General features: G+C 38.6%; 4 protein-coding genes across 11 annotated transcripts in view; 2 read left to right on the forward strand and 2 right to left on the reverse strand.

Moving 5' to 3' along the window:
- Positions 1–5,621: 5,621 nt before the first annotated feature.
- Positions 5,622–26,647, reverse strand: atp6v0a1b (ATPase H+ transporting V0 subunit a1b). Of its 3 annotated transcripts, XM_036560653.1 has the most exons (23): positions 26,585–26,647; positions 25,481–25,673; positions 25,124–25,202; positions 24,684–24,781; positions 24,364–24,492; positions 24,195–24,277; positions 23,935–24,061; positions 23,626–23,708; positions 23,119–23,212; positions 20,544–20,756; positions 20,086–20,236; positions 18,259–18,398; positions 17,698–17,861; positions 17,167–17,257; positions 16,805–16,923; positions 15,728–15,944; positions 14,845–14,952; positions 13,277–13,291; positions 13,097–13,240; positions 11,447–11,464; positions 8,692–8,809; positions 8,371–8,542; positions 6,748–6,930 (listed from the first exon to the last, which is right to left on the reverse strand). In XM_036560653.1, exons 2-23 carry the CDS (start codon positions 25,595–25,597, stop codon positions 6,837–6,839), a joined length of 2,574 nt encoding a protein of 857 aa, XP_036416546.1. In that variant the 5' UTR covers positions 25,598–25,673; positions 26,585–26,647; the 3' UTR covers positions 6,748–6,836. The 3 variants fall into 3 exon arrangements, with proteins under 3 accessions (XP_036416545.1, XP_036416546.1, XP_036416547.1); XM_036560652.1 differs by having other exon boundaries at positions 5,622–6,930; positions 13,097–13,291; XM_036560654.1 differs by lacking the exon at positions 13,277–13,291 and having other exon boundaries at positions 13,097–13,204.
- A 3,124-nt stretch (positions 26,648–29,771) lies between these two features.
- cavin1b (caveolae associated protein 1b) lies at positions 29,772–49,448 on the forward strand. Its single transcript, XM_036560635.1, has 2 exons — positions 29,772–30,719; positions 46,705–49,448. The coding sequence occupies exons 1-2, from the start codon at positions 30,198–30,200 to the stop codon at positions 47,551–47,553; spliced, it is 1,371 nt and encodes a 456-aa protein (XP_036416528.1). The 5' UTR covers positions 29,772–30,197; the 3' UTR covers positions 47,554–49,448.
- A 5,247-nt stretch (positions 49,449–54,695) lies between these two features.
- On the reverse strand, positions 54,696–64,452 carry syt5b (synaptotagmin Vb). 4 transcript variants are annotated; one of them, XM_036560698.1, is made up of 9 exons: positions 64,375–64,452; positions 61,065–61,256; positions 59,407–59,588; positions 59,120–59,221; positions 58,745–58,912; positions 57,856–58,023; positions 56,630–56,747; positions 56,385–56,518; positions 54,696–55,416 (listed from the first exon to the last, which is right to left on the reverse strand). In XM_036560698.1, exons 2-9 carry the CDS (start codon positions 61,246–61,248, stop codon positions 55,207–55,209), a joined length of 1,266 nt encoding a protein of 421 aa, XP_036416591.1. In that variant the 5' UTR covers positions 61,249–61,256; positions 64,375–64,452; the 3' UTR covers positions 54,696–55,206. The 4 variants fall into 4 exon arrangements, with proteins under 4 accessions (XP_036416591.1, XP_036416590.1, XP_036416589.1 ...); XM_036560697.1 differs by having other exon boundaries at positions 61,065–61,253; positions 64,375–64,446; XM_036560696.1 differs by lacking the exon at positions 64,375–64,452 and adding an exon at positions 63,887–64,074 and having other exon boundaries at positions 61,065–61,253.
- A 1,617-nt stretch (positions 64,453–66,069) lies between these two features.
- The window catches only part of btr33 (bloodthirsty-related gene family, member 33), an 8,764-nt gene continuing 2,744 nt past the window's right edge, over positions 66,070–72,089 (forward strand). Inside the window, exons 1-6 of one of the 3 annotated variants that reach the window (XM_036560690.1) lie at positions 66,070–66,156; positions 68,277–68,860; positions 69,943–70,038; positions 70,258–70,491; positions 70,806–70,953; positions 71,751–71,777. In XM_036560690.1, the coding sequence (XP_036416583.1) occupies positions 68,291–68,860; positions 69,943–70,038; positions 70,258–70,491; positions 70,806–70,953; positions 71,751–71,777 (1,075 nt within the window). In that variant the 5' untranslated portion in view covers positions 66,070–66,156; positions 68,277–68,290. The remainder of the gene's footprint in view (positions 66,157–68,276; positions 68,861–69,942; positions 70,039–70,257; positions 70,492–70,805; positions 70,954–71,750; positions 71,778–72,089) is intronic. The other 2 variants (XM_036560691.1, XM_036560692.1) reach the window with 2 other exon arrangements.

A 72,089-nucleotide genomic window follows, 5' to 3' on the forward strand; every position in this document is an offset into this window, starting at 1 on the left:
CTTGTTAATACACACTGTGCAATATATCATAACCGCTACTGTAATGATACTTTCAATATGCACTTCAGACTGTAAATACTATTGCTAATCCTAGTTATGTTTATACTCATAGTGTTGTAACTACCTCATACCATTTGCAATACCTGCTACCTAAATACAACAAGTCTGTCTTATATGCTATGTAAATATGCATATAGATATACTTTAATTCCTACTCTAGTAGATATACTTTTATTCCTTTTCCTTTATCTGTCTACCTTATTAGCATTTCATACAACTTTTTTCAATTAGGGTAATAAAACACTTGATAAATGCAAACTTAAACCCCTATATAAAATTCCACTTTTGGTTTAAACAAAGGGGCTGACAATGTATACTATGTTTATGATTATATGATGAAAAACTAAAACGTTGACAAAATGACTGAAATAATGATGGACTACTGAATGTTCTATGCACACGTGTGATTTCCTCACACCAGCCAGAGAGCATGAACAAAATAGTTATCTGTCTTACAGTCAGGTCCATAAATACATGGAGTTATTGCTAATTTAGCTGCCTACCACAACATACTGTTGAAATTAAATGATGAATATGATTTCAAAGTGCAGCTTTAATTTGAGGGTACTTATATCCAAATCGGACAAAGAGTATAGAAATTACAACCATTTTCATATCATTTTCATAGCCTCTTTTGAGTTCTTAGAAGCTCAAAAGTAACTAGACAAACTAATCATAAGTTAAATAGTCATTTTTAATACTTGGTTACAAATCATTTGCTAAAACGAGACTAAAGGCTATCATTATGCCAAATTCTGGCGGTTCCTTCTGCTCTCTCAATAACATTAACTCAGACTGTATGTGTGACCACACGGCAGATGAGTGATTGCTGAAAGAAGCAGCTCAGCCGTTCAAGTAAGCGGCTCCATTAGCATGTTCTTAACACCAAAAACTGCTGTTACAGATTCTGCCATGAGCATTTTTACTGCTGCTTGACATTCCACACCCCCGACATGTTGTTAAGTTCTGTCTACTGGTGCGCATGCCAGAAATTGCTTCGTGGAGTCATTTGTAGGCATCGGTATCCACATCACCAATACTGATACTGCATTTAAGTACCAGTATCAGCGCTGATACAGATACAATACGATTTTCAGTGAAGCAGGGCCAATGCCTCTTGAAAAAACCCATAGAAGCCATTAAGTGTTTCTGTTGGTTCCTGATGGTTTTGTAATGTATTTTGGCTTTTTTGATGGGTTGATATCACAATGTAAAGGATCAAGGTGGTTTAACAGGTGACCAATGATTCTAAATGCAATTTTGGTTTCCTAATGGGATCTAAAGGTGTTCTACAGGAATATACTTGGTCTCTATAGGAAACCATTAATTCAATTCCCATTAGAAAGCAAAACCATTAGGTTTTAATACTAATTTTTTCTAATGGTCCTTCTTCTACAGAGATGGCTGGTGTTGGCATTAAAAAAGAGTTGAGATGAAAAGCTTTGATTTGACAGCAAAACATGAACTAAACTCATGGCAGCACGTAGGTTATCTCTATTTGATGGCTCACATCGTCAATATCGACTGAGATGTCTGAATGACTTGTTCAGCTATAAAATCAACATTATTCATGTGAATGCAGAAAAAATGTTACCCTGCAGAAAAACAAATAAAATAAAGTTTAAATTCCAGAACAGATAACACAAAGCTAGGGAGCACATCTGTTCACTCTTGTGGCTCCAGGCCTGGTGCCCGTAGCTGCCCCTTGTGGACAATCTTGGTAAACGTGAGTGAGTGAGTAAGTTGAGTGCGTGAGTGAATATGTGAATGAGTTACACACCAGGTCCATGAGGTACTTTGCATCTAAAAAAATAAATAAGTAAAAAAACCCAAACTAAAGGCAACCCACAGCAGTTTAGTATACACAGAATTCAATTCTAAAATTCTTGCCATTACCAAAGGAATTAATGTTCCACTTCCTACACTTAATCTCAATCCTTTGATAGAATAGGGGTGAAGATGATGATGAATATGATGATATTTTATTGCCATTCTGGTAAATTTTTTCACAATATGGTTTTATAAGCATATTGTGGAAACCATCAGTACCTAAAGAACACAGACCAAGTGCATGTTTCATTACAAAGAATAATTAGTCCTGTTTCACTGGATTTAGTGTAGCTCAGTATGTGAAATGTTCATTCAGAAAAACTAAATATATAAATACGTATTGTCAAAATGTTTTCAAATATTATGATATTTTAAGCTAAAAGAGCAAAAGTGTATTAGACATCATGGGAGCATGTTAAACTATCGAACAACAGGATATGATATGAGGCTGGCATACCATGGTATGACAAGTTTGATAAATCATCTCAAATATGTATGTATAGTGACACTTATCTGAGTAGACAGTATCCTTGGCAGATAAGTCTGGCACTTGCTTTCACCATTACTACACTTTATGCGATGTACCAAAAGCTACATTCCACAGAGTGGAAGTGACCAAAGTTTAAGCGGCGATTGTTTTTTATGGTGCACTGTGGGATTTTTCAGGGAACAGAAGTTCCAGCATACTGGAGCAATTTGAACAATGTGACATCCTAGAAAATGACTGATTCCCTGGGCAATACCCTACCTTACTGAACTTGGGAGCTCCTTGAGACATACCTATACAGTCATAAACATAAAAGAGAAAAATATATAGCCTAAATCCAAAGATATATATAACTGTTTGCCATTGTAGAGGCCAGTTAAATGCTACTCAGTGAATGCTAATCAGTTACCCCTATAGGCAAAGAAGGATATAACACTGATAACTGGAGCATAACCGTGATTCAGGAGATATTTGTTTTCCTTGTCTTGTTCAACATCATGCTGAGTGTAGCTTATATGTTACATGGTATGCACAGTTTTTATTATCTGTGCTAGTCAGAATACACTTGATTTTGTGGTCCCCAGTTCTGCTCTTGCTCTTGTAAAAGTCAACTTATGAACTCTTTTTTTGAAGAGTTTAGTTCTAAGACACATGATACAACTAATCAAGAGCATATGACTAATGAAGGCCATATGAAATATTAAAGACAGGTGCACTCTTAAATATAAAGGTGCCATAAAGGTTTCTTTGGAGCAGTGCTACAGAATAAGCTTAAATAACTTTTCAATGGATTATTCTTCAAATAACATTTTTTCTTAAATTGCATGTTGATTGTGAGAAAACTGTTTAAAGTTTAAGTGAAAGAATTTCCAGAAATGGTTCCATAACTATTGAAGATTAAATGTCCTAGCCCAGAAACACTCTGGAACATTTTTGAAATATGTACATGAGATTAGAACTGACACTAATATCTGCATGGCAAGCTAATTGGTGATCCCTGCTCTAAGGGGAGTTTTTTTTTCTGCAGTTTCCTTGTATTTGGAGTATTCTGGGAATGAGCACATATATTCACACACATGAATCATACCACCTATTCAAGATATCCACAATGCTCAGCACAAAATTAAAATGATGTAAGCCAGTCTGTCTGCAAAACAAACCTTAGTCATAAGTGTTCTTTTGAAGTTCCAAGTGCAACCCTAAAAGAGTTAATGTGACTGAATTATGAATTCTACCTGTCTGTGTGAAAATGTAAATCGTAAAGTTAATTTATTTAAATTTGATTTCTTAATTCGGTATGCATAATAAACGTTTCTATGTGTCTCGTGTATGATGCAGTTAACTACTGTTCCAGTGTAACCTGTATTACTGGCTTTTGTCCAATAGGGGGCACTCTATGAATTTATACCAGGGATGTTTAATTCCAGACTTGGGAGGACCAGTGTCCAGCACAGTTCGGTCATTTCCCTACTAATACACAACGAGTAAACCTAATAATTAACAGATTAACCACATATGTTTGAGCAGGAAATCACTAAAGAGTGCTGGACATTGGCCTTCAAGGACTGGAGTTGAACATCCCTGATCTATACCTTTATTTGACAGGGACAATTTATTCCGAGAGCTGAATTTCATCTCTGTACACAGGCCTCAACAGTGTAGATGTTTCCTGACAAGTGTAAAAATAAAACTGTAAATAGAATATTGTGGCGTCAGGTTAAGACACGAAGAAGTACTCTACCACGAGAAATGCTTTTTACTAAACTGCATGCAGAAAGGCACATACAAATGAGTGATGTGTCGTTCGCGAACGAGTCGGCTCTTTGTGCCGGTGTTCAGAACTGAATTTACCGTCACACCGACTCGTAAACGTTAGGAACCGTTTTTTAGATTAAGACAAAACAAGTAGTTTGTTCCGCCCCTTCATTATTCCCAACACTGAAAACAGCAAATGATAGGCAATATTGTTAACTAGGCTTATCGAAAAAAATACCAGTGCTGCTAAATGAAGAGCAGTTTGGGTGCCAAAAAATTCAGCTCTTATTGGTGAGCTGAGGTGACTGATTTGACCTACCGAAACTCTAATACCCGTCACGCGCCACTCACCATTACGGTGACCAACCCCGTACACAAAATGCCCATACCCATGAAAAGATTCATATATTAACACTGCACAAACGCAACACTTGTAATGAAGCTCCAGTATAGGCTGAATGTTATATTAAAGCATTGAAGCTTTACGTTATATATACACACAGAATTAGAGAATAATTTCAGGATTGTAGTGAATGCATTTTCAAGTTATTTGCTCTGACTTTTTCCATTATACTTTGTAGAAGCGTAATGTTGCCATAGGTCTGGTGGTTTATTATTTAATTACTTCGTATAGTCGTATGTATTGAGTATTTATCAAGAATTATTATAGAGTATACAGTTTTATTAAGAAGTATTATTATATTACAATATAGGTGCACAGGATGAGAATTATTCCAAACACTCGTGTAATCTACTCACATTAAACAAGCATTTAAGAAGTCACAGACCCAGATGAGCTCTTTATTTCACCCTCAGACTACTGTTAGGTTCTGGAGTGAAATCTTAAAGAAACTTGATGATTTATTTCATCAGGATGACTGCAATTTCCATGTTAAAGATACATGGAGAATGGAGACAAGCACTGACCTGCACAGGAATCTGAATGGTGTTTACTGTAGGAACAGAACTCTCCTCCCTTCTGGTGCCAGGCTATGAAGTGTGCATGTGTCTGTGTGCTTTAAAGGATTCCCTCTGTGTACACTTCTATTTATGTACTGAAAAGAATATATGATGTCTTTAAGTTGCACAGCAGAATCTCTTTTTATCCCGGATGGCTTTTCCCTTAGAGAGGTATGGTAAATATATGTCTAAATCAAACTTTATTTGCTGTTTTCAGCTTCACAGGTTTGTATATCCATGCTTCTGTATTTTGGATGTACTTGGTGCAACTATGGTGAAGGCTCAGCCCTCCTCTTACTCACTCTGCTTGGATAGAATGCTAGGAACAAACAATGAGAAAGTCAAATTGTGGAACCACAAGGATTAACAAAATCTGCTAGTAAATTACTGCCATCTCAGAAATCTGTGCATCTCCTTACACTCACACACTTGACAGAAGTCAGGTCACTTATTTCTACAGTATGAAGACTGAACCTAACTACAATGTTTTGTCACTGGATTAGTTAAAACAAAAGAATGGACACTCCCAAGGCTTTCTCCCAGCAGGTTCTCTTTAATAGTGACAGAGATGTGCTCCACCTTATCACAAACATCAACAAACACACATCTGAAGTGTTATCACTTGTGGTACATGCATACACTCATACATCAACATCACATCTAGATACAGAACAACATTTCCATCAACAGCATAGGGCACAACATCTCTTATTAGTTGTTTTGGACCAGAGCCACTGCAAAGGAACTGTATAGTATTTCTGCTACTATAACCAGAAGCCATACAACATGAACAACCTTGTACAGATATATGCAATGACTGAAGAGTGCACTCTCACACACTTTACAAACTAATACATGAGTACATGTGAAATGTTTCTCCTGTTGTCTCTCAAAAATCTAGAGATATGTCACTGTTGTTTATTATAGCTGCCATCAACCTTTTGAAACAGTGATGGTTACCTGTAACATGACACCATGAAGAGCAAGAACAGATTAGGAAAATATAGTTTGGCAAATGTCAAGTCAAATTTAAAGAATCCTGAACTTGATCAACTCACAGCATTTAGAGGAAACATCTGCTCCTGCTTCCTTTGCTCAAACAGTTGTTCCAATGACAAAACGAGTGCAGATGAGAGAGAGCGATCAGAGAGGGCCATTAAAAGATGTGATGAGCATTTTCCACATGAGGATGGGGATCCCCTATGCTTTGTTATTGTGGGAATTCCTTTACCAGTCTAGTGAGGTTTCCGTAATGACAAACTGTTTAGGAATTACGTTTATGGAGGCTTTTATGGCCCCCGATAAAGTTTAACCCTTAATGTTTCATATTTCAACACTGTGTTTGGACCCTAAACTGGTTACTGTTTCTGACAATCATGAATTATTGACTGGCTTTGTGATCATAGTTAAGCATAAACATATCATCTTACATAAGTCACATGATAACAGTGATGTGTAGCACAAAGTACAATGTTACAATTTATAAAGCACTCAGGTAAAATCTAATCTCTGAGGTTTTAGGGGTCCTGTATTTGTTCTGCAGAGGAGGAGAGACAGCACTCAGGTACATCATCTAACAAAATGGCTTCCAGAAGGGCATTTTGAAGGTCAAATGTTACAGCTTTTGGACACTTCATAACAGCAACTTTACTTTTACACAAGAAGAGAGGATATACGTGAGTTCCATGCAAAGAGGAGAATACTGGGAAGTCCTGCTGTGCGCTGGGAGAAGCAGAGGGCAGTTTTACTCGTCGAAGCGGCCCTCCAGGATACTGTCAAAGGAAAATGGCACAAACTTGAAGCCCTGGCCTGTGTAGAACTTGTTCTGGAACTCCACCCTGGATAGTTGACAGAGGTCATACAGAGGTTACACCAAGTATACAGGGCAAAACACCTGTAGCTTCCATAACAACTTTTCAAAAGCTCTATGCATTATGCTAAATTAAACGAACTGCTAAATGCTAAGTACTCACTACTAGGAATCTCATTCAAACTTCATACCCCTGTATTGAGTTCAAAAATATTTCCAAAGCCATGTTCAAAAAATGTCCATAAAGTGCAGTGTATAGTGTATAGTCTTACTATGGAAAACTCTGATGTACTTATTCACAAATTATGTTGGCTCTGGCTTTTACAATCGGCATGACCTGCAGTTTAAAGAGCAGGTGCCTGGCCATAAACATGCACTAATTCTTTGTGTGCACACACCAACAAAGACACTAAAAATCATAATTCATTCATCTAGCACACTAATAATAGAAACAAATGCTAATTATTTTTAAGCTGTATGACAAGTAGGGAAGCAGCACCACTTCAAAAGACTGGAGGTTTGGCTTAGTGCCATGGAAGATTTGAAGTGAAGAAAAAGGATAAACAAAAGTTGCTATTCATAAAATGAAGTCAGTGTCCACTGCTCTGTGCACTTTTCCATAGGTTTCCTTTTAACATGGCTGTGCAAGTTTCAAGCCCATAATTTGAGTCATGGAAAGTACTGTCACCGGGATGCTGTCTATTTCAAACAGATGCTTCAGAATGAGAGGAAAGTTTAGTAATACTTTTCTGAAAACACGCTTTCAGTTACTGTCATAATGTTGCCTGCAGAAAAAAGACTACATCAGGTTTCTGCCTCTCTGTGTAATACTGATAAATGAGGGCCTTGTCTACTGAGGAATCTATGCACCTCAGCACATTATTCTGTTCGATTCATGTGGATACTTGTTTTAATGTTAATAGCTATATTAGCATATAGAGTGCTCTTTGCTTGATAAGATAAACAGGGCTGCCCAAAAAAGACACTCAGATCCAAGCAATCCAATGCCAATTAACACTAACAAACAGTGGATGTGAGATTATAACAGGCTCTTCTTATGCTTTTGTATTTTTATCTGTTTAATTCACCAGCTCTTCAGACTTCAGCAAACTAAATCTAAAGACAATTTGCAGCATTGTTATGTTAATTCTAGTTTACCCAGGAGGTTAATTAGTTTACCAACTTTTGCACTCTTATATGGAGTTAATTTTGTGCCAAAAGTTACAAAGATATACAATAATAAAATCCACAAGCAAATATTAAGTATCAGAATGTCCAAAATATGTTGCAAATACAAATAATGAGAGTTTTGACAGTCTTTGCTTTAATTTTTCCTGTTTGCTGATTTTGCTGACTGTTAAAAAGTGCCAAAGTTAGAAGCAAAAGAAATTTAAAAATTAACTTCATACTCTTACACCCCAAGAGCACACCACAGATCCCTCATGAAGTATATGTAGGTGTGACTTGCCAGTGCAGCCGCAGAGCATGCAGGAATGCAGACAGCCCCTCCATGACGAGCAAAATACACACTGTCAGCGTGGCAAAGGCTGGGAAAATAATAGATAGGCTGAAGAATCCACCACCACTCCTGGATGCCAGGCCCAGGTGCATCACCATTCCCCACAAAACCTCAGACAGCTCTGAGAAAAAGAAAGAAATTTAAAATTATTCCTATTTAGCACAAAGTAGAGATATATGTAAGCATATTAATGTTAACTGCATGTGTGTACATGTACTTAAATTTGTGAGTCATTAATATGTGCACGCATACGAGCGCGTGAAAACTCACGTGCATGAGCCAGACTGAGAGCCCAGAGACGTAAGTAGGAGGCAGTGTTGGAGATGCAGCCAAGGCAATACTCTATTGTGTGGATGGCCTGGTGGACTGCTACATCTCCAAAGTTAAACTGTACACATATTGAGAAAAAGGATAGGATATCGGGCAGGGTAGTGAGTTGGACAGGTTGCGTAAAATAGCGTGTAGTGGGACAGAGTATGACAAGGAGGGAGACGAAAAAGGGCAAAAAAGGAGACAATCAGTGAATATATACAATATACAGTGTATAGTGACAGCTTCTGGCTTTTTTTAAGCCAGGATCTGTACTCCAGCACACTAAATTTGAAATGAAACAATGATTATGAAGTGCAAAATGTCAGTTTTAATGTAAGGACACTGTCCTATATACTGTGAGTATCATACAGAAATCACAGCATTCTTGACACAGTCCTCCTATGTCAGGAGATAACAAATTGGGCTCAGTTGTTTGCTGGACAGATGTGTCTCTCTGCTTCTATAGCTTCTGCACCAGCTGTCTTGCCACAGGGGGACCACAGACGTATTAGAAGTCAGAATAAATCGAACAGAGACAAAGGCAAAACATTACCTGTAGTATACTGTCAAGAAGCAGGAATGCACTGATTAGCTCAGCAATAGCATGCAACCTATCAGACTCCATGAAACCACAACAGTGAATCATCAAGTAAAACCTTCAATTATGAAGAAAAACAGGTCAAGAATACTGTTCAAGATGTAGATACAAGATGTAGATACAAAGACTGCACTAGCATGAAATGAGGAATTATCACAATATGCAAATCAGTGGTAAGCCTAATGAACAGGAAGGTGAGGTTACAGCTTTCTAAAGTACAAAACTTCCAAAAAAGTTGGGATGCTGTGCAAAATTTAACAGAATGCAATGTTATGCAAATCATTTAAACTCTATATGTAATTTTAAATAATACAAAGACAGCATATCAAATGTAAAAACTGTTTTTTGTTGTTTTTTCTTTAACATATATGCCCATTTTGAATTTGATGCCAGCAACACATTTCATGAAAGTTGGGACAGGGGCATCAAAAGACTGGTAAAGTCTTGGTGGAACATCTCACTACTAAGTATTATAATTGGCAACAGGTAAGTAACATGATTGGGTATAAAAAGAGCATCCCAGAGAGTCTTTCAGAAGTAAAGATGTGGAGGGGTTCACCACTCTGTGGAAGACTGCTGTGGTTTCATAGTGCAACAATTCAAGAACAGCATTTCGTAATGTAAAATAGCAAAGAACTTAGGGATTTCATTATCTGCAGAATATAAAACCCTGAACTGCTGAGCAGCTGAAATCCTGTATCAAGTAAGAATGGGAAAACACTTCACTTTCAAAACTAAAGCAATTGATCTCCTCAGTACCCAAAGATTAATCTGTCCAAGAGTAATGGAAAGAGGAAAAATTAACCATTATAGATATACATACTCTCACAGGTAATCTGATAGTCATTGCTTCATTTCAAATTTAATGTGTATTTCTAGATGATGACAATGGTAAGAGCTTTTTGTCAACGTAACAGTATTGTGCATGCTGCGAAACATTCCTTTCACTCCCCCTGCATGACAAGAACATTTGAAAATAAAAAAATACTGTTCCTTCAAGGAGTAGGCATGCTGGACCTCTAATCATTATTTTCCATCATAATATCCTCTCATTCAGTATGCTACACTGAGTCATTTCTGTTGAAAACAATGGTTGGTGGCTGTGACAGCAGGCTAGCTTTTTTTTCCCAACCTTCAACTGACCCATGAAACAAGCTCTCAAACCAAGTAGTCTTCCTTCTCGGCTAATACCTTCAAAGTCAACTTTGTGTTCTACTGAGCCATTCAGATAGTGGCACATGTGGATATTATGCGTGGTATGTCATAAGAACAGAGGTTAAAGTGTGCTTTTCTCTGTTATCATATAGGAAACCCACCAGAAGTGCTTCTCTCTATGTTAGTCTGGTAAGGTTTAGCTTGGCAAAGACCTGCTTCCCTTTTCCCCACCTGATCCTTTTGTTCAGAGTCCTCTGTGGCTCCATCAGACCCATGGAAAAAGAGTGAGCTAATGCACTCATTGTTCTACAGCAGAGGCATGGGCTACTGGGGAACTCTGCAAACTGAGTACTGCTGACTCATTCTATGGCCTGACTCTAAGCTTGTCAAAACACATGCAGCTCACACCTTGTGAGGGCAAACCTCATCGCTCATTAAACTGGATATAGAATAAATTTAATAGTATGTAGTTTAATTGGTTTTATTGTCATGTACAAATTGCATACAATGTCATTGTACACATTGCATTGCTTGCCCACCAATTTGTGTCCTTTTCAGTTAATTGCATCCTTAAATGAAAATAAAGTATAGGTGTCCAGTATGTTTCATTTAGGTAAACACAAGTGCATTTAAATACATACAGTCATATTCAAAAATTTGGGCATCCCTGATCAAATTACATGTTTTGCTGATTTTCTATCTGCAGAGAAGATTAAACATAAAAGATGGCCTATGCAAAGGTTATGCCACTTTTGATACTTAATGTTTTATTTTATAAAACTTGATTGAAAAAAAACATTTACTTATGCACTAAAATTGCTAAAATTATTTAAGTTTATTCCCTGTAGAGAAAGTGCCAACTTATTTTCACTTAGAAAAAACTCAACTGTACACACTCTCACACATACATTCTCTCTCACACACTCCCCCTATACACACAAGTACACACATCTGTCTTACCGGCTCTTCCTCTGAGTGCTTGAACAGAAGCAGAAATGGGAGTTAGTCAGGTGGTTCAGAAACCAAACTTCACCACTATGGGGAACATACAAATGTTACTGTGACACACAAAACGGAATGGAAACCCTAGTATTTGCAAGAGGTGCATTAATATAAATACATATTAGACACAGGCAATTCAATTCTTCTTCCCAGTGGAATTTTTAAATTGAGATTAGGAGTACAGGATTATTTAGGAGTACAGGAAAAACAGCTGTGGCATTCAGAGCTGATGATGAAAATATTTTCCATGTTGCTGGAATGCATGGAGCTGGTGATGCAGGGTGTTCACTGTGTCCTTGGGAGAAGATATCCCCCTGTTTACGTTTCTCAAATGACTGTGAAGCTACTCTCATTCTTTCTCATTCTCCTAATCTATGCCTCCTTCGTACCTTTCTCTCGCTAGCTATAGTGCCATTAGATTTTTAGATTTTTATTAAAAATCATTATTTTAACCCTCATAATTAAAAGTGTTTATTTAACAATTTAGAGGAAGAATTATGATTAACAAATAAAATATTAATGTGGTGGGGTGTGGGGATGACAGTCTCAAAGTTAGACATCCTGGCAGGCAGGAATCACTTAAGCTGTGCAGGAGAGTCTGTTGCAATTGTCTGAGAGAGCAGACACCCCCTTACTAAAACAAACTCTGATTTGTTTATGACCATACATAAATGAACAGAGCAAAATGCTTTGAAATATCTGCATGAGAAACCACATGACAAAGTGCAGTTTGATCTGTGTTTTAAACATCTAATTCTGTATGAAATGAAACAGAAATATAAACAGAAGTATGCATGCATACATGCTGCTGCACTGGCATCCTAGGCCACCTGAGAAAGTATATAACTATTTATCTGGGCAGTGTGTTTATTTTGCTTGTAAAAACCCTATAACAAATTAATAAAAACAAATAAACATTAACAACAAGAATTTCTTGTTTTACTGAGATCTTGTGAGGTGGTTGGAAAAACGCAATTTTGGTTTTGCACTGTGATGGTCACAATTATTACATAATCACCTGATCACAATTATTTTAGCTGATTGCAAATATTTTCTACATTTTTTTGCTTGCACCACCATTGTTCACATTGCAACAAAGCGAATGTGATGTGTATGCATTTTCATCAGTTGAGGCAAATACCTGCAAATAAAAAAAGGACGAAAATACATTAATTAAAACACATCAACAAAAGTTCTAACTACTGATGGGCGCTGTAACAGGTTAAAAGTAAATAATTTTTACTTGAGTTTGAGCTGTGTCTGTCGTCAGTTGGGAGCTATTAAATATCAACAGAGAGATCACATCTAAATCACAATTAATAACTGCATTACCATTCTCATGTTAGTGTTTTTCTGAGCAACAGCTATAAAAATAAACATCAAATAGCTGTAACTATAATTTTCTCAGGTGTCCTAAGACTTAGGCTTAAATAAGAATCGCTACTTCACTCTATTATATCATTTCCATAAACAAATTCATAAATAAATACTTCTTGTAATATACAAAAACAGCATTTTTCCCAAAAAATCTTCTTTCTCCAGAACTCCTACTACTAGATTGTTTACATCACCATATCTTCACCTCATTCAGCCTCTAGACACACCCACCTCATCTCCATCCTCAGAATGCTGGGATAACTGGTCATGCTCGATGATCTCTGCCTCATCCTCGGTGGGACCATTTCCAACCCGGACGCCCCCAAACTTCTGCGTGCCCTGTTGGGTGAGTCCGGTGGGTGAGCTGGTGCCTGCCTGCTCTAAAGTTTCTAGTTTCTCAGCAGGGCTTGCCTCCCTCATCTGGGACTAAATACAAAACCCAACAAAGTCTGAATGGCTCACAGCACGCCACGGGCTCTTTTGGTGTCTGTTTGAGTATGTCTGCCTGCGTGTATGCAGTATGGTTTCTTGGGGCACCTACCAAACACACACCTTAAATTAAGTTTGTGTTGTCTATTTTACATTTTATTTTATATGGTCAATTATTACTGGTTTGTTCATGTTCTTTTTCTTATTTAAAAAAAAAAATATGTTTGCAATAAAACAGACAAAGTTGGGGATTTTTTTGATTGTAAAACTGTGCACTCAAACTAGCACTGCTACTTTGACTTTTCTTTTCTTTATAAGTTTATTTTTACAAATGTTTTACCTTACATTAGACCATAGCTACCCGGTTTCCTCTTCAAGATACTGAAGACAAGCACAAATAAAGGTATCATGCCCATAACGTCTAAATATCTATAATCCTAATATCTACACAAATAATTATTACACACAAATATGATATAACTTATTCTGCTTCTACTCAGTTTGTGATTGCATACTGTACATTGAGACCATTTCACATGTATTGTCTCATTGCAGTGTACTAGAAATAAAATCCACATTGAATTATTATAAAAATGATAATCAGTGTTGTCCACAACATTTACTATTAAACTGCCATTCAGCTAATCCAAAGCCAATCAGATTAAAAACACTGTGCTCTTACTAATCAAATGAATGGCACTGTCTATAGAGCAAACACCTTGTTTTCAATGTCTAGCATGAAGGGAAAATAAAAATAGGCAAAGGCATCTAAAATATGACTAATTACATGGTAGGTGCCCCACTGGGCCAGACCAATGCTAGATAAAATAAAGAATTAGTTTTAACAGATTGAGACAATTATTTAGGGTCTTATGTATCTCATCTACTGTATGCAACATCCATGTAATAAGGCAGTCCAAAGTAGTCACGTTGCTGTCTCCCACAGCTCTGCTCGGTTCAGCACTTTCCTTTCACTGATACACCTCATTCAGCTCCTAAAGGTCTTAACAATCAGATGTATTAGAAAGGAAAGCTGTGAAATTCCAGGACCAGATTTGGACACCTCACAAGGTTCATTAAAAACAGAAACACTGTCTACTACCAGAGGACTAGTGAATTCTACAACCCAGAGGACCAGTGGACATTTTCCAAACTCATTAACTGTATAGGAACAACTTTTAAATATAATGGAAAACATAATATTGGAATTTTTAATCAATCCATTTTAATAATAAATCTAAATAAAAGCTAAATAAAATCTAAAATCAGTCATCAATGATTCTCAAATCTCAGTCCTCAAATCCCTCTAGATGGTACATATTTCTGATCTATACCAGCGCCCAGTATTGCTCTACGAGGTATTCAGTTTTCTTAATGGCTTGGTTCAGGGGCTAGGATAGAGGAAAGATATGGACCATCTAGGGGCCCTAAAGACTGATTTGAAAACCACTGATCTAAAAAAAAAACAGTCCTCTGGTGCATGATCTGATGCAGAGATGTACTGCCAACACAAGGAGAAAAAGGACAAAAACTAGAATGTGTGAACTTACTAGATGCTTCTTCCAGAGGTACTGGCGACGGAGAACCATGGTCTTCACTACCAGCATACAGGGCACACAGGCCAAAGCAATCACCACTAACAGAGACTGAATCCCAATCTATAGGAAGACAGAGAGAAAGCATTGTAAAACACTTTCACTAGCCTGTTAAACATTTTCCTCCATCAAAATAATGCATAGATATACCCTGAAAGTAAACAAGAAAATATTAATGAATACATCTCTCTAATTAACATTCCTTAAACACAGTGTTGCAAGACTGATGACTGATTACTATGTCATTATTAGATGCAACGGATGATATATAGAACAGTGAAAATATCACAAGCCACTCTTTTATTTTCCAGTCGACACGACCATTAAAAACAAGTCATTTATTTTTTCAGTGTCAGAAAAAAGGCAGGAAGCAAATATTAAGCAGGAAATTATACAAATGCCTACATCACTAAGCCAATCAATATTTCATTTATTCGATTTGGGCAGAAAATCATTCTACAGCAAGACTACAACTCCAAGAACACTGCTGCGAAGATCAAGATGTAAACAAAGAAGCTGTTGGGGGTCTTAGAACAGTAGACTGTTCACCCTACCTATATTGTGTTTGGGATTACTTGGATTGTGAAAAGAAGAAAACCACCTTCTAAGACTAAAGACTTATTATGTAATTTTTGTTTAAATAGTTTTTTTCCAGTGACAATGAAAAATGAATGACTTGTACCTATTAGACATTTTGGCCGTAAATTAAATTAAAAAAGGGTGAACGCTGATTTTTGTACATTACTGTAAGCGTGTGTAAAAGAGACAGAGATTATGGTCATATTGCACATATATTCCATAGGGACATGTGCAAATGTGTATGTGAATGTATTTTTACCTGTCCTCTGTATAGTGGTTTGTTACTCGGATCACTGTAGTTAAAGAGACACATGTTGATGAAGGCAATGAGGAGGCTGGGAGCATCTTTAGAGGTGGCTGCATCATAGGCCGTCCACTTATAGAAAATCAGCAGGATAAGATATCCAAACAGGCAGCTCATAAACACAATCTCAGGAATGAATCCCAGGAAGATGTTCAGAGGCTTCTTAAAATACCTGAGAACACAACAAACATGGTCAAAAGACTACAGTCAGGAGCATGGCCCAAACTAGCTATGAGGTTATGAGGACACCTAGTTTCAGAAGTTTTTTTTTTCATGTATCACCAAGAATGAATTTCAAAGTTGACAGAGAATGGCAGCTTGGCCATTGAGTTCTACTGTAACCACCTATACTCTTCTGGCAAGGCTAGATGTTGGCACATTTCTGTGAGGATCCGACTGCATTTAGTCACAAGAGCATTAATGAAGTCACCCATACATGTGCATATACTGGCATATATTTAAATATTCAAAATAGCACAGCAAAATATATTTTTGCACATAGTTTATATTTTAAAACATCACTTATATTTCACCAGTATTTTTAATATGAGCACATATATGTATATATTTTTTTCTTCCATATGGACAAGTACTAACAATTAATTCGCAAATGCTATTTGAGCTGCAGAGTACGCAGCTCCAGTGCTTCACAGTCCAATTTTGGGGAGCTCTGTACCCCACTGCCTGATGTGTGACACTGAGAATGGTGGTGATATGTGGGTGATCCAGAACACTTCCATTTAATTGCAATTTTTTAGTAGGGAGACTGTTCAAGTTGTATGTGCACAATTGAACAACTGTTTCAGCAATGGATACACCTTAAAGTAACTAAATTAGAAGAGATGTCTGGATACTTTTGGACATGTAGTGTACCTAAAGAAAGAGCATTGGCAATAAAGCAGTACTTGAATTTCCATGCATGCATTTACATTATTCAAAACACCCCTTACAACATGAAAACACATGAAAATTCCAATAAATATACAAGAGTAAACAATGTGGATGAACATCCATTTGCATGCAAATACTCACAGATGATTGAAGAGTGAAAGAGTGACTCCAAACAGCATGTGAATCACACCCAGAATGACTGACATCTTCATCTTAAATGAGTTTAGGAAGGTCAGCTTGTTTGTCGCTATGTTCCAAATCTAATAGAGGACAAATATACAGAAAGAATTAGATTAATGCATAACAATACTTACTCACACTTTCCCTTTGGCTTTATCGCCAACGTTGTCAACTTCATAAGAAATCTAACAGAACTTTTTTTATGTTAGGGCTGTTCTAATGGAAGTGGAACCACACAGGATGGGGGAATGGGTTTTGAGTTACACAAGTAATTTCTGTCTTTTTGTCAATATTTTTATTATGTTAATATTTTATTGACTTACTGGGTCAATGCCCAGAGGATATGGTCCACCAAACACTCCAGGTACTGCAGGATCAAGTTGCAGAATTGCATTTCCATCTAGAGTCTCAAATCTACAAATACAAACACACACAAAAATTTAAAAATTCAGTGAGAAATTAGTTATCTCTTAACTGAAGTTCCTCCTATCTTTTAGGAGGTTTTGTTAACTTAGGGTAGCACACCAACTTCCTCACCTAACCAGCAACAAGGTTTGTCTATGTTAGCATAAATTCTGCTGTCACCACTGCCCAGACCCACTCTAGCTTGCTCACTTCATCATTTTAGTTTAGTTACAGGTTCTTACACAACATATGCCTGAATAAAATCAGACCTGGTAGAATCCTTGATACAGCCAATCACTGAGGCCTAAAAGACTTACCAGGAATTTAATAAATCATAAATAATTTTAACATAGACTAAGCTGCAGCTAATTGTCAATATCTCTCAGTCTTACTGATTTATGTTCTCTGTTTAATCTAGTAATCTGATAAACTGAATCTGATAAACTTACGACCAGTTGCCTCCTTTGGGGCCAAACATGGGCTTCACGCTCCACCCAGAACCAAACATATTGAGTGATTTGGAGAAGCAGTCATTGTAGATGACTCCAGTGTACATGGAAAATATTCCCATAAGTAGGATTATATATCGGCCTGCAAAAATCATGTTAAACATCTACATACATGCAGACAAAGAAAGATGGAGAGGGGTGGAGAGAGAGAGAGAGAGAGAGAGAGAGAGAGAGAGAGATGTTATCGTTAAAATCATTTTTAGCACATTCAGCCCTGCATTAGTTAAATCAGATTTGATGACCACTATGTCAGGCTAATTTATGCTCTGCTACTTTGATAACCTCACTTAACATGTTATGCAGTCGGATTATGAAGCAATACAAATAAAGTAATTATTACAGTGGATACCAAAATCTGAGCATATGCATTATTACAATGGATACCATAATCTGAGTAATAATGCATATGCTCAGAGAGAACTTGTAAAGCATTATAAGCTCCAAAGGAATCAGTAATGATGTATCATACGCTTAGAGAATCAGTAATAATTAAGCTCAGACCTCGTTGTCGCTCTTTTGTGCGAGCAGGCGGCTCTCTCTGATGACAAGGTAAAGGGCGGCGCAGGTCATTAACAAGCCGTGACCCATGTCCCCGAACATCACAGCAAACAGGAAGGGAAAGGTGATAATGGTGTAGGGTGCTACAGGAAGCCAGCACAAAAACACACAACAAAACGATGTTCAAGGAAAAACCAACATAAATAGTGCATGACAATAAAGAATCTTCAGCAATAAGGTAAAAAGAAAAACACAGTGCAGTCATGATTTACAGTGCCCTCCACAAATATTGCCACTCCTGGTAAACATGAGCAAAAAGCAAAACAAAAGAAAGAACAACCTGAAAGAAAAACTCAAATCTTATCATTAAATAAAGATTTTTGTTGGTACTCTAAAAAATTCTTATGAGTGAAATCTAACTGAATTATTTTCCCGTTCATATTTTATATTTTAGAGGTCAGCTGAGCGATTAGGAACACAAACAGTCAGCCATGACTTCCTGTTTCACTGGGGTAAAAATATGAGGTGATACAGCGGCCAAATTCCCTTTGTCATTCATTCCAATATGTGCAACAAAATGTTGCTGAGTCACACAAATCAGAAAATGACTATAAGAAACTATTTAAACAGTTGAAAAATTTCATTTCCGCTATCGTGGCAATATATCTCCCAAAACTACAGGTTGTTTGGAAAGGTTCTCAGAAAAAGGCCTCTGCTATCAAGGACCAACAAACTCCTAGTGCCTAGATTTTTAGTGCAACCATGTTCTATGGTCAGATGAGACCAAAATAGATATTTTTGGCAACAAATACCAGAGAGAGGTTTGGCATAGACACAAAAATACCCGTGCAGAACCTAACCCCACTGTGAAGCATGGTGGTGGTTGTACTATGTTGTCGGGTTGTTTTTCATCCAAAGGACCTGGACACCTTGTTTGGATACAAGATTTCATGGTACCGAAACCTGACTGCCCCAGCCACAAAGCTTAAACTGAGCTGTGGCTGGATCTTCTAACAGGACAATGATCCGAATCACAGAATTGAAGAGAAAATCACAGAATCAAGGTTTTGCCATGGCCTTCCCAGTCCCCTGTGGTATGAGCTGAAGAGTCCACCAGAGTGGACCTTGGATTGTGAAGGATATGGACAGATTCTGTACGGAGCAATGATCTCAATGGTCTCCCATGCACTGTGTTCTAATTAAGCATTATGAGAGAAGACTCAGAGCTATTATCTTAGCAAAGAGAGGTTGCACAAAGTATTAAATTAAGGGCTAATAACAATTGTGGAAGACATAGATTTGATTTCATGGTAAGATTTAGGTTTTTCTTTCAGTCATCGTACTTCAAATAAAGATTATATTTTTATGTCATTTTATTTCATTATATTCTAATATATTTATATACTGAATGAAATATCAAAGAATAAGCAATAAAATGTTTTTTTATAGCCTGTTTTATTCATGTTTACCAGGCGTTCCAATATTTGTGGAGGGCACTTTAGTTCAGCTGACATGATTAAATTTGGATAGCAACTATTGACAATCTTTGCCTTTAGAAATAATTAATTTTCTTAAATTTAACTAAAGCTGCATTTTGTGATCTAAAACAGGTTAAAGCAGCTGGCAGATGTTTAACAAAGAATGTGACTAACATCATACATAATATAGTGTAAACTTTCTAGTGTACATCTACATCTAGTGTCTAGTGTAAATCTATTTGCGGCCAGCAGAAACATCCTATCATCCTGTGCACACATCTGTGTTATGCAAATAATCTGCAGAGATAGAGATAGAGAGAGTAAAAATTTAATACTAAAACTTTGTTGGTACCTGGGTTAATCTCCCTGTAGGTTCCAATTCCATAAGCATCCACAATATTCTGGAAGCCCGAGGTAAATTTGTTTGTTTTGTTGTAGGTGGGCGGAGTCTGTTTGGTCTGCATTCTGTTCAATATCGAAGGAACAGTGGATCCACTCCTCTCCTGAAAGTGGAAATAAGAGAAAGACTCAAAAACACAGTGCCAGAAAATAACCTTTTGGTAACACAGGCTATGCCTAATGCTTTCCTAATACAGAAATCTCTCTAGTATTCTGTCTAGTGTTAGGAGTATTTACAATACAAATAAATTCATGTAGTCTATATTGTGTGCAACACAGCATTAGGATGTGGTTTAAGCGGTCAATCTAGTTCTCCTTACAACTCACAACATTCATTGGCTAAAATAGTGAACACTGTTGGGGGTGAGTGAATAAAATCAATCGTAGACGAACAGTGACTGGCTGCCTCACCGTGCCTCTTCGCAGGGCAAACTGGATGGAGTCCAGATCGGAGATGGGGCACCACACTTCCGCAATCAAACACTTCTGAGTGACATCAATATTGCAGAGGTTCAGTGTGTGGTAGATGGCTTTCATCTTCCTTACTTTGATGAACCACACACGCATGGTTTTAGCAGCAGCCTGAAGGACCCTCTGTCGGTGGTCCTCTGTTTGGTTCAGCACCTGTATTACAGAACACAGGGAGCTGATACCAAAACCAACAGTGCAGTAAAATACAGAAGAACAGTCAAATACAGTTATTTAGCTATCCCATCACATAATACAGACGACGCTGTGAAACTACTCTGTAATCACTTGCTGTTGCAGAGAGAAGGATTTTGGACCAGTTTTTCTGTCTTATAAATGAATGCCAATTTCAGTCTCCATTTGACAGATTGAAAGTGCTCAACTAGGGTCTTGTATTCTGACTTCAGTCATAAACAAATCACAAGGCAAGCCAATGCTGAACAGAAGTAATAGGCATTATTAGGGTTTGTCACTAAAAGGGGGGCTGGAGCAGAGCTGGCTGTCTGATGAGTAAACTGCATACTGTAATACTCTTTCCAGTCTCCATGACAATTAGAACAATCTCTAAATTCTCCAAAATTGTTTCCACTCGTAAGAACCCCTCAGGGCCTTAAATGTCATTTGGCCTAAAGACTAAAGTGCTAGACCACACTGCAATAATTCCAATTCCCAATCGACAACAGATGTGTGTCACAATACATTATAATCAAAATATGTTACTGTACTCAAGAAAACCCACATAGGAAAAACATTATCTAGACCTTTTTCTGTTTATTAAAATAGGTGGATCCATATTTTGACAGATTTGATGAATGCATAACATTATGACCACTGACAGGTGATGTGAATAACACTGATTATCTCTTCATCACAGCACCTGTTAGTGGGTGGGATATATTAGGCAGCAAGTGAACATTTTATCCTCAAAGTTGATGTGTTAGAAGCAGGAAAAATGGAAAAATGGATTTGAGCGAGTTTGACAAGCGCCAAATTGTGATGGCTAGATGACTGGATCAGAGCATCTCCAAAACTGTAGCTCTTGTGGGGTGTTCCCAGTCTGCAGTGGTCAGTATCTATCAAAAGTGGTCCAAGGAAGGAACAGTGGTAAACCGGCGACACGGTCATGGGCGGCCAAGGCTCACTGATGAACGTGGGGAGCGAAGGCTGGCCCGTGTGGTCCGATCCAACATACGAGCTACTGTAGCTCAAATTGCTCAAGAAGTTAATGCTGGGTCTGATAGAAAGGTGTCAGAATACACAGTGCATTGCAGTTTGTTCAGATGGGGCTGCATAGCCACAGACCAGTCAGGGCGCTATGCTTACCCCTGTCCACTGCCGAAAGCACCAACAATGGGCACATGAGCATCAGAACTGGACCACGGAGCAATGGAAGAAGGTGGCCTGGTCTGATGAATCATGTTTTCTTTTACATCACGTGGATGGCCGCCTGCGTGTGCGTCGCTTACCTGGGGAACACATGGCACCAGGATGCACAATGGGAAGAAGGCAAGCCGGCAGAAGCAGTGTGATGCTTTGTGCAATGTTCTGCTGGGAAACCTTGGGTCCTGCCATCCATGTGGATATTACTTTGACACGTACCACCTACCTAAGCATTGTTGCAGACCACGTACACGCTTTCATGGAAACGGTATTCCCTGATGGCTGTGGCCTCTTTCAGCAGGATAATGGCCTGCCACAAAGCAAAAAATGGTTCAGGAATGGTTTGAGGAGCACAACCACGAGTTTGACGTGTTGACTTGGCCTCCGAATTCCCCAGATCTCAATCCAATTGAGATCTCATGGAGGCCCCACCTCGCAACTTACAAGAGTTAAAGGATCTGCTGCTAACATCTTGGTGCCAGATACCACAGCACACCTTCAGGGGTCTAGTGGAGCATGCCTCAACGGGTCAGGGCTGTTTTGGCAGCAAAAGGGGGACCAACTCAATATTAGGAAGGTGGTCATAATGTTATGTCTGATTGGTGTATATACACATCACCAAAGGCTTACAAGCTAGAGGCTAATTGAATATAGCACAGCTAGTACTGGTAACTCCCATTCTCTACTGAAGTGGATGACTATCATTGAGAATATCACTTTAAATCTTTCAAAACATATCCTCCTTTCAAAAGTACACAACACACTAAAATTTAACAAATGCAACCATGCTACAACAGTATGCGGTATTTTTGAACAATAGGTCCCAGGCCATGCAGGCTGTAAGCACTATATACCAAAACAAAACTACTGTAAATACAAGTAAACATCTGTCATCACTGAAGACATGGATTTCTGTCCTCCCCAAATAGGCAATCTATTATTATCTAGAAAATGAAACCAAAACCATCAGGACACAAAAAACATTTTCTAAGAAATGTCCAGTGTGAACACTGATTAGAAAAGCAAGACAAACTTATTTGTATGCATTTTTGTAAATATATAATCAATAATTTCATACATTTATTTAAAATTCTTTGTTAATGAATTTTCTTAAGGGCATATCAAGATTCAGACGCACCATCTGTAGATCATCAATGCGGGTGTTGACACCAGCTGCCATCTCTTTTCTTTCCTGTGGTGTCTCAGGACACGGGTAAAGAGACGCACGGAACCTGGCATCAAAATTCATGTTTAAAGACATCAAAGACTAAGTAATAGATTATAAGGAATCGATAATCAATAAGAAGAGTAACAGAATCCTAATTCTACCTTAACTCTCCATGTTCATTTATGCAAGTTGATTTGTTTGAATTTCAATGAATTTGCAAGTCTGGCCCAGGCACAGCATTTTCATGGAAGACCCACGTTTGAGATAGAGGACCTCAACCTGCCGTTTTCCCATTATACAATGAAAAATTTTACATCTATTATATTTTTATAGTCCAGATCCCTAACTGGGAAGTGGGAGGAGTTGTGGAACGGATTCCCTGATATGGTATGAGGAATGAACCCTGAGACATGCAAAGACTCTGAACTGAAAAAAAAAACAAAAAATAATTTAGCCGTCTGGTACAAGCTCACTTACCCTTCACAGATCTTCTTCACTCGGTTCTTCAGCTGATCTCCTTGGAAGAAGATGATGAACACTGACTTATGTACTTGATCACCCTGTAACATAGACAGACAAGAGCATTATGTTTACATCAAATGATAAAAGTACTACATCACAGAACGAGGTCTTACCACATTGCAAAAAAAAAAAGATTCTGCTATTTAGATGTATCATGAGCAAATTGCATGATTTTTGCAAGATGTAGCAAAAGTGCATTAAATAATTCTCATACTATATGGACAAATGACAAGCACGATTAAATAGAAAGGGAAGTAAACTCACTGTTGTGGGGTCCTCAAGAGGGTCCTCAATCTCAGCCTGCCGTAAAAACACGTTACCACGGCAAACTCTCCACAGCATACGCTCAAAAGTGGGGATCCGCTCACGGTTTATCACACCAGCAACAAACCTGCAGAGCAAATCATCGTTATACTACTTCTTTGTTGAGTTGTCAGTACAATAGTAAATGTGGAAAATGTCACCTATGGGCAGTTAGATGGAATGAGATCAGTGACCATGGCAATGCAGTAAAGCAGACTCACCCAAGCCGCAGTGGGGCCCCTCTCCCAGCCTCACTGGGGTCCAGCAGAGAGGAGGATTCTTCTAGCAGGTTGGGGTCCTCCATCTAATAATAATGATATTAAATGGTAAGTTAGCACTCACATCTATTCCTTTATCTAATAAATTTCTGTCCCAAAAGAAAAAACTGACCTCATCAAAGAACTGCTGTGTGCGTCTGAGGATGTGCTTGAGCTCAGTCAGTTCCAGAAAATTCTTTTTCAGGGCCTCCTGGTTGGTATTGATCTCCTTCAGCTCATTCTCCAGCTTCTCAAAGGTTGCCTGTCATTTCAAAATGCCAGGACATTCACTTGGAAAACCAGTTGCTAATGACCAGCTGCTACTGCTACAAGGAAAGATTTCTTGCAGCTGTGAATGAATCTATGAAAAATATCAGTTTTCGTGGTAACATCCAAAAGACAATCTGCATAATACTTCTGTTGTAATACAGCTGGAAATTAAAGTAAACTTGCCTCGAGGTCAATCATGTCTCGTGGAAATGGAACCTCAGGATTCTCACCAGTGTCCACTGTGGGGATGCTGGCCTTTTTAATCTCCTTCTCCACAAACCCTGGTTAACATGGCAGAAACTGGGTTTGTGACTCTTAAGAAGATGGACTCACTCCCTTCACCAGAATATTCTTATCCCAAGGGTATGCAACTAAATGGGACCAAGTTCATTTTGGAAGGCTTTACCTTCAGAAATTCCACTAGATTATCTGAGCTGTCTTAGAACGGGATGACTGGGTCAAGATGTAGGCCTCAATTTGATATGACAGAATTCCTTTTTATTACAAGCTTAAAAAGTCAGGGTTTCATCCTTCCCTTTTTAGGGAACATCATTTAGTCATTTATTTTCTATCAGACTTGGCCATTCATGTTCTACTGGACAATGGTTGTATGTGTGACTCACGTAGCTTTCTGTCCATCTCCTCACAGCGCCTCACTTCATTGACAAACTTCCTCTGGAACACGTTCACATCAGGGTTGAGCTGCACAGCACAAGGGGATGATAACATGCACAGTCACATTTCCACATTGTGCAGACAAAAAAGCAGGATTCCACATAGAATTATCAAACTTTATAACACAGTACTGTCATTTTTTTATATTGCAAATAACTAGTAATCCAGAGCAAGAAAGAGTTAAAGAGAAAGAGAACAAGAGATGTGGAGATGTGTAGACAGATCTGTATATCAACTTATTACTGTTTATCAGCACTTAAAACAGTGTAGCAATGAATTTTCACCATGGTCTAGTTTGTACTCACATCTCTGAACTGCACCATTCCCAGCTCCCCAAGTTCACTGACGCAGCAGTATGCAGCCTCAGACTGCAGGAAAAGCTGCGCTAGGGTCATCTCCTCACTACGGAAAAGCTCTCCCATGGTGACCCTCTGCACACAGTCTCAACAACCACAGAAACAAAGACTCTGGGAGTCTCCCACAAATGGAAAAGAAGACCTGTGAAGAAAAAAATTATACACATTAAATGCAATTTGCTGCCAATTATAAACTCATTTTTAAGGCTTAATAAGTGAAGATATATTGAATATCATTACAAAATTCTCAACTAAATTCAGTCAAATTAAGAATGAGACAGCATCATTTAAATAATATAATAGAATAAAAAGAAATTTGGAACAGCCTTCCACCCTACATCATACAGCATAAAAAGGAAAGGTTAAATGAGTCAGTGTCACGTAGCCTGTTCTCATGACACAGCAATGAAGACCGCCAGCAATATCACAGCCTACATAATCCGTTTTTTATAATCGCAAAGCTCACTGACGGAGGAGTGTATCTAACGACGAAGAAAAACGCCAAAAAAGAAGCACTCTGACAAAATCTAACGTTAACATTCATCGTTTCGTGCTCACAGGCTCTTGTCTCGGCCCACCGCCGCAGCATCATTCATCACTAGCGCACCGTCCTTCATGCCTCAAGGACGCCATGAACTTCCGCTGGGCTCTGAGGATGGAGGATGAGACTGTACACTCAGCCTGTCGTCAGTGGTGAATTCAATTATATAAGAAATACTGAATAGCATATTATTCGACAGTTGTTTACAGAAATAAAAAAAACAACGAGGAAAAATGGGATACCAAGAAAAGATAAGACGCTGCATACATATAAAAAGAACCAGTTTGTGCCCGTCTGGATGCTTGTTTCAGCCATTTGCTTATTCAGATACAGCGACGGTTCAGGTTTCACAGCATAGCGTTTGGGCTCTGATAAAGGTGAGGCAGCTGGCGTGTATGAAGTCTAGCAGCAGATGACTTACATCACCCATATGAAAAAATACACATCAAAACAACCGCTTTGTGCGCAATAAGATGTTAAATTCAATATTATCATTGCGTGATATTGCTTACCCTGTTCGAAGCCTTCTCTCACGGACCGCTGCGGTGATGCTTACTGAACAGATGACCGTGACGTCAGTAAGTCGGCGAGTATTGACCACGTGACGAGATTATTTCTAGTGTGAAATGGCAGAGTCCTTGATGGAGAGACAGTATAGCGCGAAGCGATGGAATACGGATGTATGTATTTTGGTATGAAGATATTACCTATGTTATCTGACGGTACTTCAATTTCTGGGTGGCCTAATGAAAATGTAATATGTAAAATGACAACGTATACTTATGTTTGAATTTCAGTTTCCCATGTGCAATTTTGGGCTCAAAATAAAAATTCAGATTTAGCTGAACGCGTGGCCAAGTTCTCTGATTTATTAGTCTGGTTCATAAAATTCGAGGCTGAATTATTCGCGTTCGAACCACCTTAAATGGTGCAGCAGTATTCTGGTACCCAGCAAACACGGTTAAGATGTGACAACCTACCCACAACATTGACACAAGGCTGAAATGTAAATCCCCAGAACATTGTGACAATGTAGTGGCAACGTTGTCAGTACGTTCTCACAACCTCCTAATTGCAAAGAGGAGAGGCGCTGTTTCCTTTGTTACATTTGCATTTTGTCATCTTTCTGGTTTGGCGTTCTCTTTGATAATGCAAGCCAAATTACATCTTAATTATCATTTTGACACCATTACTGTGCTAAGACATCTTAGCTTCAGAAATCGTATGTGCTTTAAGTGTCATTGAACTGGATGCACCACAGTCAACCTCAGGAGCACTATATTCCAGGACAGCAGGTGGCATCCTAATAAAGTTGAAAGTCACAACCTCTTTAGACATGGTATCTGCAGCTAGGCTGAGTCCCAGAGTTAGCTGTGCCAAGGTGTCTTGAGGAACATCTGACCTCACTGAGATGTGTATATTTAAACATCATGTCACACTGATTTTTTTGTTTTGTTGGACACTGTAAGGCTGTCGCCTTAAGGCTACTGACAACAGTAAATGTCCTGTATAAAAGTCGGTGTCTCTGTTAATACTTCACAAGAAAATCTATAACACTTCGTTCCTGAATCTCATGGTTTTGTGATCATTCCAATTGAGATGTTTCTGTGAAATTTTAAAGAACATGTATTAACCTCAGACCTTCTCTGGTGCAGTTGTTCCAAAAACATACTGCAAGTGCACATGAATTAATATTTTCATAGTTTGAGATTGTTTCTGTGTGTCCCCAGGACTGAAATTACTACAAGAACTACTTCTTAAACTACTTCTGCACTCCTCTTACTTTCATATAGCTTCATCCATTTTGTAGTTATTTTGTAGGTCATTAAACAGTATGTTGCTAAAATGGTCATTATAAATACAGCAAATTATTTAAATTAATAAAACGTGATATAATTATAATGGCACTAGCGGTAACACTTGATGTTTATCACCATGGACACTTTCTTGAGCACTAAGAGTTTTCACATGCAGCTTAGAGTCGTGGCAGCCTGGAGTACTGCTAAATGAGTCATCACTGTGCTGATGACAGGGATGCTTTGCCAAGTAGGGAGAGCTTGGCACAAATGTCAGTCTGTTCAAAAATTCCTAGATTTTCAGGACATTTGAGATCATACTTGCCACAGAGCATATTTTCCATCCTTGGTTATCTTTGCGACATCATCAAAAACATAATTTTCTCTCACTTTCTCAGTTGTGCACAGAGTGAAACCAATGTCTTGCAGTTGGGGAGTTGCACAAATGTTACAATGTTACAAAAAAAGTTACAATTTGAATTGAATTGTGAAGCCTGATTCAGAATGCTAAAGATAGACATTGCAGTGGATCTGATGAAAGTGTAAAGGTGACAGGGGTTGAGGAGAAAAATGTGGCACAGGCCCTGTAATGAGCTGAGTGTATATTTAGAGTCAGCTATGACTACAGGGCAAGAGGTGGCATTCCCACTAACTCTTTCTTATGCTCTCCTTGTCTCTCAGGCCAGAGGTTGCTATTTGGAATGTTAGTGATGTTACTTGTAATGTTTACGACTCACTCTAGAGGTAAATGAAGTGTCAAATACTTAGTAAAATGTATTATTGACCAGACTGTGAAGTAATCACAGCCTGAGTTTCAGATCGACTTGTGACAACCAATGCACATTTTACAAGCAGCTAGTTTAGCAGCTAGAGCAATAGGAATTTTATTCAGTGATGAGAACTATATAGCTCAAGAACTCTCTATCCCTCTTTCTCTTCTCCTTCTTACACAAACACTCTGTATACACTCACTGGCCACTTTATTAGGTACCTTCATGTCACTTCATCTAACTTCAGTCATTTACCATATAGATTCTTTAATATAGCTGCACCTTGTATTTCGTTGTAGTCCATTTATTTCTCTGCATAATTTGTTAGCCTTTCTTTACCCTGTTCACTATTCTCAGCCCAGCAGTAACACTGACTTGTTAGAAAATGTCAGCAACAGTGCTGTGTATGATCCACTCTCTGCAACACCCCCCAAACCCCCCCAACCCCCACCCCCCACACACTAGCATGCCACTACCATGTCAGTGTCACTACAGCACTGAAAATGAGCTACCACCTACTCTGTGATGGTCCTGTTTGGGTCCTAACCCATGAAATTATGTAAAGAAATAGATGGAACATAATCTGTAATTGTAGAACTTCAAAGTGGACCTAATAAATGAACAATGAGTGCATACACAATACATACTTGTTTTTGTACATTGTCAGAACATAGTGTTACACATATGGTTCATACAGTCATATGCAAAAGTTTGAACCCCCTCAGTCAAAATACATAATTTGTTTATTTTCCTAAGTTAACACACCCTCTACATAGATCAAACTTAAATTTACTGCCAATTTTAAGGCATAATTATGGAGTTAAAAAAGCAGGACATTTATGACACATACACACAATTTTCAAACACCCAGCTGTCACTTTCCTATCCTTCTCTCAGTTGCTATTATGCTACATGGAAAAAGTCATTGGGAAAATGGACCTTTTGGGATTTCTTCAACTCCGGAGCAGTGGATCCACATTCCTCCCCTAGCTGTGTCTGTGCCTGCCCACCACTACTGCTCTTTCCACAGCCCCACACTAACTATTCCAAAAATCCCTATATAAGGCTTCCCCCATAGTAGACCACTGGGTGGAGTAATGCTCTCGCATGCACACATATTAAAATGCACGTACAAGAGTGGGAAAGAGAAGGGAAGGGAAGAAAGACAGAGTGAGAGAGAGAAAGGAAGGCAAAGAGAAGGGGAGAGAGAAGGGAGAGACAGAGAGCGAGAGAGAGTGGGAGGGGAAAAAAAGGAAAAGCTGGCAAGCAGCTGATTTGTCAGGAGGGTTTCCCAGAGAGCTCTGCTATTCGTGTCCCAGCACTCATGCTGCACTGAGCCTCGACAGCCGCCTGCCCTCCCTGCACTGGTTACTGTCCAACCTAGAACACGCTCAGAGAAGGAGAGAGCTTGTGTGTGTGCGGTGTATTTTAGACAGAGAGCAAAAAGTGTTCTATCAAGAAGAGGAAAAAGTAAGGTGAAGTTATAGAGTGCACTCAAGAACAGAGATAAAGCCTCTCACTGCTCCATTGTTTCACCTACAGTCTGAAACTCTTTCATCATGGAGGTGCTAGAAGTCCCCAGCCTGCAGCTGGACACTCCTGAGCAGGAGAAGACCCTCACCGAGATTTCTGACGATGAGGTCAATCTGCCACCCTCTGATGATGATGAGGAGGCTGCCACCACCTCGGATGCCAAGTCCAAGGAGGCCGCAGAGAAAGAGCAGGCAGAGGAGGGAGACAAGAGCACTGGCCAGATGAACGGAGTGATGATTTTGTCTCTGCTGGATAAGATCATTGGGACGGTGGACCAGATTCAGCAGACGCAGGCCGGCCTGGAGGCCAGGCAGCAAGAGATGGAACGTTCAGTGACTGGCATCCAGGGCGAGCTTACCAAGCTGACCAAGAGCCACACTACCACGGCCAACTCTGTCAACAAGATGCTGGAGAAGGTGCGCAAAGTCAGCGTGAATGTGAAGACAGTGCGCAGCAACTTGGAGAAGCAGGCTGGCCAGATAAAACGGCTGGAGAGCAACGAGAGCGAACTCCTCAAGAGGAGGAACTTCAAAGTCATGATCTACCAGGTGAAGTAATCTGTGTGTGTATGTGTGTGTGTGCATATGTGTATGTGTGTTTGTTTGTTGTCATACATATTCAAGATAAAAGTGTCATGACTTTATAGGGACCTCCAAAAATGAAGACCAACAAAATTGTTCTGACATTTTTAAAGTGCTTTTTAAGGCCACTACATGTTTCACATTAAAAAACTGATGAGACAAAGCTGTGGTAAGGTTGTTAAGGTTAGGACATTTATGATTATCCTAAAATAATTACTTTTGGCCTACCAATTACTTCTCTCTATAGTATAGGTGCTTACATATACGTAATACATATGAGAAGCATGTATAGCCCACGCACGCAAGCGTGTGTGTGTGTGTGTGTGTGTGTGTGCATTTAATGTCTTTTGGGTGTGGTTCCCAAAAAGATGGGGACTAAAAGTAACAAAGTCATAAATCCATGCACATGTAATCTACATAATCATATAACATTACCATATAAGGTTACGTGTTAATCAGATTATGTGCATGCATAATATGGATCTTTGGATGTGGTTCCTATAAAGGTGAGGGACAAAAGAAGCAATATCTGATTTAGTTATCCATTTAAGCTGATATAATCATATCCAAGTTTGCTTCCTTTCTTGTAGGTTCATGTTTTTAGACACTTTATTGCATTTTAATACCTATTAACAGTGGTTACTGAAAGGTCTGTTGACATGAATGGGATTCTTACCAAAATCAAAAAACATGAAGAACTCTAGATTTTCCTTTTTTCACTATTTACACTTCAGAGAAAGTATCTGGATATGTAACTCCTCGCATATGGAACATTGCTTGTGATTTTCAGATGACCTCCTGCTGCCGATCACGCCTTGTACCACACCCAGTTCAGAAGTAAACCTCAAACTCTATCAGAGAACGGAATATTTCTCGTCATTTCACTCTCTTCTTGTAGAATTTGTCTTATGCAGAGTTACACATTTAGGACCAAGAAACACATGCACACAACAGCCTCCTGACTAAACTTTAAAATACTTCTTAAATACATTCATGTGTGTGTGCAGGGAAGAAAAAATAGCAAGAGAATGAAACAAGGAGAGAGAGAGAGAGAGAGAGAGAGAGAGAGAGAGAAGCAGTTTGTGTCTGAGTAGCAGCTGGTTGGTTGTCTGTAGTTAAGGCTTTTCTGAGTCTGGATGCTGTAATGTGTAATAGCTTGCAGCTTTGCACAGTGGCGCAAGAATATTCAGAGTTTCCACATACTGAGTCAGATGGGGTAGAGGAGCCTGCCTCATGCACGCACACACACGCACTCAAAGTTCAATGACGACATGAAGGGAAACAGCAGAGTTCCAAAACGGGAATAAGTAGAACAGAAACTATTTGTACCCATAATGTAAACTTTGTTGACTTTACTTTAAAAACCATGAAAACTTATTGCCTTGAAAAAAAAGTGTCACTTACCAGGTTCAAGCTTAGGTAACTTTATATATGAGTTATAGTTACTTTCTATTTTTCAGTGATCCACATTTCTAAAGCAAGTAAGATTGACTAAAAGGCCCAATAATTTAATAGTTTCATTTGAGCTGGCAGAACTCTACTTTTTCAAGTTAGATCAATAATCTTGGATTAGTTAGGTTAATTTGAATCGAATTCTCATCCTGTGCACTGTACTAGTATCAATTGAAACAACTCCATTAAAGTAATGAAAATATGTAAAATGCACCCAAATTTAACATTTAGCATGAACATATGCTAAGACCCAAAAATAACATTTTGTGAAGAGAACTAATGAAAAATTACAAAATAAGAGTTAACTAACAGAAACCACTATGGAAACTGAAAAGTGTTCTGGGCAACAGACTTTGTGGTCAGTATGACTTAACCAAATTAATTATACATTATACAAGAAACAGTGTTTCTAAAATCTTACTATTGCATTAGTAAGTTTAACAGATGAGTAAATTAAACCAAATACACACACATACACACACATCTTCTGAAACCGCTTATCTTTGTTCCCGGGGGGGGGATAAATAAGTGCATTGCAGCTCTGGTGAATCTCCCCTTTACCTACACCACATTTAATAACCAAACTGAGTGTCTATAGCTAATGTAAAGCCTTATAAGCAGCTGTAATAAGAAGAAACAATTTCATGAAAAAAAGCTAAAATGGAAAATGGCACTTTTTTCCACTTGACCTCTCCTTCCTCAAAAGTTTTGAACTTTGCAGTAGCGTTGCTGTCACATTTAAGGAAGTCAAATGCCAAACAGTTCAAGGCTGTATCATACATATTTGTGTTATAACTATAGAAATACATTTTGTATTGCAGCAGTTGACCCTTAACATTCTCTATCAGACACAGAGTTACTTGTCCAAATGGCACAAGCGGCTATTTAATCTGTTATTTTTTTCTCTTTTACTTGTTAACCCATTATAGAGTGTGTTACAGAGGTAGAAGCATTTCATATTTCTCTTAGTGTTTGATTGATCTTCCCCATCAAGTTAAACTTATGTGTTCTATCACTTCACACAAGTCGATATGAGATCCATTCTAGAGGAGGGCGATATAGCAAAAATATAATATTGCAATACTTTAAGAAATTTTATAATACATGATATTATATTTCAGACATCTAATCAGTTGGAACAAAGACAAAAGAGCCAGTAGTGCTACATTTTAAAAATACTATCAAAAACTGTGTGCAAAATTATTTCTATTCAATATTCCACATACTGTGTTGCATTAAAGTCAGTTATACAAGACTAATTTTGCTCTCTTTGTAATGAAACATGCAGTTGGTCATTGTTCTACAAGATCTAACTATATGCATAATATGCTCAGAAAAGCATATTGCATTGTATTGTGACATAATTTATCATGATAAAGATATGTTTTGTCTTATTGCCCAGCCTTAATCCATTCATCTACTGAATCACTTGTTCTGACTCTTATTCACCATGGCTATAAAATTTGCTTTGGCTGCCTGCTAATACGTGTCATATGTAGGGAAACATTGTTTCATATATAGCATGTAAAACCAATGAGAGAATAATTGTTCTTAAAAGTCAATAGTGAACAGTGAAAAGTTCCACAATGACAAAAGATTATTTTACTACTTGAAGTTTTGATGTCGTTGTCAAAGACAAATTCCTCTACAGCAGGAACTCTGTGAGTGAGAGAGAGCAACAGACAGAGAGAGTGGGTTCTTGGTAGGGAAAAAGTGTTAAAAGTTTTTGTGTTAAAAGTTACTTTTGCCTTTTGCTCTTTGCTCCTTGCACAGTATTTCATGTACTCATGTACTTTCTGTGTGTGTATGCGTGTGTGTATGTGCAAGGGGGATTCCGATTTTGTGATGAAACCCCTTTATTGCTGGGCGCTTGAAGGAACAGCTACAGTAGCCAGCCACACCCTGGAAACTTCTCTCCTCTTTTCTCCTACACAATGCTAACACTCATTACACATAATGAAAAACTGCGAAAGGAGCAAAGAGCAAACTTAACTTTTAACACAAATAATCAGTTAACACTTGACTCTTTTACTTATTGAGAACACACTGATAGTTCACACACAACCCCCACCCCCACACTTCACACACATAGAGCTTTGTTCTCAGTAGGAACAGGCTAGTTGATCTTCTGCAAAAAGAAGCTGCCGATGCTATAGTAACCACTCACACTGTGTGAGTGTCTAAGACCACACGCATGCAAACACCTATGTTGGTGTACACACCTTGTCAGTTCTCTGGAGTGATAAATTCTGCTAATGCAATCCCAAGGTGATGTGGTTGTGTCACCTACATTTAATCATACATGTCCATGTTCTTAGCTAGACTAGAAGAGAAGAATTTCTTCTTTTTTAGTAATATAATCACTTAAAAACACAAGGAAATCAACTTAAGTCTTTAAGGGGTCATATCCCGCATTTTACTTGTAATCTTTTCTCAGAGGCCCACTTACCATGTTCATTTTTGTTTGACCTTTTACCAACCTCTCTTTATCTCTCAGAATTAAACAGGCAGTTTTTGCTATGGCACCTTTAAAACTGATATATGAAAATGACCTCTGTTCTGATTGGCTTTTCTGTACTGTGCTTCATTCAAAAAGAAACACTCTTTATAACAGCAAAGTGAATAGGTAAAGTTAAGCTGCTGTAGACTGAAAGGCAGGTGTATGTAAATGTGTTGGCTTTCGTGACATCACATAAAACGTTGAGCAGCTGGTTTCCATGTGTAGACTGTGTGGACTGGGGAGTGAAGAATGCATTCTTTACATATTACATGAAACTTGTTTATTTAAAAAATGGGGCCTTTATTTTAACTCTTGATCTGGGTACAATTCCATCGATTTTTCAAAATTTATGCATAACTAAAGCATCAAGACGTCACTCTTACAGATGCAAAATTGTTCACAGTGGTGATGATAGGAACTAGACGTCTGATGTGTTTACTAGCCACTAAAAGCTGCCTCACACACAAAATGGTTACAAATACATTGATGCCTAACACATAATTTTATGATAGTTTTGAGATGAGTGTTCCTTAAAACACATTTACAGCAGATTACATCACGCATGTCACTGTAAGATTATCTGTTTTGTGCACATATATAAAACATGTAGGTTCACTGGTTGTCTCAAAAAGTATAAATAAAATTGTTATATTGTGTTGTAGACATCACAAATTCTTATCCAAGCTGATAAGTTTCTTTACAGTGAACTATTTCAGACCACTCTGAATGACTTAGTTTACATGCTAACAACTGATTTATATTTAGAATGTGAAAAATTGATGAAATAACCCTTTAAATGGGTAGGGTAATGGGTAAATGAGCAACTAGACTTTTGTCAAGTTTTTTGTTATGTTTCAAATTTTTGTCTGTTCAGAGAGATGCATGTATGTAGGGGGGGAGAGAGAGAGAGAGAGAGAGAGAGAGAGAGAGAGAGAGAGAGAGAGAGAGAGAGGGGAGAAGGTATTAGGGTGTGGTTTCTTAATGAAGCACATATTTACCAGGCTGATTCATCCCTCAGGCATTCTCCCTCCTTTTTTCTCTCTCTCTCTTTCTTCCACTACCCTCTCTTTCTCTCTCTGTTCTCCCTTCCACTCCTCCAGGTCTTTTCCCAATCCCATCTATCTCTGATCTCTCTCTCAACTCTCTCTCACATATCCACACATTGTCCCCCCTTGCACTTTGTTAATAATATCCACCCACACCAGCCACTCCCATGTGTATTATCAAATCACTCCAATATTTCACTCACTCCCACTTCATTCATCACTCTTTTATTTCTGCAGATCCAAACATTTTGCCTTCCATTGCTGCCATTATTTATAATCCCAAACATGACCACAAGCTCCTCCTACCCTCTTAACACAGGCTGCTTATGGCGCAGGTCACAGCCAGAGTGCAAAACAAACATGGCTAAAATTTACTTCAGTTAAAAGTAATTGTGTCATCCCCTGGTGTTCCCAAGGCTGAAGCCCAGTCCTTGTTTTAGAGCTACACTCTTAAAATAAATGTGCCAAAAAGTGCTCTTTGGAGTGATGCCATAGAAGAACCACTTTTGGTTTCCTAAAGAACCTTTCAATATATACAATATAAATATTCAAAGAAAGTTTTGCAAATTTTGAGATGTGCCATTGGGAAGAACCATTAAAAAATGTAAGGATTCTACACCAATAAATGCTCAAGTCAAGAACCATTACAGAGCAGAAAGTAGTTGTGTTCAAACCAAGCAGACCATAAAACTATTAGTAGTCAATTAATGAGTTGTGAATTGTTCAGTCTAGCTGTGGTGAAGTAGCTTTACAGCCAGACAGAAAAACGTGACATTGATCTCTCCTTTCAAACACCCAGAATGTATAATATATCTGAGAAATGAGAGGAGATTGTCTTATGTAAGCTGTCTACGGATGGAACATATGAGTTTGCCATTTATACTGGCCCTGGTAAATGGGCTGAGAATTTATGTATTTTATCTGCCTTTTTCAAATTGAACGGCCTTATATGGCAAAGTTACAGAAATACCTCAGTTATCTACGTCATTTAGAAAGATCAGTTTGTCTTACATCTATTTGGCATGTGTTCTACTGAGGTAAGTGCTCTCTCACTGTTGCCGGGAGAGAAAGAGTCCAGTCTATCCTCACATTACGTCAAGCGATTAGCGAGTAACATAGAGTTGAACAAAGGGAAGAGGTAGACATCTGGACTCCCAAATGCTTAATTAACACACACATGCACACACAAACACTTGTGAGAGGGGAAACAGAGATGGCCTGTGGAGACTATAAATAGATTGCATTGCATACTTGTGTGATTGTTCGGGGGAAGAACTTTGGGTCCTGTCTTCCTGTGTGGGTTTTTTTTCTTCGTGTTTGATCCAGGGTTCTCCCTGACTAGCCAAGCCTGAAAGCTCATAAAGCAACAGAGTTTGGAGAAATCCTCACTGCTCTGTTTGGCCTTGGTCCATGGCGCCCTACATGGCTTTATTCGCTCTTGGCACTCGTCGCTGTTTTGCGTTTTTTTTAGCCAGTTTGGGTCATGTAATTCCTCCCAGTTCTTCACAGTTAATCTCTGTGCTTGTCTGAAACACGGAGATGGCTCGGGGCTCTCTGGCCTGCTCCTGCTACAGTGAATGCTTTTGGCATTACTCCTCTCTTTCTTGCTCGCACCTCTCCAACACACATACACATGCGCACACACAACACACACACACACACACACACACACTTTCACACTTTCTTACTTTTGCTCAGTTTTTCCATAATTCTTCCCTTATGCTTGTCTTTGCAGATTTATCATTTATCATAGATCTCTCCAATGTTTATAGTTTCCCTTTCACGTTCAGGCTTGATTTCTCCGATGTTAATATAGTGAATCATAGATCATAGAGAAGATCCTGTTACTGCAGAGGTGTTTTTCAGTCCATTCTATTGCTAGCAGAGTGTTCTTAAGGGTAAAACCAGCATTTTGCTTTTAGTTCAGTTGGTATACTGCCTTAGTAGATGAATTCTTACATATTACAGAAAAATAAACAATAGTAAAAGTTCCTTCTATTGCCCTAATTACTTGTTAGGAGTGGAGGACATGTAAGAGACATCAGAGATGTATCTTTAGCATAAGACATACACAAGTGGACAGAGAGTGCTATAGTGCTATTGCCACCCAAATCAACTCTACAATGGGAGCATTATTACTGTACAACAGAAGTCACCATAAATGTGCTTAAAAAATTAAGTCTTTCTTGAGGAGAACAGTTAATGAGAGTGACTCTGTTGCACTGTAAAAGCAATAATGCTATATAATACTATACTATACTCATATACTATACTATATTCTTTGTTCTGTCACCTTGCATAGTCCTGCCGAAACATTCCTGCATATAGCAGTGAATTCTACTATGTTTTAACTGTCTTTGGTATAGCTGTGCAGATCTGCATGGTTCATTGGACTGTGCCCATTCTGCTCCTTCTGTTTCTATTATACTAATTAACTAGAAAAACATGGGTGGGCAGGTCCATTCCTGGAGGGCTGCGGTCCAGCACAGTTCAGTGATTTTCCTGCTCTAATGCACAGATTCTCTAACAGGTGAGGTGTGTTTGAGCAGAAAACCATAACATAGTACTGAGTAGATTTTTTGGTATGATAGCATGTCACTAGTACTCTGGTATAGTTCTCAATGTAAAGATTTTTCATTAAAACCCTTTTCTTGGACCTGGTCATGTTTAGTGTGGTATCCCACTGTGGGCGGTGCTCTGAGGACATGCTGGCGTTCCACACAGTCATAAATCTCTCTGTAAACACAGCCCTCTCTGCTCTCCCATTGTTATTGGAAAGAATAACTCAACAGCACCATGGCAACAGTGAGTGTGGTTGGAGGCAGAGTTTTAAATCAGGGGGGGTAGGATAGGGTAGATGCCACAGCACTTTGGCAGCATAACAGGTTCCTGTACAGTAATTCTTTTGTAGCATAATGGGTGCTGGATCATGCCCACTTTATGTTTGGTATCTGAAACACCACAAGAAAAGGATTGTCCAAGTACATTACAGTGGCCCCTGAATGTTAAAGACATGCTTTAGTGTTCAGTGCAATGTGACAACACTTATGTTGGATTTCATGTATTGTATTGAAATTATGTAAGTAAGCCCTTTATGTGAACTTCTGCTATTGTATAGGTTTTTTAAAAGCCCTTAACTGGTTCGGTTCTCAGACTCTGTGTGATCATGTACTTTCTTACTGTACCAGGCAGAATCCTATCAGAAAGGAAGAACATGAATCACCTAATTCAGTGCCTGAATTTAAAGTGAATCATAAAGAATCCTCAAGCACACAGCTGTCACCAATTGTCTTCATGGTCACCATGGATACATCTGTTGTCCTATTGCTACGGGTTTGAATGTTTGTGGATAGCAGCAAGGAAAGATCAGCTTCTAAGGCTGAATCCCAGTAACAACCATTTGATTCATCAAACCCTATTCCCTGCAGGCAGAGATAGCATGCCATCACTTTATATAGTAATCTTTCCCACTCTGGTATTTTCTCCTTTAGAGACTATGTTGTCCACTCTTTCTAACTCATCCTTTTTGCTCTGTTCTGTGCGTTTGTGTGTGTGTGTGTGTGTGTGTGTGTGTTTGTAACCAGTCTCTGTTTACTGTCTGTATAGCCTACGTACTTTTATCTGTGGTTGTCAGGCATGCTTAATTGAATGAAAGTCTTCTGGATCCTGTGGTCAGATGGTTATCAGGCCAGCTTTAACAGTGACTAACAGTAATCTCTCTCCAGAAAAAATGTCATAACTGTTTTTCAAAGAGCTCATTCTCCTGTTTCGCATCATGGGACTGCCTCTCTCTCTCCTCAGCCCTCCCAAATTTTTCCTGTTTGTTTATAAGAGGCTTAAAAAAGATATTTGCCTTTCCTGAAATGACTTTAGGAGAAAAGAGCTGTTTTTGTTTGTGAGTGGGTGTGTTGCTGCATGTGGACACACTGATCATCTGAGGTTGTTCAAAACAAATTATAAAAGCATAGAATATGCAGAATCTCCATCTCCCTCTATCTTTTCTTCTCTTTCCCTCTCTCACTCACTTTTTCCTCTCTTTTTCTCACATTCCCTCTCTCTATACATCTCTATACGTTTTCCTGTCTGTCTCTCTGTCTCGCTCTGTCCCTTATCTCTTTCTCTTCTCTTTTCCACACTCTGTCTTTCCTCCTCTATTTCTATCCCTCTCCCTCTTTTCCTATTATTTCTCTGTCTGAGTCTCTGTCTCCCTCTCTCTCTCTCTCTATCTCTGTCCCTCTTTCTCTCTCTCCCTTCATTTCCTGACTCATATTTTCTTTTCCTGGGATGATCAGGTGATGTAACATGTAAAGAGGATTCCCTGCTACATAGTGTACCAAATGCTATATACCCGGGAAACCCCCTCCACCCACTGTGCTTCCTCTCCTCTGGCTGTGAGGTCATCCTGTGGGTGGGGCTTTGTGGCTGGGACAGTGTGGCTCCTAAGGAGGAGGGATTCCCCTGTTGTCATGGCAACATAGTTGGTTGCAGTCAAACAGATGTAAAAGAACTCTTCACATGTGGCTAAAGAGAGGGGGCTCTGTTAGTAAGTGGAAACCTTCCACTGTCCACACACACATGCGTGCATACACACACACATACACACAGCTAAAAAGCCACCTACACCTCTCTTCATTTTTCTATGGGCACAGCTGAGAAAGAAGGTCTGATGTCATATATATTTTACTATTTATTTTAATGAATCGCGTTTTAGAAAAAACATGTGACAAAATTATCAAAGACTTTTGATTTGTATGATTTGCTAATAGCATTTCACTGCAGGGTAGTGCTTCTTAGCCTGACAAATACTGAGGGTGAAAGAGAGGGAGGGGTAGGGGTAGATAAACGAGAGAATGTTTCTGCTGACTGGTAGCCCTTAAGCCAGCTGAACTCAGCATATGATTGTACACACATACTGGCACAATTATTGCTTTATAAACTCCCATATACAGTACAAACTCTCAAATGACACATAGACACTATTGGAACCATTTTTTCAGATGTATATAGTCACAAATCATGCCAACCTAACCCACCCTCGCCCCCTCGCTTTCTTTCTGTTCTGCCTCATGGAAAAGTAAAGTTGTCTGCTCTGTTTATCTTACAGTTACTCTGCTCTCTCCAGGCAACACAGTGTGTGTGTGTGTGTGTGTGTGTGTGTGTGTGTATAAATATGTGTATAAATATGTGTGCATTTTTGCATGAGAGCATTTGTGTAGGACATGTCAAGAAGAGAACATTTAAAAAAGAGGTTACGTGACCATGAGGCCCATAGTATGTCAGGTACTAGGCTGTGGACATGGACTTCACGACTGATAAAGTGAAAGAGAAAAGAGACCTGATACTATCTTTTCTCACTGTAGAGTAAAGAGATAGAGCTGTGAGTTCATCAGGGAGTTTCAGCATGGTTATGATCCATAGCAAAAAGGCCCGAATGGGCTTGAATCAGGTCTATCATAGCAGCGTTATAGTAAACACTTTATTTAATATAAATCATTAAACCTCAACCCCATGGGGGCTCCCGAGTGGCGCAACCGTCTAAGTGTTGGCCCTATCACCAGGAGATCGCGAGCTCGATCCCTGGTGATGCTACAGCCATCCGTAGCCGGGAGTCCAAGAGAGCACAATTGGCCTCGCTCTCTCGGTGGGTACGATGGCTCTCCTTCTCCCCCCATCACTCAACGCGATGCTAGTCAGCGCAGGCGTCTGTTAGCTGACGTAACAGATCTGGCGGTTGGCGCTTTCCTCCGAGCGCGTTCAGCTGTCCAATGACGTTGCGTGAGCGGCAGTTCGAAAAGAAGCGGTGGCTGGCCTCACAGGTCTCGGAGGAAGCCTGTGTTAGCCTTCACCCTCCTAGCGTTGATAGCATCGTGTGATTGGGGGAGTCCTAACTAGAGGGTGGAATTGGAGACGATTAAATTGGGGAGAAAATCGGGTAAAAATACAAAACAAAACAAAAAAAAAACCTCAACCCCATTTATTTAATTTCCAGTTAAATCAGCTATTGTGTACAATTTATTTATTTCTCAGCACCAGAAAAAAAAAAAACATATACACTGAAGTCTCAACAACTAGATATAATGCTTTTCAGTATTTACCATTTGCCTTTATTTCAGCTTCCATTCTTTTCAAAATACTTGCTTTCAGTTATTCAAAGATATCTGCTGTGATATTTTTCCACACCTCCAAAGTTGAGTCTTAGAAGCTGGTTTTCTACTTTTCAGAATCCAAGTAATCCCAAACACATTCGATGTTGAGATTTGTCCAGGCCATTGTTCTGAGAAGACCAGCAGTTTCTTTGTGTGATTTTTTTCTCAGTAAAAGCTACTTGACAGCTACACATCAGACCCATAGTACTAAGTTTTGGAAACTCCTTTTATTCTTCAATTATTTTCCTTTGACTTTCTCCTTCCTTACGCAAGTGGGTTATCTTCTATGTAATCTCCTCATACATTTTACACCCACCATTAAACCTAACATTAACAATTTTCTGATATAAAATCTTCATTACTAATCACTATGTTAGGCCAGTTGTGTATGCAGCTAATAGAGATTGTACTACAAGCTCACAGCCAAATGGAGTAATTTTTGGAGTTACTTCAAGAAAAGGGATGAACTGAAAAAGGCATGGAGAAATTAGTTTTGTTGATTTGACAATTAAATCAAGAATTAAATTTCAGCTTAGATAACATAATAAAATTCAAGACTTACACTATATAGACAAAAATATTATTATTATAATATTATTGAGTTCAGGTGTTTCAGCCACATCCATTGCTAACAGGTGGATAAAATTAAGTACATAGCCTTGGCAGTAAAATGGGTCATATGGATCAGCTCAGTAACTTTAAACATGGCACTGTCATAGGATGCCACCTCTGCCACAAGTCAGTTTGTGAAATTTCTGTCCTGCTAGATCTGCCCCTGACAACTATAAGTGCTATTATGGTGAAATGGAAGCACCTAAGAGCAACAACAGCTTAGACACGAGGCGGTAGACCATGCAAACTCACAGAGTGGACCCAGTGAGTGCTGAAGTGCACAGTGCCTAACCAGTGCACAAAGCAAGGTCCATAAAGGCATGGCTGGGTGAGTTTGGTGTGGAAGAACTTGACTAGCCTGCACAGAGCCCTGCCCTCAACCCCATTAAACACCTTTGGGATAAACTAGAACAGAGATTGCAAGCCAGTCCCTATCATCCAACTTCAGTGTCTGACTTCACAAATGTTGGAGAATGCTTGCCAGAAGAATGTAAGTTGTTATAGCTACAGGGGGAACAAACTCCATATAATTGCCTATGGATTTAGAATGAGATGTCATGAAAGCCCCTGTGGGTGCAATGTGTCCCAATATTTTTGTCCATATAGTATGTTTTCACTGTGGTCCTAGTGCGAGTGGAAGAATAAACTGCTCACTCTAATGTAATATTACACTATGTTGAATGTGCATGTGTTTTTCTTGGTTGTCTGTGCACATGTGATATAAATAATTTGAATAATTTAGTTTTAGTAAATGTATGCACATTGTCAGTAGTGCATAAACAAAATATTCCTAGCTGTCAGCGTTGGTATCTTTGTTGCTGGCAGTGGCATGGCTGTATAAGATGAATTACATATCAGAGTTTGATTAATTTTATAAGGCAGACATTATACAGTCCTATAGTCAGTTCAGTCAAATTTGAGGCTGAGCAAGTTCAAGCCTTCATGCTGGGAGTCACCTTTGCCTGGGAAACTCTCTCTCTCTCTTACACACACACACACACACACACACACACACACACACACACGCAGACACAGTCATACACACACACAACTAGTTTCCAAGTGTGTGACCCTTCCTGTCTGTGGAACAGAACAATGAGACATTAATGAGAGGGGCGGGTCTTTGACTTCTGGCTGGATGAGGTGATTGCCTGACTTCCTGTTACATGTTTTCCATGTTCCTGTCCTTCCATTCCAGTATCTTTAAAAGAATGCTGTTTACATAGAAACAATTTAACCTGATCCTACACTGATGATCATACCATAAGGTCAGGCTTATGGAAATGTCTTTACTGTGCTTTGAATTTATCTGCTGCTTCAATCTAATTTCTCCTTCCAAAACTTTATCTTAGTGTTGACATTTATAATCAGGGGAGACAATGGGATTAAGCAAATTAATGAAAGATAGTTATTCTCTCAGCACAGCAGTGACCGACATGATAGTGGCATGTTAGTATGCAGAGTTATGAATATATGAGGTAAATTTTTTTTAGCTGTGTACTTGCATATTGCTGCTGTTGGAACAAAACCTTCTTTCTCCATTTGTTTTATTTTTCTCAATGTTTTGTTTTTCTTTCTACAAACATATATAGACATGGTGATCACACTATTACAGTACTGTGCAAAAGTCAGAGACCACCATTCATTTATTTAATTTCCCATCAAAATAACGATTTATTTATAATTTATTATTTATTTATTTATTATTTATAATAATTTATAATTTTTAGGATATATTTCTGAGGAGCTTAGACATAAGCTAATCCATTTGTGTAAAGAAGGGCAAAAACAGAGGAAAATAAGTTCAAAAAACTGTGCAAGACCTGGTAGACCACCAAAATTGTTGCATCAGATAAACAGGATTTGAAACTTCCATCTTTGAGAGATCTGAAAAACGCCACCCACTGCAAACAGACAGCTCAATACTATGCATCTAAGAGGATCTACAGCTGTCAATTTGACTGGGGTTGCTTGGATTGTACGAAGCAGATATCCCTGCAGATTTCTTTGAAAACCTGAAAGTAAGTCTTTTGAAAAGAATACAAGCTGTAATAAAAGCAAAGGATGGGCATGCAAAATATATTACAAAAAAATAATATTATATTTAGTTGTTCTGGCAACTATGTAATCTTCTGTTAAGTATGTGTTTTGCCATTTTTTTCCTGATGCACAGTACGGTACAAAAGAGTAGATAGGTTAGGTTAGATATGATTTGTTAATTATTTGCATCTCAAATATTTTTTCATGCGAACTTCATAGAATGCCTTGTGGAAGAGCAAAGTTTTAGTAAAATTCAGTTTTTGAATATCAGCACAACCTGCAGAAATAGATGTGCTGAAGGTGTTTTCTTGATGTCTTACACACACACACACACACACACACACACACACTCACACACACACGCACACACACACAAACACAGGCCCCTCAGTCCTGCATCTCAAGGTTGAGTCCTGGCTTTGAGACTTTTTTTGGTTGTGGAGTGGGAAACAGATGAATTTCCACCCATATAAAAGCACCTTTAATGCTGCTGAATGACTGCAGAGCAATTCCCTCGATCAAGGTCCTCCAAGACACACATCTCTTTTTCATCACCTCTTTTAGAACACAGCAGAGGACAATTAAAAAAAGACAATGAGCATTTGTTTTCTACTTTGGAGACAGTGTGTTTGTGAAGCCAGTGCATCACACTGGTGGAAAAAACGCCTCTTTCACTAATAGGCCAGAGCTTTGTGTTGTGTACAGGAACCAGAGGCTTCCGTGAATGGAATGCAGAGAATGAGAGTAGAGAGAAGGCCTGGGTGGGACAGAGGTGGGAAGGGAAGGGCAGGGAAAAAATGGAGAAAAGGACAACAAAAGAGACAGAGCTCCTCTAGAACTTAAGCACCACTCCAGCTGTGTGTCCATGCCCTGCACCCTTGGAGGTGGTGACAGTATGTGTGTGACTGAGTGTACATGTGTGTGGTAGATCACTATCATTTGCAGTGCCTTGAACAATAGGACCAATAGGAGGAGTAAATAGAGACAGGATATTGATAGTTTTGGCACTCTTACAGGCTTGGCAAAGGAAGAAAATACATTTTTCTCTGCCCTTAAGGAAGAGACATGACAGTGGAAAAATAAATGATGGGATGAAAAAAAAATGGAAAAAAAGAGGGAGGGAGGGTGGAGGGTGATAAGGCATACTTGAGAATGATCATCCCAGCTGGTAGAAGTACTTTTCCAGCAAAAGAGGCAACTGTGTGAACACACACTAAATGCTCATACCTTTCCATATTTGTTTAGACTTGACTTGACCGGCTATGCTCTGGGACTTTTCAGTGGCAGTGTATGTATCTTAGCCAGGAGTTATGAGCTTCAAGCTCCTTACAGAGCCATGAGCCATAAAAAGATTGAAACTGACTCTACCTTTGTTTTAGGGTTGCTTGATATAAACAAAATACTATATTGCTATATATTGTGATTGCAATATCTTCTGATACATCACAAACATATTAGTGTAGGTTTGCTGTGACATGATTAAATATTGCCTTGCTTTCTTTTGATAAACAATTATTTATGTTTGTTAGATGATGTGAATGGTTTGCTTCATTAAAAGGGTATTTCAGCCTAAAACTAGCATTTGTTACATTGTTGTTTTACATAATATTATGTAGTGCAACACTGCTAATAAATACAGAAATTATGTTTCCTAGTGGTAATATTCTGGTGTCTTTCTGCATTAGCCAGCTCACTTAGGGGGCACAGCCCACTCTTATGTATCTACACCAAAGCATTTGTAGTTCCTTCCATCTTGAAGATACATTATCTGAGGGTTTTTTTTGAGTTGTTAAGCAGAAAAACTCTCTTACTTTCGGGTCTGATGTTCCACCACTGTAAGAGACAAGTAGGTGTGTTTACAACAGAGGTAGTAATGGCTAAATATTTCATTTTGGCTTTTGCTTGGGTGGCATTTTATTGACGTGTAATGCTTAGTGTATATACAACTTTTCTTTTTAGTTACCAAGATTAAGGCTAGGTGTAAGCATGGCAATATTAAATTACAGTAGTACATAGGTCAAAGACTGACCCCAATAAAGACAGTGTGTATGTGAAGTGTGTGTAACTGTGTCAATATGTGTGTGGGGAAATATAATACAAGAGACTGTATATCTGCCTGTAGAATCCCCAATAAATAACTCTCTGTCCCTATACAGGATGAGGTGAAACTTCCCTCCAAAGTCACAGTGGCCAAGTCCATGAAAGTGGCCCAGCCAGCTGAGGGTGAAGGTGAGTTGGAGCTCAAAGCGGCTGTGGAGGAAGGTGGAGAGGATGGAGGAGAGAAGGCTCACGTGGACCTGTCCTCTGATGAAGAAGAGGTGGAGATTGAGGAGACCATCGAAGAGACTCGAGCAGAACGCATCAAACGCAGCAGTCTGCAACGTGTCCAGAACATCAAAACGGTCTTCTCAAAGGAAAAGATGGAGAAGACCAAACAGAAGACAAAAGAAAACTTGGAGAAAACCAAGCAGAAGACCAAAGAGAACCTGGAGAAGACTCGTATGAAGACCAAAGAAAACTTGGAAAAGACCAAGCAGAAGACCAAGGAGAACTTGGAGAAGACTAGGCAGAAGACACGGGAGAATCTGGAAAAGACGCGGCACAACATTGAGAAGAAAATGGGCAAGCTCAGCACCCGCATGTCTGTCAATCCAGAGCGCAAAGAGAAGCTGAAAAGTTCACAGAAGAAGATGGTGAAGTCTTTCACGCCTGATCACACCATTTACGCTCGGTCCAAGACCGCTGTGTACAAGGTCCCACCTTTCACCTTCCATGTGAAAAAGATCCGTGAAGGGGAGGTGGAGATCCAGGGCACAGAAATGGTGGAAGTAGGTGGGGAGACAGAGGAGGTAGAGAATGGAGTGATGGAGGGAGGAGAGGAAGAAGAGATGGAGCTGGAGGGAGGAGAGGCAGGGGAGAGGGAGGACAGCCCTGAGTTGCTAGAGGCAGTGGAAGATTCTGAGTTAGTGCTTGAGGAACAGGATCATGAGAGAGATAGTGACTAGACAGAGCTTTGTGTGTGTTTCAATGTATGTGTGTGTCTGTGTGTGTGTGTGTGTGTGTGTGTGTGTGTGTGTGTGTTTGGGAATGTAATGTGCAGAAATTGGGAGTATACTTTACGCTGCGGCTGCAGATGTTGGAAGTTGTTGGGAAAAGTATGTGAGGGTGTATGAATGCATGTTTGTGGGAGTGTATGTGCTCTTGTGTCTGTGTCCATTTAATTTCAAAAATGACGTCACATTATGGTGTAAGGAATGGTCATTAAAATGGTGGGCCTACTTACTAGTCGAAGTAAACTGATCGCTCAGTTAAGTTGATTTTCCGTGGGGGTTTGGGGTGAGGATTCTACCCCTTAGAAAGGGGTTCTGACCATTTAAATACCAGTAAGTGTTGACATGAAATCATTGTCACAACTTGACAGCAAGGCAAATAAGACAGAAGGATTATGAAAATTGTCAGATATTGAGAATCCTGAAAAATTGAAAAAAGCACTCAGACTTATGCTTCTATGGAATTATAACATCTTTCTTGTTTTCTTTGCTTTTTTAATTAATGTACTACTATTACATCTACACCTAGAGCTATTCTAGTCAACAAACTCAATTTTACTTACGGGATGCAGGGAAGAGAGGAAACATAAAGCAAAATACAAAAACAAGCATCTGGAACATTGCTTCTGAGTCGTATTTTTATATATCTTATTCTTAGAGTTGTACGTGGAAAATTTCCTTTCTTTAAGATGCACAGTTATTATTTTCTGTTGTTACACTGAAGTTTGAGCATTTTGTTTAATGTTTTTGTTTCATTTTTATTAAGGATCGTCCAGATTGATCTTAAACCAGTAAACAGCCTCACATGAGTATCAGAGGCCCAATATGGAATTGCTGCAGTTGGCTGGCACCTTTCTGCTACTGCAAGAAGACAGGCTCACATGTTCTCATTAAGTAAACTCCGAGTTAGTCCTGGTTTGATCCCTTAGGACTATGACAGGGGCACCATACCTTACATACAGCACTTAGCTGAAAAACTAAAACTAAAGCTAGGTAATCAAATCAAGATTAATCAATTTCACAGCAATGTTTAGGCAAGTGAACGCCATTAGTTTTTCCATTGCTGCAGAGTGCAACAGCATTCAATCAATTTATGTCTAATGTAGTTATACAAAACCAAAGTGCTCTCTAGTGGCCAAATCTGGTAGTGACACATCAAGCTAATGCAAACTGAGGAACAGGTGGAATGAACCCTGTGTGTATAGGAGTGACTTCTACCGAAACATGCCAGCAGCATCTATAGATTAAGAGCACAGAACACATATTATTACACACTTACATATTTTTAATCAGCGGAACATATACAAGCAGTTATATAGCAATCAAGAACAAACTCATGTCAATTAATACAATGTGTGTATTTCTTTGTATTCAAATGTAAATACAGTTCAAATGTGAATCAATGCCAATATACTACAGAATCTCAGTCCATGTCCTATGGAATTCTTGCACTGCACAGTTTTGTGTTACCCCTACCTAACTAATTACTGAACTTTCTACAAGCTAAATTGGGTGTGTTATCATACAGCAAACACAACAATGTGCAGTGCATAGTGTGCCTAGGACTGAGAGCCACTGCATTCCACAAAATGTTTGTAGTCTTCTCTGAAAGCATCAGCAAGCTGCCTTTACTTTATATTGCTTTCACTGGTCAGATGTCACTGAATTGATAACTGTTCATCACATCTTGTATTGTTTGCCAGATTCCATATTTACGCATTTTAGACTTTTGTCTTATTTTATTCTATATATATTATTGCTTATGCAACTGTTGATGTATATGGAGTCTATCTCTTGTAATGTCACCCTGCCTACTAATTTGTTAATAAAAGCAGTCTTATTCACGTAAAGTATTGTTTTATTTCTGTGATCAGAGTTTACAAAATCATATAGAGGCAATATTTCAGTAGTTATTCATCAGAGACTGGCTAATTCAGTATTCTTCTATCATTTGTAAGTAAATGTTGAATTCAACACTACAAATTTGACTTCACAGTATGTTTCCTACTGCCTGCACATCTCTTGTATGAGTGATACAGACTACACACTAAAGAGACTAAATAAAGAGACTGCATATTGTTTGTGCAGTGAGTTCTTTCTACCTTTTCCAGTTAAATCTGGTTCAAGCAAGCTAAATTCAAGCTAAAAGCACACATTCATTACATGGGCAGCTTGGACAGAGACACAGAAACACGCAGAATTATTTTAATGTTCCAGTTGTGTGCCACTTTTATTTGTTTTGAATGTGCATGTAAGATTAATACTGCTGTTCAGGTCAGAGAGAGAGAGAGTGAGAGAGAGAGAGAGAGAGAGAGAGAGAGAGAGACAGAGAGAGAGACAGAGAGAGAGATTTGAAATTAGATTTCCATCACATTAGCTTAGTGTGGGATATTTTTAGGGCTAAATGTGGATGAAAATTGCAACCTCTCCACAGCCATTTTACTCTCTCAAAGGATCAGCTCAAACACAGAGCTTCATTAACCATCACTGGATTGAAACAAATAATTTTTATATGACCAATCCCTTCATTTAGGCTAACCAACAAATCTGCAGGCTTTGAGCCAGTTTGTGTACGTTACTTCTCAAGCAATGTTTTTATGCTATATTTTCTTTATTGTAGTTTACTATTTTATATGTTAGCTACATTAAAACACCTACCCATGAAATACCCAAATCTGGTTTCTGAATTCTCAGCGCATCTTAGCCATTGCATGGATTTGTTAAATTTACCAAAAAAGAGGACAAGGTTATCAATCTCTGATATAAAATCATATAAAATGTGTTGTTTATTTGCTCATATACATGTGTTATATTGATATGGATTTAAAGTGCATTTTGTAGACTTTCAAGAGTAAACAAAAATATGGATTGAGTGTTTGTAGACTTTGTGATTCTGTTGACTATTACCTGTTTATATTATGTGAAAGCTCAGTTGATTTTGGATTGATGGCAAAGGGAGAAGGAAGTTGGAGTGAGATTGAAAAAACAGGTCAGCAGTTAAAAAAAATGAATCATATTAGGCTAAATATCAAATCATACTAAATACTAGACATTATATTACTGTACAATATGAGCATAGTACAGTAGTATAATTGTGGTCAGTAGTGCTGAGTGGACAAGCTTTCCTCTGTATTTTTCTCCCTCTCTCACTCTTTCTTTCAGCACAAAAAACACTGGGGTTCAATGGAGCCTGAAGACTCCTTACAATGAGACTGCACCCTCACCCTGCACCCTGAGTCGCAACTCCCTGGGTTTTGCAATTTTTCATCTGTTTCTTCATTTTTAATAAACAAAACATTCAGCTTCCCAATGGTGTGGTCTTTGTGAAAAGTGCAAATGTAGTGTCACAGTTTTTTTGTTTTGTTTTAATCTTTAATAACGGTAAGTAACTTCGTAATTGCTCCTTGAGCCAACGTTTTTTTTCTCCTCTTCGTGTCAGTGGGGAAACCGTTCATTCTTACTCCTTTTTCAGAGCGATTAGAGCATTCCCATGCAACAGAGCAAACCATGATGGAAACTATATGCAAGGACAACACTGAGAAAAGGGTACAGACAAACTGCTTGACATGCTATTCATGTTTGAGTTTATTGGAGCTTTATTTAATAAATTCATTGCAGTAAATAAGTGCATAGTAAAAAGACAATGTCCCCTTTTTAATAGCAGATGTTTGCACATGCAATCCAAAAAGAAATTCCTTTGGCTCCTTCTCCTTCTGTGCTATCTGAAAGTCATAAAGTGTACGTAAGTCATCAAGTCATTAAGATTATTTAGACCCTCAGTTACCCTGAGATTACTGAAACCACCATGAATTAATGTTAAAAATTAATCTGATCTGAATTTTGAAACATTTCTTCTAAATATATCTAGGACATGATTGCTCTTAAATACCATACAAGTTTAAGAACATAATAATTATAATACTAAAAAATGTAAAGGAATAAACTTCCTGGAACTATCTGACGTCTACGTGAATCACATGACCATCAAGCATGTTGAACTTCCGTTGATGCGACTCTCTCTCTATATGACTCTGGCAGTGGACTAGCAGTGTCCGCTAAAGGGCTAACTAGGCAGCTGTTTAAATCAGCTGCTGCGTCCAGAAACTTATGCTACTGCCCCGTCCTCCCCTTCCCATGCTACTGCTCCTCTTCTACCCTGAGGAATCAAGAAGATGAGAGGAGCAGGAGGAACGGAGAGAACAAGCAGAAATCGGGGAAATGGGAAAGCTGTCTCTTTAGACATCATTTTAAATTTGATGTCGAGTATTAAACAGTTTAAACAGTTAAAAACAAAAAGTTAAAATAGTTTCTAATCACTTGCCCAGAACTTTCCTTTAATTTTAAAAAGAAGAAGGATGTATTTCACTAAAAAAGCAAAGAAACTTACCGGTATGTTTCCTTTTTTCTACAGCAAACGTGTGCGGAGCAGATCATTGGCTGTTCGTGCTCACTAATGTCATGAATTACTTGAGGTGCCATTTTAAATTTCTATAACTTGAGTTCAAAAGCGCTTAAAAATATAACAGCGATGTTAAATGTTTTATGCTGTTCTGTGTTCCGCAAATGAATGTATTCTTTTACATTAAAAATGTTTAAGCATTTATAAACTATGATTTTGCTCAAATGCTTCATCTTAACCCATTCATTTTGGACTCACTTTGGAGTGCCCTCTAGCGTTTGAGAAACCCAGAAGACTTACAGAGTGGTAATTCTCCTCTCCACAAGCTCTCTGTCTCAGTCTCACATCACTATCCTGATTTCACTTCCCTTGGTTTCCGGTCATGATTTTTGCTATATTATTGGATGAATCATACATATCACAGGCGTCAATCAACAACTCTGGAAGGAACCTCGAAAGGCATTGGTAGATATGTATGTGCCTGACTTTTTGTGAACTTGAAAATACTCGTAAACAAATGCAACAAAGCTAGCACATATAAATTTAGTGAAGCTTTACAATTAACTGTTATGGCTTGCATGATCAAGCTGTTTTGTCAGTCTTTTCTTGTTTCTACCCACAGAGTACCTCAGAGTACATATTGGAATCGGCTTCCAGTCTCAGTACGCCAGTTTACAGAATGTGCTGCTCCAAATCACTGTCTTCACATTAATACAGTGAACTAACAGTACAAATTTAAGCAGTTTAGTTTCTTTAACAGTATGGCTCACCTACTTAGCCATGGAGGACACTGCTAGACTAGCTAGCACCAGTACCTACAAACTCGAAAGGTGGTACAGTCTTGTGCATTCGTAAACGACTATAGTCTTCAGTGTCCAAAAATAAAGTTATATCCTTTTGCACAGGTCAGCACAGGACCCATAAACATGTATTTCATTAACAATTTGTAAGGAATATGACAAAAAATGCTCATAATGTCAGACATGACAGTACAGCACTGAACCCAGGACAGAACTCAATACGATGTGTTCCGCTATGCTCCCGGCCGTACATGCTGAGTGGCAATGTGTTCAGAAGACTTGTCACATTAAATCAGTTGACCAGTAGAAAGTGCAGGTGAACGCCCTCCTCTAAGACCTGCCCTCTGTTAAAAAGTGCCAAAAGTCAGATGCAGAAGAAAAATGTTAGAAGCAAAATCAGCAAATAGAAAGAGGTTAAAGCAAAAACTAGCAAAATGAATTATGAATTTATATCAGAATGAGAGAAAATAAGTATTAATAATTTTGAAAAGTTAATTGTCATTATTTGTGTTTGCACCATATTTTGTACATTTTGATACTCTATATTTCGCTTGTGGATTTTAGTATTTGAAACTTTTGGCACAAAACTAACTCCATACACATAGACACATGCAAATCACACAATCACCTAGTTATAATGGCAACAGCTGCTTTACTGCATCAATACCATGTTATATTTCAGCTGATTTCCACTAGGGATTCTCTAATGTTCTCCTTCCTTTTAAAAATGAATATTACAAAAATCACTGGTATATGTGTGACAAAGTGGGCTCTGTTATGTTAGCCAGCTGGTAAAAACAGCAGATCAGGTCCTTGTTTGGGAATGTTTTATTAGCTACCATTAACAATGGTTTGTATCTAGCTTGATTCTGTAGCCTTCCAAAATGCACATAGCATATTAGAAGGTGAGGTGATGACAGAGCAATATATCCACATCGGATGCTCACTTTACAGAAGATATCCCTACAGAGTATCAACTAGAATCTGTATGACGGGCCTCCCCTGTTTATAAAGTCTTTTGAAACAAGACAAATAGAATTTTCTGGTCCACCTTAAACAGTATTGTCATAACATACAGGCTCATTTTTAGGCACCAGAATGTAACTGCTGCACTGTTTAAGGTGGAACGGAAAATTCTAAAAAGAACCTGGCAGATGGGACGCAAATAGTTCATCCTTATTTTTAGCAAGCAGACTAAACCAGAGGATGAATGCCTGGACCAAGCAGAACACTGCTGAGAGCATCACACTCCCTCCAGCTTGTCTTCTTCCCACAGTGCATCCTGGAGCCATCACTTCCCTGGGTGTACATATAACAACCTCTATCTTCTGGGACAGCTTTCCACAAGATTTTGGAAACATGATTCATCATTCCAAAGAACACGTTTACAATACTCCAGAGTCCATTGACGGCATGTTTTACACCACTCCATCTGGTGCTTGGCATTGCGAAAAGTGATCCTAGGTTTGAGTGCAGTTGCTTAACCATGGAAGCTCATTTCAGGAAGCTCCCAACACACGGTTCTTGTGCTAATGTTGCTTTCAGAGAGAGTCTGAAACTTTGTAGTGAGTAGTGCAACAGACGTTTTGTGATTTTTATGTGTTACACAGTTCAGCCCTTGACCAAATCAGCTCTAGCAAGTATATATATATATATATATATATATATATATATATATATATATATATATATATATATATATATATATATACGGATGACTATTTGAAAAAAAAGATGTGAATTATATACAGATTCGACAAATGAAATCATTCACAGCATAGTCATTTGAAGCCCACAGAAATAACAATAAACAATATCTGATTTATTTGTTTTTATGCAGCATGCAAATACAAATTAAAACATAAAGATTGGAGAATATCAAAAACGAAAAATAATAATACAGATAGTTAATTATGCTGCAGTTATTAATCAATTAATTAACATTTCTAATAGAATCATAGAACAGCATAAACAGGCAGCTTTCTGAATTTATAAAGGTCTTAATACCTTCAACACAACACATAACTGCAACCAACACATTACTGCAACATTCACAAAACACAAAACAGCCTCAGGAGAGGAAAAAAAATATACAATCTGATTTAAGAAAGAGGAATTCTGACTCAGAAAAATGACCATGAGAAGAGTAGAGGGTGATGAAAATTAGATGACAGAAGTTTTATTCATCTGGCGAGTGTCACTGTCTAGTGTAAATGAGATTTATAGTCTTATAGCTCAGGATGACACCAAACTAATCACTTCTGACCATATGGACTCCAAGGATACAAAATTGACTGTCATGCTGTCAACTGGGAGGATAAAATGGGAAAACAATGTATGGTTGTCAAGGTGGACAAGGGCCAAGCAGAGACTGTAATTAGTCACTGGCTGACATAGTGATGGTTGCATTTAGCGATGGGGTGCTTTCAGTGCAGCATCCACTTCTTCCTCGGGCTGGAGGGTGTGCCACTGGGCCACAGGACGCCTTGGATTTGCCAGCATGTCCGACCAATGACGTAGGCCGACACCAGTTGCTCCATAGCCAATGAAGGTCTTGCCAATTGGGTCATTACTGCCCAGTTTGTCATAGTCGTAAACGGTGATAAGAAGCTGGACTTTCTGAATTTGGAGAAAACACACAGTAATTTAAGTTATTATCTGAAGCATAAAGAAGTCTAAATAACCTCAGGTTCACGGATTTTTCAGACATTAATCAGCTTTCAGGGTTTTTAGTTTATCTATCAAACCTTTCCTTAATTATTAAGTCCTACGTAAAGATATCAATAACTCAAATTTGAGTTGCTTAGTTTTTGAAATTATGGAGCAATAACTCATACCCCAGTTCAGAATCACTAGTACTGAGAAAGAACTTATTGTTACTGCATTGAAACTGGTCTGTGTTCACTGAGGCTTCTTTCACCAACTAGCTATACTTAACCAAATGCAGTGGTTTCCTGAGAGATTTCTTTATTCTCATTGTTGTCTTGTATGAACACAGGCCACTTTTCCACTGTAGAGCCAAATGTTTCCCGCAGTCATATAGTGTCGTTCTGTGGTGCAGGACTCATGAGACCAGTTTCTTTTTTCATCTACTGTGCTACTAAATCAGGACCAGGAAAACTATGCATGACAGTGACTCAGCGACAACTAACAGGCCAAAAGGTCATACCAAAAAACTTGTTTGATTCCGGTTGTCATTTCACCAGTTACTTGACAGCAGTAACTACCAGTCACATACCTTTACGCCCTCAAATATGAGTCTTTATCCTATAAACATGTAATTTGAGCATCAGTTAGGTGGACTCGAGCCTGCATTGTGGTGTGTGTCACTTTTAGCGTGCTAACTAAGCTAGCGTTAGCTTAGGTAGCTGGTAACAGCTCCAAAAACCACAGAACAGGTTCAATTTCGGAACAGTTACTGTCCATGCTTGAAAACATTTGGCCCTACAGTGAAAAAGAGGCCATACTGTTGTCCTACTTTCCAGAGCCTTCAGGAGATTTTCCTCTGTTGTTATGTTTGTTCAATAAATTCAGATCGAACCTGTAGTTTAGTTATAATGAAAATTAGTAATTAAAAAAAATGTTACCTGTATCTGTTCGAATGGAATCTCGAAACTGAAGCTCTCATTAAAATATGGGTTCAAAGTATTTTTCTTAACCGTGGTTTTTTTCTTTTTCAGTCGCTTGCCATTGTGCTGTAACACAATCTTTACGAAAGGGTCTGAAATACAAAGAATCACAGGATGTGTTATTTTTGTAAGAAAGAATTTTTTTTTTCATTTGAAAATACAAAACATTGATAGGTTAATAAGATAAAACTAAGGACGGGTACCTGATAAACCACCCACATCCATCTTCTTGAGGTTTTTGGCCTCCATAATGTTGACAGTTAGTTTGCCAGCAGTGGGAACATAACGCAGAGAGATACAGATATCACCCAGCTTCTCTTGCTGAGATACAGACAGAGAGAGAGAAAAAGAGAGAGAGAAAGAGAGAGAGAGAGAGAGAGAGAGAGAGAGAGAGAGAGTTGACATTACATTTCAACCCATTATCTCAATGGATTAAATTTAGGCCTAGAGTGAAAGAGCACAAGATCAAACTCCAACTCCATAGATACCACTATGGATAATTAGACATTCTTGTTTGTTTTAATAAAATAGTTTTGACTCATTGTCAAGGTAACAATGCAATCTTACATAATACAGCCTTTATAACAAGACTTCATCAGTTGTTGCAGAGTTGCTGATAGAGATCAAGGGCTCTGTGGTCAAGAACAAAGACAAGGAATACTCTTAGATATGTAAGTGGCAAGCCCACTAGTTACTCAGCAACGGGACATAACCAAAGGTTTGCAGGGGTTTCTGCTTTGCTCTCTGTCTTGTGCAATTTCATTTGTCCAATACTATTAGAAGAGGAGGATTTATAAATGTCTAAACTGCAACTAAAGATACAAACAGTGATGTATCTTACTGCTCTCCATAAAACATATCTTTTGGTATATGCAATCTTTCAAAATTATAATAGGTTCTTGATTAACTTTTCAGGTTGTAGCAGAAAAATGTAAATCAGGTGTAACAATCTTTTTTTTTGGACGAAAAAGAGGTGTCTCTCAATGTCAGTCCCGCAGCACTAGAATAAAATAAGCACAATGTATCTAAGCTTCTGAGATTTAATGAGAGTCCTTTGGATATTTTTCATAGGTTGGCACTGAAATGTTTGAAGGAGAATCACCATTGCCTTGCCTATTTACGTCAGGGAGACTGAGTCATTATTTTCACACAGAAAGTATAGAAAGAATGTTTGAGTGCTTGTAGGCAACAGATCGATTAAACAATATAGGTAATACAACATGATGAAAACACTACACACTGAAAAAAGTTCAACCAATTTACCTTTTATAGCCCATAATGTAAATATCATTTCTACATAAATACAAGAAAGGTAAGTAACCTAAAAGACAAAACTGTGTAGCTGTAATATACTTTATACGCTTGAAAAAGACATACATGTAATAATAGCAATGCATCACTTTTTCTGTGCCAAAGACTATGATTGTACCTCTTCTTTCTCTGCATTTTCCAGGTCCCTCCATTGGTGCATTGGCTGTCCAAGATCCACACTATTCATAGGAATCTTTATCTGGCCAATCACATCATGTTTACCAAAACGGTCAAAGTCAAAGACCTGAAGAACTAGGATTTTACCACCCAACTCAGCATATGGGATCTGAAAGAAAGTGAAAGACATATATAGAGAGAAGGGGAGGTGTTTGAGAGAAAGAGAAATGAATGACAGTGTGAACATTTCCAACTGTTACTGTAAACTTACAATAATTCATTAAGAAAAAGGGTACTGTTTGGGTACAAACAATTTAAATGTGCCCTCAAAGGTACAACATGTAGAGATGTACATACGTGCTTAAGACCCTATTTGTGTATTTTAAATGAGTTTTAATGGTTCATTACATTCACTTTCCCAGGGGAAAGTTGCATATTTATACTGTTTCAGAATCTAATTTTTGGAGCAGGAAAAATGCTAAGGAATATGGTACAATTATGTTCTCTAACTAAAGTTACTGAAGATATACCACTCCAGGGACTCTGCAAATGTAGAAATAATTCTAATGAACTCCTCAATTCTAGGGACTTCATGTGCTGTGCATTTTTAACTGAACTCATCAGGTACACTCTTAAAATGAAGATGCCAAAAAGGGTTCTCTGGATTGATACCATAGAAGAACCACTTTTGGTTCCCTGAAAACCTTTCAATGGATAGTTATGTAAAGAACCATTTTTGTAAACAAGATGTTTAAAATTTTACATCTACATAATGTAAAGGTTATATCTTTATTAAAGTTTTTTTCTTCTAACCAAGAACCATATAAATGCAAAATCACCCACCCACCCACACTCACACACTCAAACAAGGCCAATAGTAAAAGAGAGACCTTAAAGATGAAGGTCTCGTTGAACACAGGGCAGAGGTTTTTGCGCTGGACTTTAGTCTCAAACTTCTTCTTCTTGTCTGGAAGCAAGTAGACCTTCACGTATGGGTCAGAGGTGCCACCAATGTCCATAGCAGCTAAATCCTGAGCCTGCAGTATCCCGACTATCAGCTGGAATGAAAAAAAAAACTCAGCTTTTTACTTTTTATTTGTATTTTTATTTCATATCTATGTTTATTTTTCATCTTTTCACTAATTATGCAATGCTCATAAGATATATTCATTCTCAGAAAAAATGTCAGATTTTAATCCCTGTGTTTACCTAATACTCAGCCAGGCCAAATTTTTAACATAGGCAGTTTAACTGGACAACAATACCTGAGATTCAGTGAAATTGTAGTCTAAAGAAAACTCCAGCTTTCCCAGGTGTTCATGCTCTTCTTGCTGCTCCTCTCCCTCTTTTTTCTCTCCCTCTTCTTGCTGGACAATGATAAAAAACAGTTATTGAGCAAAGAAGAGAGATTAAACTGAAACATGCAATTGCTAATACAAAGCAAAATGCTTGGCTTTTTATTGATCATTTCTCAGCTACAGATAAGGTATGTGTTAACGTTTATTCTTTTCAGAAATAGAAAAGAGCTTCAAGTTTACCACTTCTTTCTCACCTTCGGTCCTCCTTCTACCTCTCCCTCCTCTCCTGCTTTCCTGCGACGTGCCGCTCCCTTTCTCTCCCTGGCTTTCTTGGACTTCTTCTTCTTGCCAAAACACTTCTTGAAGAAGCAGAACACAAAGCAGGCCACAAGGGCCAAGACCACCACCACAATAGCCCCCACTGCCCACATGGGAACTGCACAGACAGAGCGCAGGTCAGTCTCCATGGCAACAGGTAAAAGATGACAGCAAGGACAGCTCTCTTTGATTGTGACTAGGCTGGCAGCATTACTGTTCCTGTGTTTAGTCTGATCTAAAAGCAGCAGTTTGTAAGGATTAAGATATTTATTATGAAATTACCATTCAATTGTTAATTTGCATCACTGTTCTTTCACTGATATGACTGGAGATGTTTTTGAATACTCCATATCCTATTGTCATTAATAGCTGCTCTCATGTCCGAAAGACTTGCAGAGATAAAGAAATGAAAGAGTACATAAGGTCTAAGCAGAGAAACTGAACCCAGTTCAGTCTATAGGTTTAGCTAATAAATGAAAAACTTTTGTGGCCTGTTTCTGGCAGAGACAATCTGAGTTTCTCTCCCAACTGCTAGTCTTCATTCTTGAAGGTAATTGAATCAATCCATCCATACATGGTAGAACCAATGCTGTCTTTTTTTTACTGAAGCAAAAAGCACTGCCTCATTTAGCATGAACAATGTGGTCTAGTTCTATGGTTTGGAATGAGAAATATTTTAGCCAAAAAACTCCCAATAATTACCTACTTGAGTCCATGACTATGCACCTGGAAAACCAGTTAAGACTTTTCATTTCTAAGCCTCTAATTCCTAAAGGGTTGCAGTACTGCAGCTATTTGGACAGAAAGGCTGTATGTGAGATGAAGAAATTTCATGGGTTTAAGAGAAGATGATGAAATCAAGCTTACATAGAGAAGTACGAAATATAGAGAGGTTTAGTGTGGAATCAATGTAGAATCAATGTAGAATCTGTCTCCTTAGCAAGCTTGTAGAAGGTGCTGTAAGTGTACATGCATCAGCTTTGTACACACCCACTCACAAACAGAGTACATATTCTCACCAAGTGTTTACAACAGTATTTACCTCCTTTGATAACTGTGATGCAGTAAAGAGGATTGGAAGCTCTCAGCATAGCTTTAAAGATTAGAGTCAGGATAACCTCTCTCTCTCACTCACTCACTCACTCACTACTGGAGGAGAATTCACAGTTAATGCTCATATGTTTGTAATAAACATAGCAGGACAGATGAAACTTTCATTGATCATTTTGGTTCCTTGGTTAATATCTCAACCTGTTATGTCTATAGACACCATTTAGTGCAGTAATTATTTATTGAAAAGCACTGTGTCCACAGCCACATTTCTTTTCTGGACTAACAAAAGCATAGGCTTTAATTATGTCTAATTATGTCTTATATTAGTATACAGGGTGAAAGACAAACTAGCAAAATGTGGTCATAAATATGCATATTTCAGTCTTTGGTGATGATAAGACTGCTGTAAGTTTGTCCTCTTCTAAAATATGTAGGGTTAAGGCTTAATGTAGCTTTAATGCATATAGCTTAATGTAGCTTCAACGATATTTTATTCGGACACTTTGGTCAGTTCTTGACCGACACTGGTGTGATTACTCACGCGGCAGGTGCTCCAGTTCATTCATGAATTTGCTCTTCATGTTGTCATAGTTGTGATGTGTGGGATGAGCTGGGGGAGCAGGATGGTGTTCATGCTTTATTTCTGTTTCTGGTTCTGGCTCTGGTTCTTTCTCAGCTGGTTCAGCAGTACGCCGAGCACGGACCGCCATACTGGCGAGTCTCATGGCAGCTGCTACCACAATCACAAACACATCAGAATTACAACACTCAACACACAGAAACACAGCAGAAGAATCACAAGACAACAATCTCAGGAACAGCATACACTATGTACACAGGTACAGTATGCTCTGTATATTACAGGCCGAAGAAAACTCATGTTTACATAGATATTATAATTCAGAAATTTCAAAACCTAGAATATTATATGGTGCGCTACTACTAAAATCATAGGTGGGTGGAGTAAAAGTCAACCCATACTCAAGTAGTGAACTAATGACACAAGAAAAAGTACCAAAAGTACAAAATTAGCATATCAAAAAACAACTATAAGTACAAAAGTTTCAGGTGTAAAAACTAAGTACTGAGTAATTAACAGAACTGCAGTGGGACTCAGTACTACATCCAGCCTCTATGAGCATAGGAACTGAAGTTTGTTAGGATTTTGTTTCTGATAAAAATAAAATGCTAAAACACAAAATTCAGAGGAGTGTCCATCCAAATGAGATGATTAATGTAAAAGAATGATATTGAACACAAAAAGGAATTAGTAATGAGATGTTATTGATTAAAATGTAAAAACAGAGTAAAAACAACTTAATATATTATAATTTGAAAATACTTAGGAAAGTACAAATCAATCAAAATTTTGATTATATGTAACTAAGTACATGTAATTAGTTACTACTTACCTTTGACCATAATAAGACTACACAACAACATATACATAGCTCCTATAAAGGGACTTTGAATAATTAGTCACTACTACAGACATATACATACATACATAAATCATCTAAACCGCTTATCCTTCTGGGTCGCTGGAGCCTATCCCAGCTGTCATTGGGCGAAAGGCAGGATACACCCTGGACAGGTCGCCAGTCCATCACAGGGCAGACAGACAGACACACACAGTCACACCGAGGGGCAATTCAGCATGTCCAATTGGCCTGACTGCATGTTTTTGGACTGTGGGAGGAAACCGGAGTACCCGGAGGAAACCCACGCAGACACAGGGAGAACAGGCAAACTCCACACAGAAATGACCCCGGTCGCCCGGCTGGGAATCGAACCCAGGCCATTCTTGCTGTGAGGCGACAGCGCTACCCACTGCGCCACCGTGCCGCCCACACTACTACAGACAGTCAACTTGAAAACAATCACAGTCTGTGGCAACACTATGATACTAACTACATATTTATTCAGGTGATTATACATTCACATCCTGACATGAGAGCTAATAAATTAACTGAACCAGTCTGAACTGAACCAGATTTTAAAAACATTGTCTCAATGTGATACTATCAAGATGTGCTTTTTTGCCTCTTTAGGCTGTGATCTGGTTTAATATGGCTGAGTTAGTTGTGTGTTTGTATGTACATGCGCATGCATGCTTGTGCGTGTGATGCCAGATGCCTAACATGGCTGACCCTAATCCTTAGTATTTCTCTCTCTTCCACTTCCATCCCACCCAGGGACCCACCATCTTTCCTCCTCTCGCTCTCCCTTTCTCTCTCTAACACATAACAAGATTACAATCAAAATTAATCCAGAAGCCCAGAGCTAGAGCTTAAATAAACATTGGACACCACTCCTTGCCCACACCTCCCTCGCTCCCTCTCATTTTGGTGGCCCAAGTCACCAGAAAATCTCTTCCACCAATAAGGACAGATACCACTACAGCACTACAGTTTTGCAGGGAACACCGGAAATGTTCTGTGTTACTATAGAACTATTTCATAATCGTTTGACTGATATGTTGCATTTTAAGTTCTCAACTGTTGTGTGACATGTAGTTCTTCGTTCAGTTGTTGGTTTTGCCTATAGGAATAGTATTACTGGTTTATCTTCAGTAGAGTTGTTCACAGTGTCTAGTTCAGATCAACTAGTTGTGCTCTGATTACAGAAACCCTGCTAGCCTGTATCCCTGATCCCTGCTCATCACTGACCACCAAAATAGACTTCTACTCAATATCAACAAACACAGTCTGTCACCATCTGGGCTGTGTTTTGGTGCTGGAGGAGGCAATTCACAAATTACTTCTTAATCAGCTGCCTAGTTTAGGTGACGCAGACAGAACTTGTACATTGATACGCAAGCAGGCAACACTTTAAGAAAACTGGGAGCTCGAATAAATATTAATTAGGTCAAGCACTCCATTCAGTAACGTAATAATAATGATAACTGCTACATTCTTGCTGCAGCCTAATAACCCAATGGCGTACGAAATAATAGTGTGTCATACAAACAAGCAGCTTCATAACGTTAGTTTAACTCAAGTATGTGTAGATATTTCAACAACGTACTGATTAAGCAAAAAGAAAAAAACAGTTATTGGCGTGATTTATAGGATCATATATGGGTACTGGAGCATCTGCAGCCAGAAACCGAGATCAATCATAAGCGAAAGCGCCCACGAAGCTCACTCTACAGCAACAGGTTAGAGACGTGCAGGTTTCCCACTTACTGAAAAAAAATTCTGTCTGTTAGACTGTTTGTTTTCTTCGTCGCATTTCACCCAAGCTTTAACTAAATTCATATAACAAAATATGCCAGTGCCGCTAGAGTGCCCACAGAATCCCCGCTGAACCCTCTTATATTATATAATACGACACATGCTGAAAGTAAACAATCAGCCTTACCAGAAAATAAATTCGTCTCCCTCGGATTCCTGCGCTAAATGTGCATCAGGTAGCCTATCTACCTCCTTCGCAAAGTTAACTGCTTGAGCACTCGATCTCGCTTCAGCCAAAACTATATGCCGTTATATTTCCACAAGCCCTAAGGCAAACAATCATTTCGCAGCCTCCCTCGTTCTATATTATGAAGAATGTTATCCTGGGCATAACCCCCCCCCCACCGCATCTCTTTAAGCTAAAGCGCTGTCAAATCACCAAAGCGCAGCTTGCTGCTCTAATCTCTCTCTTTCTCCCTCCCCAAGCACATCTGCTGCTCTATAGAATATCTATCCATAAATGTACGTTTCGTCGAGGCAAGTTTTCGGACTTTGTTTTCCTCAGTCTGTTAATATCCCTGGCCTTTTTTTTCACTCTCCCGTTCAGTCGGCTGCTCATTAACATCAACTGCGCTGATGTTTCTTTCAGATGCAAGAGCTTCGACGACCTCCCACCTCTTGGCTACTAATCCGCAGAACATAAAACATCGCGTCCGACATTATTGTTCCATCTGGGACACGCTTCCCTGCGAATGAACTTTGTCCCGGTTAATCTGTTTGATCACCAGTTCACGGATTACACTCGCCGTTTCCCCCCATCAATCAGCAATTAATAGAGTAACAGTAGGCTATTGGTAAAATATTTTATACTCGAGAACCTTTGGTGTTTTATACCTGAAACCAATAAAAAAAACGACCAGCGTGTTGTTATTCGAAGACGTGCGAGTAAGGCAACTTTCTCCACGTATGGCCAGGCTTTAATTACTTGTTCTGGCACAGCTTTTTTAGGTGTGAACAAGGACAGATTCACTTTGTAGAGACATATATGGCTAAAAGAGGGGCAAGAGGTGAAAATAAAGTACGCATTTTCATTACAGCTATAAACGTCTCAGAGTCTAGTCTTGACTTGATTGGTTGGTTTCACTACAGACCAAGTGCCTTAAAGGGGAATTCCACTGATTTTTCAAAATGTAGGCATAATTCAATCATTGATATGTAAACAATATAGTTCAGAGTGGTTTGATGTGAAAAGGCTCATTGTAGAGAAACTGTACAGACTTCTTTACATTGGTGGTGATACGAACCAGCGATCACAATGTCTACAACACAAATATAGACGTTTTATTATCCAAAACCACCAGTGAACCTACACGTATCCTCCGAGTGTTTATACGTAATGTTGAAAATGGTAAAATAGAAAAAAAGCTTTTTGAAGGGACTGCTTTGTATTATAACACCCATATTTGTCCATCATTAATGGATTTCAAAAACTACATTGTAGCCCAAATTGCATCTAAAAACTATCAAACCAGTGTCTTTAAAACTATTTAAAAAGTGTTTTTTTATATTGATTCTTTCAGGATTATAGGCATTTTTACATCTCCATATAAACAGCTATTGAAGTTCTTTCTCACATATTACTAAATAAAAGTTAACATGTAAGTTTTTGCCGTATGTTTCCACATTAACATGAAATATATCATATTAAAATAAAAACATTAATTTTAGGAAAAATATCTGTTTTGCTTTTCGAAACTATTGAACTATACTTATAATGTACTGTCACATTAAGTGTCAAAGAGGAAGTGGCATCATTTAAGCCCTCACAGGAGCCATATTTTATTTTATTTAACAGGGTCTGGCAGGGTCTGTGAAGCATAATGTCCACCACATCACACAAAACAGACAAATATGTTTTTAAGAAAGTTTTATAAATGTATATGTTTTTTTGCAATATTTACAGAAAATTCATGTAATTTACTGTTAAAAAAACGGTACAGGGAGTGTGGCAGCCAGTTTAGCCTGAAATATTCTATGTGATGAGGATATACTTCTCAATGTTATTTGGAACACAAACAAAATAGTGACATGTTTTTGGTAAGAGGACTACCATAATTGAAACTATAAATGACATAAAACTGTTATTTCTTTTTTTAGTTTCATTGAATTCAAATTCAGCATCCATTTGGCATCAGTCTTGTGGAATGATTCATGTGTTTTTGAATGTGTTCCTCAAAGCATAAAACATCAATAAAGCCTATCACACTATACCATATCATATCCTGCGTCTTATGTTCTTTTTTATCTGAGAGGAAAGGGTTAAAGTAAGTGTGGGGAGATGGACTCGCCCATCAGAGAAGGAAGAGCTTAGCCCGACAGCCATTCAGGAGTGAAACCTGATAACAGCGGCATGCTGTTCCTGGACACCTGTTGACTCCTACATACTGCCATTCTCAGGTAAGATCTCGTTTATGATGACCACAGGCTTTGGTACGTGTAGTAGCACTCTAATGCACTGGGAATGCACACACACAAAATAAAAGTGATTTTTAATATGTTGGAATACCACCATGTGTATACCGTGTGTACTGCATACCATCTCCTGCTGGACTTTGTCCTCTTGCAGGTTTTTTACAAGTTAAGATAAGGTAGGTAGGTTAAATAACTGAGCTAAAATTATGGCTGGATTACTTACCAGGCCTGCAGGGCAAGTTTTTCTCAAGCCCAAGACCATCATGGTCCATCAAAAATATTGTCTGTATATCTTTTCTCTAGAACACCTCTAATAAGAAAATATAAGTCGCTAAATATTGGTAACTTATCAGTGGGATTTTTGCCAGTACCAATAAAGTCTCAGCCGATGTTATGATGTTACTAACTGATATATTGGTCATAAGCATTTGTCATGTCAGGCTTAGGGAGGTTCACATTCACAGAGCTCCAGCCAAGTTGTAGGTCCACAAGAGCCGTAAGTTAACTGACCTATCCATGCTCCACCCACAAATCGTGTTTTTCATACCTACTATTGCATGGTTGGAAAAAACACTGGCTAAAAAATCCCATTCAGCAGTACAGTTTGTAAACCCTTTATCATTTTGTGAATTTCTACACAAATGTAACCCAAAATATGATCAGAACTTCATTTAACATATACCAAAAGATAAAGAGATCCCAATTAAACAAACAACACAAAAAAGTATATAATTTTTCATTCATTTATTAACTAAGTAATCTAACATTCAATATCTTTGTAAGCAGAATTATGTGAACCTCTGCTTTCAGGAACTGGTATGACTCCCTTGAGCAGCAATGACTTCAACTAAATGAGTCCTATAATTGTTGATCAGCCCTGCACATTGACTTGGAGGAATCTTGGTCCATTCCTCCTAACCTAATTGCTTCAGCTGGACTTTAAGGTCACTGTCTTTTTGCAAGACCCACCCTTTGTTGGACTTCAGTGCACACATAGATGCCCTAAAATTCTCCTGTAGAATTTTTTGAAACAATCTATAATTCATAGTTCCATCAAATGATAGCAAGCTGTCTAGGTCCAATAGCAGCAAAACAGCCCCAAACCACAATACTGCCACCACCATGTAGGTATGAGGATGAAAAAGTAGGGATGAGGTTCTCATGCTGGAACGCAGTGTTTGGTTTTGCTTAACATCTCATCATTTAAGCCATAAGATCCATTTTTGCTTTATCTGCCCACGTAACATTATTACAGTAGTCTTCTGGCTGTCCCTGGTGGTCTTTAGAAAACTTTAAACAGGCAGTGGCTTTAAACAGGAAGTGGCTTTCTCCATGCTATAATTCTATACATACTATTCTTGTTCAGTGTTTGCCTGATGGTGGACTCATGAGTACTGACATTAGCCAGTGTAAGAGAGTCCTGCAGATCCTTAGATGTTGCCCTGGGTTTTTGTGATCTCCCAGCATATTCTATGCTTTAGTTTTGTTGGATGACTGCTCCAGGGAAGGGTAACAAAGGGTTCACTATCTGCCTAATAGTGAACTAGTGAAGTCCAAACTCATCAGAAATAGTTTTGGAACCACTTCTGGCCTAAGGAGCACTAACAGGTCCTTAGATGTCTCATTTCACATGGCACAAACAAATGTATGAGGTAAAGACCAGATTTTTGGTGGTGAAGATGCTTTTTTAAGTAGGGCAGGGTAAGGCACACTCACACCTGATTGTCACCCAGTTGACTGAAACTTCTGATCCTAATTATAGGATTATTCTAGAGGTTCATGTACTTTTGCAAACAAAGACATTTAACATTGGATCACTTTGTTTAATAAATGGATGAAAAACTATATAATTGTTTGTGTTATTTGCATTATTTGGTTCTCTTTATCTATTGTTATGACTTAAATGAAGATCTGATTACATTTTTTAGGTTACATGTATGTGGAAATTCACAAAATAATAAAGATTCACAAGTAGCTCTGCTTTTCGTTGTGTAATCTCACCCTACTTTACAGCTGCAAAAAGCATCCATCATCTCTTAAACTTAGAGACTTTGTGTGGCTTGTCATTTTTACCTTGGGATCTAAAGATTTTCACCTGTCTTTAGATCTGCCCTTTGCCATGTCCTTGTCGAGTTCTCTGTTGTCTGAGGATTTGTTCCAGTGCACGGTGTGTCTGGATGTTTTTACCCAGCCTGTCTCTCTCCCTTGTGGGCATACGTTCTGCCTCTCCTGCGTCCAAACCCAGTGGATGACAACCGGCTCCCCTCACTGCCCAAAGTGCTTGGTAGTCTTTCAAGCACTGCCAGAGCTCCGGGAGAACTCCTTTGCTGACGAGATGGCCAGGCAGATACGGGAGGAGAAAGGGAAAACAACAACAGGGTGCCGTGGTTCCCAAGTGGCTCTGTGTGACCTGTGCCCTGCAGGGAAACCATTACGTGCTGTGAAATCCTGCTTGGTATGTTTGGTGTCATATTGTGAGCAGCATGTGGTTTCTCATGTGGCACGGTTCACCAAGCACACATTGGTGCAGCCATGGCACCATCTGGAGGAAAGGATGTGCAAGAAGCATGAAAGGCCTTTGGAGCTCTTCTGTAGATATGACCAGACATGTGTGTGTGTGTTGTGCACGGATACAGAACATGAATCACACCATGCTGTACCTGTGGAGAGAGAGTGGGCAGAGAGGAAGGTAAGGGACATGCACATTATACCAGTGTATGTCAAATGCCAAACATGTATTTATAAAAGAAGGTTGGATAAGGTTTATAAAACACTGGTAAAAAAAAATCTCATTCAACCTAAAGACAATTTTTTTGTAATCTCACTCTACTTTACAGCTGCAGAGAGCATCTGTCATTTAATCACCTCAATTCATAGAGACTTTGTGTGGCATATCATTTTTGCATTGGGATCTAAACCTTTTCTGTTTCTATTTGTCTTTCTCTGTTGCTGTTATGTAATGTTTGGCAACTATAGTTCTTTTCATGCATTTTCATTCCCTCAGACTGAACTAGTTTGGTAACACCAACATGCATGCCACAATGGACATAGAAAAGCATTAGTAAACTAAATTTAATAAAAATATAATTTTAATTAACTTAGTAAGATTAAATTGTCATGTTTGTCAGGAGACATTGATGAGGAAGTTCTGGAGCTAAAATAGACTCTTGGCTTCCAATGACTGACTTCACCTTTAGCTAGCTGATCATTATTTTGCTGGCATGGACCACTGAACGTATCAATAGATGGGACCATGCATCGCCACGTATATGAAGAAAGTGTCCAAAACAGTACACAATATAACCTATGTAAGAACCTGGTTTTAACTAAACTTTTGCTTAACAGCTAGAACTAGGCCACACAGCCCAGCATGCTTGCAGGCTCCTTCATTAATAGTCAGTATTAGGCTTTGAAATGAAGCATTCACTGAAGTATAATCACACCAGTTTCCCCTAGCCTTTAGTTCTCATACTAGCCCCCAAGCACACGCTCAGCTGCTGTAAGAGTGAATAAGCTACACTATGTTACGTGAATGTCTTAGAAGCTTCAAATATGAGTGGTGGGGTGACAGTGTGACACTTCATATAACTAATCAGTTGTCTGAAGACTGATTAAACCAGCAGAATTAGGTGTCTTTCTGCTTAATTGGTATGAAAACCTGCACCCACATCAGCCCTTTGAGGACAAGATTGGTGAACCCTGTATTATACCGTCTATAATGATCTTATACTATCGTCTCTCCTCTCTGCCACTTGTCTTCTCTTTTTTTAGACCAAGCTGTTGAAATCCCAATCTGATATTAAGCAAATGATTGAGCAGAGACTGAAGAAGACCAATGAGATCAAACAATCTATACAAATGAGCAAAGTAAGTACCTGGAATCTCTTCTGCCAGCATAGTTTTATTAGCATTTATCTTAATTTGTAAAACCATAGCTAATCTCAAAATAATTCTGAATGAATCTATGCTGCTGGAGACACATGATGACATAACAAACTGACCTTAAGTTTAAGGTAAAAATCTTATAAACTGCTCAGCTTATGACAGTGTTGTGTACTTAAGACACATATCTTCTCCTTCCTTTAGGAAAACACAGAAAGAGAGATTGCACACAGTATAGAGGTCTTCACTGTTTTGGTGCACTGCATTGAGAGAGGTCAGGCTGAGCTGGTAAAGGTGATGGAGGAGAAGCAGAAAGCAGCAGAGAGACAGGCTGAAGACCTCATCAAAGAGCTGGAGATAGAGGTCACTAAACTAAAGGTTAAAGACTCTGAACTGGAACAGCTCATTCAATCTGAGGACTACCTTCATCTCCTACAGGTTAGTGCCCCCTATAATAATTACTTGTTTTTTAATGTCACTTGTCCTTTGGAGGAGACTGAGATTGTCAGAATACAATATTATTCCATCAGAATTATTAGTACTCTTGGTAAAAATGAAATGGGTGGGAAAAATGCAAAATGTCTATGCTAAAAATGCAATCTTTATCTTTCCTACTGAAAATGAGACTGAGTAAATTTAGTGAGCTAAACTGTTCAAAGAAATAAAGCCTACAAACAAATACAAACAAACATTATTTGACATTATAACATCATATTAATATTGTAATACTTCTCTGTGATGTTGTTCCACAGGAATTTCCATCTCTGAGTCCAGTTTCTCACACTAAAGACTGGAGCAGGACAAGAGTGAGCACCATGCAGTGCTTGGGCCTGCTGAGGGAAGCTGTGACTCACACAGAAGAGCTACTGAGGATTCAGATGCATAAAGTCACTGCTAGAGGTCAGTATAGCATTGTGTATTTGGTTGTATATAGGGGCAATCGGTATACTGGGATAAAAGTGCATACCGTTATGACGTTCTCTCATGATAAGATTTTTGCCATACCATGGATACCGTGAAAAGCGCGGTCCCCAAAACAAACAAAACATGAGCATGAATGGCTGAAATAACTCTTATAAACTCAACAAAACAGAGTTTAAGACAAAACTGCACTGCTGAGTGCCGCTCGTGGCCGCTCTAACATTAATCAGTAAGGGTTTACGTGGACGCGCACAAAGAAAGTGTATTGTTAGGCATGTGCCTCAGGCACGTTCAGTTTTGGCAGTCATGCTGCGCACATATTTTTACTTTGCCAAGCTTTCCATTTTAACCCTTTGTTTCACTCTGTTGGACCAGTTAGAATGTCTCTGTTTGGCCTCCTTTCTAAATATATTTCTAAATATGATGTGTTTTTACACGCTATTTCAGACTTTTACGTTTGAACACATTGGGGTCAGTTTCAGACTGCTATAGCTTGTATGCACTGGTCAGTTACATAGCGTTTGTGCTACTAGGCAGCAAAAAAGTTTTACCAAGCAAATAAACAGTTAAATTAGTCAAGTCATATTGCCCACCACTAGTTCTATAGCATTTTAAGGTCACTCTGTAGTACATAATTGCACTTTCTTTGGTGACATAAATCAAATGCATAGCACTCAATTATGTTTGATTTACAGGTTTTTTTGTACAATTAAATAAAAAAGTAGCGCAAGCCTGTGCAAGTCTAAGCTGAACTAAATTTTCTCTTTCCTTCACAGAACTTGAAGCAATATCTCAATATGAAGGTACTTTTATACACTATATGTCTGAAAGCTTTTAGAAACCTGCTCATCCAACGTTTCTTCTGACATCAAGGGTATTAATAGAGAGCCCAGTTTTGCAGCCTCTGTTCTTCTGGGAAGGGTCTACACTAGGTCTGGAATAATGCTGTGAGGATTTCATTGCATGCAGTCACAATAACATTAGTAGGTCAGGTAAAGATGTTGGATGATTAATTCTGGATCGCAAACACCACTTCAACTCATCTCAAAGGTATTCAGTGGTGATCCATCACTTCAGAGAATGCAGTTCCTCTGTTCCATTACAATGCTGGGGAC

This window comes from Colossoma macropomum, unplaced genomic scaffold, assembly GCF_904425465.1.
Source record: "Colossoma macropomum unplaced genomic scaffold, Colossoma_macropomum, whole genome shotgun sequence".
NCBI classification, from domain to species: Eukaryota; Metazoa; Chordata; class Actinopteri; order Characiformes; family Serrasalmidae; genus Colossoma; species Colossoma macropomum.

Coding starts and splice junctions, on each gene's coding strand:
- atp6v0a1b (XM_036560652.1), bottom strand. CDS start 25,597: ATGGGAGAGCTTTTCCGTAGTGAGGAGATGACCCTAGCGCAGCTTTTC. Junction 17,258..17,697: donor CCCAAAGGAGGCAACTGGTC/GTAAGTTTATCA, acceptor TTGTATTTGTAG/ATTTGAGACTCTAGATGGAA. Junction 15,945..16,804: donor CTTTCACTCTTCAATCATCT/GTGAGTATTTGC, acceptor TTGTGTTCTCAG/GTATTTTAAGAAGCCTCTGA.
- cavin1b (XM_036560635.1), top strand. CDS start 30,198: ATGGAGGTGCTAGAAGTCCCCAGCCTGCAGCTGGACACTCCTGAGCAG. Junction 30,720..46,704: donor TCAAAGTCATGATCTACCAG/GTGAAGTAATCT, acceptor GTCCCTATACAG/GATGAGGTGAAACTTCCCTC.
- syt5b (XM_036560698.1), bottom strand. CDS start 61,248: ATGAGACTCGCCAGTATGGCGGTCCGTGCTCGGCGTACTGCTGAACCA. Junction 59,222..59,406: donor AGGTAGAAGGAGGACCGAAG/GTGAGAAAGAAG, acceptor ATCATTGTCCAG/CAAGAAGAGGGAGAGAAAAA. Junction 58,024..58,744: donor ACGAGACCTTCATCTTTAAG/GTCTCTCTTTTA, acceptor ACTTTCTTTCAG/ATCCCATATGCTGAGTTGGG.